At 39.0% G+C, this 72,089-nt stretch overlaps 1 protein-coding gene and 1 long non-coding RNA gene across 2 annotated transcripts; one reads left to right on the forward strand and one right to left on the reverse strand.

Annotated features, from left to right (window-relative positions):
- Positions 1 to 20,102: 20,102 nt before the first annotated feature.
- On the reverse strand, positions 20,103 to 24,783 carry LOC145000629 (aspartic proteinase 36-like). Its single transcript, XM_078959891.1, has 12 exons — positions 24,487 to 24,783; positions 24,310 to 24,398; positions 22,651 to 22,978; positions 22,424 to 22,553; positions 22,069 to 22,322; positions 21,739 to 21,957; positions 21,460 to 21,625; positions 21,234 to 21,307; positions 20,876 to 20,972; positions 20,622 to 20,688; positions 20,479 to 20,550; positions 20,103 to 20,386 (listed from the first exon to the last, which is right to left on the reverse strand). The coding sequence occupies exons 3-12, from the start codon at positions 22,905 to 22,907 to the stop codon at positions 20,196 to 20,198; spliced, it is 1,527 nt and encodes a 508-aa protein (XP_078816017.1). The 5' UTR covers positions 22,908 to 22,978; positions 24,310 to 24,398; positions 24,487 to 24,783; the 3' UTR covers positions 20,103 to 20,195.
- Positions 24,784 to 25,010: 227 nt separating this feature from the next.
- Positions 25,011 to 32,044, forward strand: LOC145000636 (uncharacterized). The gene is made up of 5 exons (XR_013661323.1): positions 25,011 to 25,191; positions 30,334 to 30,431; positions 30,739 to 30,811; positions 31,584 to 31,651; positions 31,945 to 32,044. It is a non-coding gene; the product is annotated as an uncharacterized LOC145000636 (long non-coding RNA).
- Positions 32,045 to 72,089: the final 40,045 nt, after the last annotated feature.

A 72,089-nucleotide genomic window follows, 5' to 3' on the forward strand; every position in this document is an offset into this window, starting at 1 on the left:
AAAGGTAAACCCTTTTTTGTACAAAGCATGAAAGGAAATAATATTTCTTGCCATTTCTGGCGAATAACAACATTTATTCAAATCTAAAGTAAACCCACTACTTAGCAATAAAGAATAAACACCAATCTTGGTGACAGGTGAAGCTTTCCTATTCCCCATGATCAAGTTTATATTTCCATGCTTCAGATTCTCACTTCTTCTTAGTCCCTGCAAATTAGAACATATATGAATACCAAAACCGGTATCAAGGACCCAAGAGTTAGAATAGGGTGACTTATTAGATAGAATAGTGTAAAAACCTGCATGGTTGGGTTTGACTTTCCCATCCTTCACATCTTGCTGGTACTTTAAACAGCTCCGCTTCCAATGTGACTTTACATAGCAATAGAAGCATTCGACCTCTTTCGGGTCATAAGAAAGAGTGACGAAACCTTTCTTAGTTCCACATGAAGAGGAGCCATTAAGGGTCTCACCCTCGGTACCCTTCGAAGGGATCTTCCTCTTTTTTCCTCTACCTTTCCTGATTGCCAGGACAGGGGTGGAGTTTGGAGTAGGAGTAGGAGTGGTAACAAATGACTTACCTTTAAGACCTGTTTCTGCGGTCTTTAGGAATCCTTGAAGTTTTCTGAGTGTGACTTCTTTCTTATTCATGTGGTATGTCATGCGGAATTGATCATAACACGATGGTAAGGAGTGCAAAATGATATCTATTGCTAGCTCCTCGGGGAAGTTCACATTAAGCTTCAGCAAACGATCCACATACCTTTGCATTTTTTGCATGTGGCTCGTGACGGATTCTCCATCCTTCATCCTAGTTGTTATCATGGAGGAGATTTTTTCATACCGCTCTTGACGAGCACTTTGATGGTATCTTTCCATCATATCTTGGTGCATCTTAAAAGGGTAGTAGTCCTGATAGGACTTCTGGAATTCAGCTGTTATGGTGTCCATCATGATACATGCCACTTTGGTGGCATCTCTTTCATGAGTCCGGAAGTCAGCGATCTCCTGGGGAGTAGCATTGGACTCATCGATCTCCTTTAGCTCCTTATCGAGGACATATTCCTTGTCCTCGTAGAAAGTCACCATCCTGATGTTCTAGATCCAATCCATAAAGTTAGAACCATCGAATATGACCCTCCCACATAGGTTCATGATGGAAAAGGAGCCACTAGGGTTTGAGCCAGAAGCAGTGTTGTTGGAAGACATTTGAAAAGAAGAGAACTAAGTTTAGTTTAAATATAAAGATAGTCCTTAATAAAACACCCAAATGTAATATTAAGGCTAGGATCCAATCACAATATATCATAACTTAGAAGAGGGATGCCATAATCTAAGCTATAACATATTTGAAAGGTAGGCGAATGACGATTCACCAATTTCCACCATGAAGAAATAAATATAAATATTAGGTTTTAATTGGTTTTTAGAAATTCTTAGATTCTTTTGAGATTCAATGAACTTTTCAAAGGCATGTTTCAATCTCGAGTGTGCCCTCGAAGTTTTGTGACTGGGATACCGAGGATCACAAAACGAGGTGTGAAGTAACCATGCAAATCACTTGGTACCCTTAGTGTTTATCACTCAATCAATGTGCCGGTTAACCACACACGCTCCACCGACCTATAATAAATCTTAAGTCACCCTTTACCTACCTTGTTAAGTCCAAGTTAGTGTGTTGGTTAACCACACACGCTCCACTAATGACTTAAACAAATTGTAAAGTGTAATTTCATGGATTAGCACCTTATTCACATTTTCCTAAAGTAACTAAGATTTGGAATTTAATAAAAACATTTAGTTACTTTATAATAATCATTATACTTGTATTGAGAATTTATTAGTCCTTGTCCTTCCCGTTCGGCTAACGACCCTCCACCGATCAAGGAAGCGGTGGGTGAGAGTGGACACCCATTAAGCTGTCATTTTATAGGCAGCAACCTTATACCCTCTTGTAGACCGGCTTCGTGAATGAGGCCTACTAATGGTAAGACGACTTGATATTATACATACATACATATATATATATATATATATATATATATATATATATATATATATATCTATATATATATATATATATATATATATATATATATATTATTAACTTATAATATTATAAAGTATAAGGGTTGATTTTTGACTTTTAAAATTCTAGGGTTTGGAACTAAAATTTATTAGATAACTTTACATGTTCTAAAACTTGAGGGAAAATTTTGTAACTTTAGAAAACTCTTTAATTCATAACTTATGAGTAATTAAAATGAAGACTCTTCATTTTTTTAACTTATGTATTCTTTTAATGGATTTAATACAAAGTGACCTTTGGTTATCCATAACTTGAGGACAAGTTATGGACTCCATTAAAACACATAAAGATCATGAATTTAGCATTAAACAAGTAGTTCCTATGATCAATCAAGAACTCAAAAGAACGTGAATATTCATATAAAAATTTCAAGAACATATGAACACATATAATCATGTAATTTTTATATTAGCTATTGTAAATGGATTAGAACAACCATTACACCATCTAAAAGAAGTTTTACAACACCAAAACAGTTTAGGGTAATCTTTCTAGTCCATTTCCAGCAGCAAAAATCGAAATTCTACACTCTGCCTGGTTAACTCGTCGAGCGCAAGAACTGACTTGCCGAGTTGGTTGATGTTTCACTTGGACTTGTCGAGTTCCCTATGCAGACAGCTTAAAAAATTCAATTTTTACAATATTTTGCATCAAGTATCAACAAACAAACCTATGCTCTGATACCACTGGTGGGTTTTGAGCATTCTAACACCCCTAAGTGTACATGCTACCCTAGAAAACCTTGGATCTATGTTTGTCTAAAATACATGCAAAATATGATTTCCAAGGTTCATAATCCTATCTAGCATACATGGGAACTTTAAACATAAAAGATGGCTAGAATTACATACCTTGTAGTTGATTTGATTCCTTGAAAAACCTTGAGATCCTAGCACCCCAAGTGTGATGCCTCAAATGTTTCATACACACGAAGTTCTTTGGAATAACTTTGAGAGAATGTAAAACACTTCAAAATTGGCCTAGCCCTCTACTTTTCTTCGATTATCCGATTTTAAATAATATCATGTTCTTTATATAGTGTGTTACACTTAGGGTTGCACCATGTAAACCCTAATGTAACATGGCTCTTCATTTCCATGACCCATGGGTTTAAACCTCCATGGAGCATCCTAAGGGTCTTAGCCCAACTTTATAATCCATGGAGCCTTTAGCCCATTATACAAGTTATGGATGATTTACATAATCAACCAGTATATTTAAGTAGTCATCTTTTGATCACTTATTTAATTCTAAATTAATTCTTGATTAATACTAATTAAATAATACTATTAATATATTAGAACTTATAATATATTAATAAACCATAAGTGTTATTTCTCTCATTTTAGTTTATCCAAATGCATGATGCCATGCAACCTAAATGGACGATGCCGAGTTGGGACAAGTACATACCAAATATAGTTATGGACTTAGACACCTTATCCAATAATTATCTGGCTTCAAGGCTTCTAGTTATGCCTCTTTGATCTGTGTAGCCACGTGCGAATGGATTGTCATGGTTATTGCATTCACCCTATGAGCTGTGTATTCCTTTCGGCTGAGAGAATCTGCGACTACGTTGACTTTAACTGGATGGTAACAAATTCCGCACTCGTAATCACTGAGTAGTTCTACCCAACATCACTGCCTCATGTTAAGATCTTTTCGATCGAAGATGTGTTGCAGGCTCTTGTGGTCGGTGATGATAGTGCACTTGGTACCGTACAAGTAATGTCTCCATATTTTCAGCGTAAAAACTACGGCTTCCAACTCAAGATCATGAGTGGTGTAGTTGACTTCATGCTCCTTAAGTTGTCTCGAGGCATAGGTGATAATCTTTCCTCGTTGCATAATCACACAACCAAGCCCTTGGTTGGATGCGTCACAGTACACCACAAAATCCGCTGTCCCTCACGCTTCTAGTCGTGAACATACTTCAGACCATGAACGTACCTCGGACCGTGAACTCACCACTATATATACGTGTTTGACTGAATTTATCCCCATTTCTACTCTTCAACCGCAAAATCAATCTTTCTCTCTCAAAGTCTCCTACCAAAAACCCCTAGTTTTCTCTCATCTATCCGCCGAAGATCATTTGACTCACCTTTGGATCTTGTTAAGAACATATAGTGTTCTTCTTTTCACAAGCAATCACCCTTCATTCTTTGGTTTGCGGTCGTGAACCCTTGAATCTCCTTGGTTTCACCAAGAACACACACTGAGTTCCAGCCGAAAACACTTGAATCTTCAAGGGCCGAAAACCCTTTTGCGGCCATGAACAACGAAGGTTGGCCTTAAACACCTTGCAGCCACTTGATTTCGGTTCTAAAACTTCTTTTGTAAGTAATTCTTACATCCTAGGTTGTTTCCTTAATACCTTAGTCACATAAGGTGAGTTCATACCCCTACAATTTACTTTTTTTTTTAATGTTTTAAATGCTTTTAGGGGGAATATAAGTTGAACACAATTTTATTGTGTAAATATTTAAATGTGAAAACAAACAAACAAAAGGATTTCTTATGCTTACATACGGTCATAAATCATTGAGAAAACTATCTTAAACTATTTTTAGAATTCTATTTATATCAAAATCATATTCATTTATATATTTATCTATAAGTATGCTTTAACGGACTTAGGACTATTACTAAATACCGTAACTCCTATTCCTTGTTTGGTTGTGGGCTTAGGGTAGGATCACTAGTCCGACTGTCAGCTAAATCGTAGTTATACTTTTATAAATATATACATGAATATTAAATCCCATTTTAAAAGAATATACTTAATTCTCAGGCATATGGTAGCGTATTGAGTCTTTCTCTAATTCAGTAACAGTTCAAACAAACATACTAGTAAACTATAATAGGTACAGTTTAAAGGATCAATACATACTATTTTCTAGAACAGAGAAACACACATGAGTCAATCCATATATACTATTACTATTCAATACAAAGTATGCTATAACAAGAACAAGACGGAACTTACATACTATAACAAGAACAAGATAACTAAAATGTGAGATACTATTTGATGGCATAGAAATATTCTTTCTATGTCACGTTTCGTAACGAGAGTCTCCTAGAGCGAGAGCGTGACTTTGTGTATAGATCAATACGGGATTGACCATCCCACACCTTGCTGCTAGCTACAGTGGGACCTGCAGGTCTACAGGTGACAAATGTTATATCATTTTCGACGTCTAAAGAACACCATGTTTTATACTAGTCAATCTAGTATGGTTACAACCTAATCACATTTTGTTTAAGGCTCAAGAAGCATGATAAAGGCTAGATCTAGGCTCAAGATTCTATCTTTGCATGTCCAAAAGCATCCAAGAAGACTATAAGGCTCAAAAAGCATGATAAAGGCTAGATCTAGGGTTCTTATGCAAAGCAACTTCAAAAAGGCAATAGATCCGGGCTCTACAACTCCTAAATGAACAGATCTAGGGATATCTCGACCTATTAAGGCATCCATACAACTATAAGGTTGGAAAATACATCAAACTAGCCCTAGAATTGATCTAATGGAGGTTTTAAGCATAAAACAGGAGGATTCCGAGAAATACCTCAATGAACTCTGATGTTGGCCTTGGATCTTAGCTCCACACCTCTTCTCCTTGTTCCTTTCTTCTTCTTCTTCTTCAAGCCTTCAAGAATCCACACAAAAACACTTCGATCAAACAAGGGGATGGATTAGGGTTTCTCACAGCTCTTTGAGGGTGAAGGAGGCGAGTTTGGGGCACATAACATTTCTTAAATAGTGAGCAACCCGGGGATTTAGGGTTTCTTCCATGCAGGCAGACTCGCCGAGTCGCCGACTAACACGTGCTCGAAAACTCGACTCTACTCGACGAGTCAGGCCATAGACTCGCCGAGTCCCTCTATGAAACTTCTAAATAAATGCCACGGGAACAACATACCCGAGATGGGGCGTTACACTCAACAGACAGAGTACTTCCTATACTGGTCCGCCAAGTTGCTCGAAATGATGAATAGAGAAGAGCTGCCTACAACCGAGTCATGGAGGTTGATGCTAATACAGGAGTCAATACAGTTCATATTTGCCGCTTACATGAAGACAATGGGAGAAACAGGAATCACACCGAGGCCTTACAGAAAGAACTGGCGGCAAGCCAAGCCGAGGTCAGAGATCTTCGGGAGCGCCAAGGAACATTTGAAAGGCGTATAGCTGAAATGAAATGCCAGTTCGCTGGATCGAAGGCTCACCAGATCGATAACCTTCGTATGTAGATGCTACTCTACTTACTATTTTGGATATAACTATAGTTATATGTATACACTTGCAGTACTCTTTTATGTAAATGGTCTAACCTAGCAAGTACAGTTTCACTAGGTCTTTATGCTATCAAGGTTTTCGTATATGTTAGTATGTCGTAGACCTACTTCAAGGTGATATTTTCCGAGATTTATGCTTCTAATAAACCAACAGAATTGACATGCATATTACTTTCATTGGGGAATCTCTATTCACATTCATACAATTACTCTTTACAAAATACATGTTGAACTAGAGAGAAGTAGTTCAAGGAACACTCATATCATACCCATAATAGGCATCTTACCATCATTTTCGTTTGTATTAAACTTTTAGCTAGAAGATGCCGCCGTGTAGATCAATGAGACATGTTAACAACAATCCACTGATAACTCCAACTCAACACCCACCACCGCCACCCAATTCGATCCTGTAGTCTTTCAAGCTACAGTGACCACGACTGTGACGACGGCCTTAACTTAGATCAACACTAGCGGTGCTAGTGGAGGTGGGACGGATGTTAACTCCACCCAAGGTGACAGTCATGGGTACCCCAGGGAGTGTTCATACAAGGACTTCACCAAATGCAAACCGAAATCCTTTAACGGTAGCGGTGGAATCTTTGCTCTATAGCAATGGTTCGAAAACACAAAGTTGATCTATACCGGGCCCTCACGTGGAGGAATTGCCATGTCAAGTCACTTACACTTGTTATGGCTAACTCAATGGGTTAGGAGACACTGAAGGATCTGATGAGAGAGGAATAATGCCCGGGGGGAGAAGTTCAGAAACTATAACAAGAATTATGGAGCCTTACCATGAAAGGATCTGACATAATAGCTTACACTAATAGATTTAGTGATCTGGTAGATCTATGTCCAGGAATGGTCCCCACAGAAAGAAAGAAAATTGATAGGTACATCTGGGGACTATCACCTCCATTTTAGGGGAATCTTTTGTCTTTGAACCCCCTCTACATTCGATAGTGCCAAATGCTTGGCATAGAGACTCATTGACCATGGAGTCCACGCCCCAGTAACAACCCCTGTCCCAGAAAAATCCAAAGCGATCGACAACAAGAGAAAGTTTTGGGACAGAAAGAAAAGCCAATCAACACAGAACCCCGCAAAGAAATAGCAGACCGTGGCTGTTCATGCTGCAACCAACCAAATTACCCCGGCACCGGTGAAGCAATATGCTGGGAACCTGCCTAAGTGCAGTAAGTGCAATTTCCACCACAACGGACCCTACCGGGAGATGCACTACGTAAACTACAGCGGGAAGGGGAATACTGCCCGTTTCTACAAAGCGCCAGCTAGACCAATCACTCAGCTCCCTGGCATAGGAGCAAGTCAGGCCTGTTATGGGTGTGGCGAACCGGGGCACTTTAAAAGGAACTGCCCAAAGACGAGGAATATCGGTGGAGTGCGGAGACTATTGGCTATTGGTCTTGAAGAAGCCGTGGCAGAAGAAGCCGTGGCAGACCCTATGGTGGTCACGGGTACGTTTCTTCTCAATAACTCATATGATTGCATACTATTTGCTAGTGGAGCGGAGAGGAGTTTCGTGAACCAAGAAGTTAAACACTTACTCAAACAACAACCACAAGCACTAAAAGAAACATTCGTCATAGAAATGGCTAACGGGAAGACTGAGAGCACTAACAATATATACATAGGATGAACCCTCACTCTAGATCGCTATTCTTTTCAAATTGACCTCATGTCTGTCTCCATAAAAAGTTTCGACTTTATCATTGGCATGGATTGGTTGATTCTCCATCTTGTTGACATCCTGTTTTTTGAAAAAGTCTGTCATCTTAATCTACCGTGTAGTGAAACCCTAGTCATCCACGGTGACAAACCAGGCACGGACCTTCAGATCATCTCATGCATTCAAGCTCAGAAGTATTTACAAAAGGAATACCATGCATTCTTAGCTCACATAGTAGGCATGAAACAGGAGGTGAAAGACATAAAGAACTTCCAGAAGCCCACTATTTTCCCGATGTCTTTCCCGAAGATCTTCCAGGAGTACCACAACAACGACAAGTCGAGTTTAGAATCGACTTAATTCCTGGAGCTACCCCTATAGCCAAATCACCCTATCGTTTAGCACCAGCTGAGATACAGGAATTATACAGTCAACTGAAAAAAAACAACTCATCTTCTCACCCTGGGGAGAACCAGTCTTATTCGTACAGAAGAAAAATGAATTGTTCCGTATGTGCATGGACAATTGCGAGCTGAACAAACTGAGCATTAATAATCGTTATCTGCTACCGCTTATCGACGATTTCTTCGACCAACTTCAGGGAGCAAGCTACTTCTCAAAGATTGAGTTAATATCCGGGTACCATCAGTTACATGTTCTAGAGGAAGATGTTCCCAAAACATCCTTCCGAAATCGTTACGGTCACTACGAGTTTATGGTGATGCTGTTCGGATTAACCAATGTGCCCGCAATGTTCATGGACTTAATGAATCGGGTGTTCCGCCCTTACTTAGATGAGTTTGTGATAGTATTCATCGATGCTATACTTATCTATTCACGCAGTGAGGAGGAACATAGTCAACACTTGCGACGGATCTTGGAAACACAATGCGCAGAGAAACTATATGCGAAGTTCTCTAAGTGAGAATTTTGGATTCGAAGAGTCGAATTCCTAGGTCATGTGGTCAGCAAAGAGGCTATTCATGTGGATCTTTCCAAAATGAAGGCAATTGAGAACTAGTCAGCACCAGGAACGCCTATAGAGATTCGTTAATTTCTAGGCCTTGTTGGCTACTATTGCAGGTTCATTCAGAACTTCTCAAAGATAGATAAACCACTTACTACCTATACTCATAAGGGTGTGCTTTTTAGCTGGGAAGGAAAACAGGAGAATGCATTCCAAATGCTAAAACAAGCCTTATGCAGTGCACCGATATTGTCCCTCCCAGAAGGGATACAAGATTTCATTATGTACTGTGATGCATCCAACCAAGGGCTTGGTTGTGTTCTTATGCAATGAGGAAAGGTCATTGCCTATGCCTCCAGACAGCTTAAGACACACAAAGTTAACTACACTACTCATGATCTTAAGTTAGGAGCTATAGTTTTTGCTCTAAAGATCTGGAGACACTACATGTATGGTACGAAAAGCACTATCTTTACATATCACAAAAGCCTTCAACATATATTCGACCAAAAGGAGCTTAACTTGAGACAACAACGATGGGTCGAGCTACTAAATGACTACGAATGCGAAATTCATTATCATCCCGGTAAAGCCAATGTAGTAGCTAACGTCATAAGTCAGTAGGAGTACTCAGGTCGTAAAGTGAAATCATTAACTATGACGATCCATTCACATTTGTCCACACGATTTAAGGAGGTTCAACAGGAAGCTTTGAAACCTGAAAATGTGGCAGGTGAAACCCTAAGAGGAATGGACAAGAATTTAGAAGTCAAGGCTGATGAAGTCTATTATCTCATGAACCAAATTTGGACAACGAAGTTCGTTGGGTTCAGAGACGTGGTCATGAATGAAGCGCACAAGACTCGATACTCCGTCCATCCAGGGTCAGATAAGATGTATATGGACCTTAAAAAACTATACTGGTGGCCTAACATGAAAGCTGAGATTGCTACCTATGTGGGCAAGTGTCTGACTTGCGCCAAAGTAAAGGTAGAGTACTAGAAGCCCTCAGGTTTACTACAACAACCGGAGATACCTGCATGGAAGTGGGAGCAGATTACCATGGATTTCATAACCAAGTTTCCCAAGACAACGGGTGGTCTCAATACCATTTGGGTGATCATTGAAAGTTAACCAAGTCCGCGCACTTCCTACCGATTAAAGAAACTGACAAAATGGAGGAGCTTACGAAAACATACATTAGAGAGATCGTGTGACTGCATGGTGTACCCATATATATGGTCTCCAATAGAGATAGTAGATTCACCTCAAGGTTCTGGAAGTCACTACAAAAATCTCTTGGAACCAGGTTGGACATGAGTACAGCCTACCACCCACAAACGGATGGGTCGAGTGAGAAAATGATTCAAACATTGGAAGACATGCTAAGGTCTTGTATGATTGAGTTTGGTAAAGCATGGGATACCCATTTACCATTAGTCGAGTTTTCATACAACAACAACTACCATACTAGTATCAACGTTGCCCCTTTCGAAGCTCTATATGGCTAAAAGTGCAAGTCACCTCTGTGATGGGCTGAAGTGGATGATACACAATTAGCTAAAGGACAAGTTCCTGATAACACTGGCACTGGTCCATAAATCATCAGAGAAACGACAGAAAAGATTGTACAAATCCGCGTGAGGTTGAAAGCCTCTAGAGATCGACAGAAAAGCTACGCTGACAAAAGTCAGAAACCCTTAGAATTCCAGGTTGGTGACTTTGTGTTATTAAAGTTCTCACCTTGGAAGGTGTTGATACACATAGGAAAGCGTGGTAAACTAAATCCAAGGTACATTGGGCCTTTCGAGATTCTCGTTAGGATCGGCCTGGTAGCTTACAGACTTCGACTACCTCCAGAACTTCACAATGTACACCCTACTTTTCACATATAGAACCTAAAGAAGTGTCTATCTAACAAGACACTTGTGATACCACTTAACGCGATCGAAATAAACGAAAACCTACACTTCTTGGAAGAACCTTTAGAAATTATGGATAGGGAGGTAAAATGAATGAAACAATGTCGTATTCCGATAGTGAAGGTTTGCTGGAATGCTAAGCGGGGACCCGAATTCCCTAGTCCATGTGTATCTCTATAGACTTGATTTCGTGACGAAATTCCCTCTAACGGGGGGATGATGTGACAACCCGAAATTTCTATTCTTGTAAAAGTCAAACTTGGTCAACTAAAGTCAAACTTATCCAATAAAAGTCAAACTTCTCATTTTGATCTATCTTATTTAAGTAGATTTAAAATCCAAATTTGGTTTAAAACCTTTAATTAGAAGGACTGCTTGAATGAGAAGTGAATTATAAGGAACCGAGAACATTGTCCGAGAACCACAAGCATTCGCATGGGCTGCAAAGAATCCTTCACAGCCGTAAACGTCCTTAATGCTTCGGGCCGTGAACATGCTTCGGACCGTGAACATGCTTCGGACCGTGAACTCCCCCTATATATATATATATATATATATATATATATATATATATATATATATATATATATGTATGTGTGTGTGTGTGTGTTTGACTGAATTTATCCCCATTTCTACTCATCTAACCACAAACTCAACCTTTCTCTCCCAAAGTCTCTAATCAAAAACCCCTAGTTTTCTCTCATCTATCAACTGAAGATCATTTGATTCACCTTCGGATCTTGTTAAGAACATCTAGTGTTCTGCTTTTCACAATCAATCACCCTTCATTCTTGGGTTTGCGGCCGTGAACCCTTGAATCTTCTTGGTTTCACCAAGAACACCAAGAATATACACTGAGTTCCAGCCGAAAACACTTGAATCTTCAAGGGCCGAAAACCCTTTTGCGGCCGTGAACACCGAAGGTTGGCCGTAAACACCTTGCAGCCACTTGATTTCGGTTCTACAACTTCTTTTGTATGTAATTCTTACATCCTAGGTTGTTTCCTTAATACCTTAGAGGTTATAATCACTAATTTCATTCCAATATATTGCTTAAATTGCTATTTAGGACTTGTTTTTGTCCTGAGAGATAACTAGTGGAAACAATCATCATATATCGAACTTTCAAACTAATTACTCACATAAGGTGAGTTCATACCCCTACAATATACTTTTTTTAATGTTTTAAATCCTTTTACGGGGGCGGGGGGAATACAAGTTCAACAAAATTTAATTGTGTAAATATTTACATGTGAAAACAAACAAACAAAAGGATTTCTTATGCTTAAATACTGTCAAAAATCATTTAGAAAACTCTTTTAAGCTATTTTTAGAATTCTATTTATATCAAAAGCATATTCATTTATATATTTATGTGTAAGTATGCTTTAACAGAGTTAGGACTATTGCTAAATACCGTAACTCCTGTTCCTTGTTTGGTTGTGGGCTTAGGGTAGGATCACTAGTTCGACTATCAAGTGAATCATAATTATACTTGCTAAATATATACATGAATATTAAATCTCGTTTTAAAAGAATATACTTAACTCTGAGGCGTATGGTAGCCTATTGATTCTTTCTCTAATTCAGTAACAGTTCAAACAAGCATACTAGTAAACTATCATAGGTATAGTTTATAGGATTAATACATACTATTTTCTAGGACAAAGAAACACACATGAGTCAATACATATATACTACTACTATTCAATACAAAGCATGCTGTAACAAGAACAAGAAGGAACTTACATACTATAACAAGAATAAGATAACTAAAATGTGAGATACTATTTCATGGCATAGTTAGGATACTGTACATGACGTCCTCCGCCCCCGAATGTTTCTGCCATCTCGGTTTAGGGGTGTGACAGGATTTTCTAGGGATTTCTCTCTCTATATACACTATTAACAAGAATACACATGCTATAATACAGGATTTGAGACATAACTTACATACTCTTTTTACAGAAACTATCGGATTTTCTAGTGTTTACAAACCACTACAAAGTTTTCATATAAACATGCTTATGAACTCACCAACATTTTATATGTTGACGCTTTTCAAAATAACTTGTATTCTCAAGCACTCGCTAAACAGGTCGACAACTATAGAAATTGGATTTTGTTGTGTTTTGATATCATCAAACATTTGATATTTTTGGGATAATTTAAAAAACAAATTCGATGATGCGAACTATGTATGTTGTTATATTTTATGATTGGTGATGATGATGTATATGTTTCAATTATATACACTTGTGATGATATTACAAAATAAAGTCACCCACCCCATACGTTTCCGCCGTTCTGGTTCGGGGGTGTGACATATGAGGTTGATGAGGTCCTACTGTGTGTTGTAGGCGAAGATACCAGGTGCGGGCTGCCAGTAACCCATAGATACAGAGGCTTTGGATGAGCGTTGGGTTGAGGCGGTAGGCAAACAAACCCGGGACACTCCAGCCGAGAGATTATGGGCTGAGGGTATTCCAATTTGATGACTGAGGACCCGATATGCACGCTTGTTTGTTCGTTACGTTGGCTATTTTTGGGAACACACTAAGCTTTGTGCTTACCCAGCTGTTATTGTTTTAAGGTATCATCAGTTCTCGTGGAAAAGCGAAGACATGAATGTACACATTCATTAGCAACAATTAAGATTTTGTGTTACTATATTACTTTGATTTTCAACAAATGTGATTTGGACCAAACAATTTTCCGTATACAAATTTTATAACGTGGGGTTTTACCTAAATAAAAACTAAAATATTTGATTGTCAAAATGGGATGTTACATTATCGCCGAATAATAATATGAAACAAGAAGGAAGATGAATGTTTGATATGGAGCTTTAAACAAATTAACAAACCCTATTGCTTAAAGGTTTAACCACATCAATAAAATATATCGTATTCATACCTAATATTATTGCTTCTAACACTTGGACATATTTCTTAAAATTAAAAAAACTAAAATAAAAATCTTATACAAGTTAATTTAGTTGGTTCATTTGAGCTGTAAAGTAACATGATTAATTCTGTTTTTTATAACAACTATCCACTTAATTTGGAAGGTAAATCAATAAAAAATAAATATTTGTTTACAATTTTGCCTAATATATAGTGTTTTCAAATTTCAAAAATTGAATAAATACTCACTGGAATCTAGAGATCTACTAGATACTTTCTTCCACTGTCAAACAATTTTCAGCGCTTTCTTTCAACTTATGTTGTTTTCGTTATCATCGTTAATCACATAACTCTGTTACTTAATATTTTTTGTTTTGAAAATAACTGATTAATAATTATGATTTTTGATTATCAAAATTCATTTTAGTTTGTAACTGTGGTTTGTATGGATTATAACATATAAAAATAATAAATTAGTTAGGTATTATAGCATTTTTGAGTTTGACATAAATCAAAACCACAACAAAAATTCTATTTTAGACCAAGTGAATGATTTGTTTACCGAATAAAAAAATAATCAAAAACAACATCGAGCATTTTTTATCTTTTCTCTTTTCTTAATACTAAAAAATAAACAACTACTAAATTAATTCAAGCACCGATTCATAAAAGTTATCTTTTTATTAATTGAATTTCGATTATAGGAAAAGAATTCAAGCACCAATTCATAAAAGTTATATTTTTATTAATTGGATTTTGATTATAGGAACAAAATAATATATAATATAATCTTAATAAAAGAATCCCTAAACCACCACATGTCACTATTTTAAGCCAGTTTCTTGCTACATGTCACTACCACAGCTCGATTTTGAGTCTTTTTCTCGCCTATTGCATTTTGATCCCAAAAACCGTTATGTTATGATTTGAATTTGAATTCAAAGATCATCAATCCCGTTAAATCAGGCACAATCTTTTCCCAAACTGAATCGGATACCCTATGCTTCTATCTACTTTATATATACCTCTAAAAGCATCGATTACGAATTTCATCTTCAACGAAGGTATTCAGCTAAGTATACCCGATTGTTTGCCCCTTGATTCCAAAATACCTTGACTCGCTCTGAATATTTCTATTTATAAAACTATATTCATAATTTTATTGTATTATACAAAATATAAAATCATAATTTTCTAACATATTTACAAATACAAATTCTCAATTGGATATTCAAACCATTATGATTTCATAGTTTCATCCTATCATTATATCATTATCAAATTACAGACAAAAATAGTATATTTATAAATTATTTACTTTTTTTTACCATTGGTCTATAGTTAACTTATAATTTAATTAAAATTAATTTTACATTTCTTACTCGTAGTGTCCATGAGTTATAACCCAGTACATTAATATAAGCACCATTAGGAGACATCATCAAATCCACAACCCGCTCAATTTTCGTGAAATATTTTGAAATACACGGCCCTTTCCTTGCTGCCTTTTTACACCTTAATTTCTCGATCTCCTACAGAAAAAACAACCAGTAAGCCATAGTCACCTTCTTCTCTCTTCCTTACGATCATCACCGGAGAAAAAGTGCAAAACCACTGCCGGTTGTCCTCTATAACACTCCTTCTAGCGTAAGTTTAACGCTTTTATTTATAATCTGCATGGTTAAACTTTAGTCTTCAATCTTCTGCTGCGGTGATCATCGCTGTGGTCCTTTTTTGCCATTTTTTTGTTAGCTGCTCTACGTTTGCGATTGTATTGGTTAATAGTTGCTTCAAAATTGCAAATTATTTTTAATGGGTATATGTAGCACCTGTTTCCTGGTATGTATTTTAATCTAAGTATTTTTGCATTTTTTAGCTGGAACTCGGCGAGTTGCAGGCCCGACTCGACGAGTCCATATCCTGGACTCGGCGAGTCCGCCATTCTGGATGAAACCCTAATTTCAAACATTTGCACCTTATTTAAACGTCGTTTTGTGCCTCATAACGGCCCCCATTGCATCCAGAACACCCCTCACAAAGCACTAACCCTTCTTTTAGTAATTTGAGTGCTTTTGGTGCAATTCCTTGAAGTCTTGGAGAAAAGAAGAAGGTAGATCAAGAGGAGAGGAAGAAGATCCAGAATCTTTGTGCCATTTCAGAGCTTCTAGAGGTATTAGACTCGAAACCCTCTATGTTCCTTCATTATTATATCATTAAGATCTCAAGATAGTCATTTTAAGGTCTCTTCTAGTCTTGATATTTGAGTAAATGACCTTATAGTGTTAAGGGATTTCAGATCAGACATGATTGAGCTATAGGAGCTCGGATCTATTGCCTTTATGAGCCTAACTTGTGTATAAGTCCTATATCTACTCTTCTAGTCCTTGTTAAGCCTCTTATTTCCCTTTTGATGCATGAATACACATAAAGTTGGAAACTTTACCTGTAAAACCTACCCTAAGAACCGAGATCTATGAATGGAATGCATTGGATTCAAGCAGAATCGAGTATATAGTAATTTCATGCATGCGACTCGGAGAGTCGTTCTTTAGACTCGACGAGTCGATTCGCGAGTTCCCGATTTTCCCCTTTTGAGTTACGCTGAGTAGGATCAGTGAGTTTTAAGTGGACTCAGTGAGTCGGAAGCAAGACTCAGTAATAGAGGGACTAGGAAAGTCAATGCCCTGACTCGGCGAGTCCAAGGCAATCTTCTTGCCTCAAGAACAGACTCGACGAGTTGATCATACAACTCGGCGAGTCGCGGACCAGAGTGTTCATCGGATGAAAATGAAATCGACGAGTTGTTCTTACAACTCGGCGAGTCGAATGAAGGAATATTAAATATATGTATAGAAGGAGAACTCGTCGAGTCAATGCCTAACTCGATGAGTAAGGACGGGAGTGAGGACAATCGACTCGATGGGGACTCAACGAGTTAGCGAGCCAACTCGGCGAGTCGGGTCAATTGGAAGTTGACTTTGACTTTGACTTTTGACTTGGTCAGGGGTAAAATGGTCATTTTACCCTAAGGACAGTAGCAGTGTTTGATTGAGTGTTTCGTGGGAATTACTGCCGGAGGATTTCCGGAGCAGCTGCAGCAGACAGATAGTTCCCGTGCAGATCAGTAGCTACTTCGAGGTGAGTTACTTTCCAGTAGCGGTGGGTCTACATCCACAATGTCGGACCACTAGTAGGAGTTGTATGTTAGATGATTGTGTTTGTGATATCATCTAGGTTTGCTACTACCTGATATGTTATATACTAGCTTGATGTGTTATAGTAGTAGAGTTCGGTTGTTAGGACCGAAGGGTAGTCAGACACCCCAGATACGTCTGACAGTATGTGATGTCATGATTATATGCTAGCATGATCTGAGATATGTGTTTGGGGTAGTAGGAGGGGATCAGTCCCCGAGTTTAGTTGTTAGGACCGAAGGGTAGTCAGACACCCCAGATATGTCTGATAGTATGTTATGTTATGATATGTGATAGTAGTAGTGGTAGGGGGTGAAACAGTCCCCGAGGTTCGGTTGTTAGGACCGAAGGGTGGTCGGCACCCCATAATGGCCGCACGGGTAGGTAGGTACCCCAGAATGGTCGTACCGGGTAGGTCTGGCACCCCAGAAATGCCTGACAAGTATGGTATGATATATGATTGTACTGTAGGTTATATGATTGTATGGTATGTGGTATGTTGGGGGAACTCACTAAGCTTCGTGCTTACAGTTTTCAGTTTTGGTTTCATGTACCTCTTCATCGAAAGGGAAGGAGCTGGCGCGGTAGCGATACATCATACACATACATTGTTTCCGCCTTACGAGATTATTCTGGGATTTGTACTCTGATATTTAGTTGATTTCGTATTTTGGTTTTCAAACACGATATATGATTGTGGAATGATTTGATCAGACGATGTTTTATTTACAAATGCTTTCCAAAGTATTGATTTAAAATGAAATTTTTGGACGTGAAAATTGGGTCGTTACAGTATAACCTTTGTCGACATTGTAGATAGTTTAGGGTTCCTGCTGCAATAAATTTCACGCTTACAACTGGGCTATAACTGGATTACAATGTATTTTAAAAGTACTCAAACGTTATTTATTCACAATTATGCTTCCAAAGGATTTAAACCAAAAAAAGGCTCGTACTTTATTTTTTATTGTGTATATGCAATTTTTATTGTGTTCTTAAAAAAAATTTTAAACCTCTTTTCTCAAGTGGTATTTTGTTTCACTATTTATTCTTACAATTGTGCAAATTGCTTTAATATACTTTATTTGGGTTTGATTTGTTTTCCTAATCAATGCAATGGTAAGGATTACCAAAAAAAAAAAATAGAAAATGCTATATGTTTACATGTTTACAGGTGCCTACACCCTGTGAACATTGATGACTGATATTATGTTGAATATGATAAATACTTTATTTGAGGTTGCTAATATTGATTATGACTGTCGAAAAATTGTAATAATCTGATTGTTCCTTTTTCTTTAGTGATTACTGATATTATGTTGAATATGATAAATAGTTGGGGAGTGATGTACATGTGCCCAAGATGATCATACTCAAAGACTAAGAGACTAAGGGTTGCAATATTGTATGTATTTTTGATATTTTTGGTTTGTGTAAAACCTCATTTTCATTCACAGTTTACTTAAATATGCTCTGTTTTCTTTTGGTAGGTGTTGATAAGCTAGATGGACATTTATCAACAAGAAGCATACAAGTCTTCAGGTGCGCATCTAGTTTGAGCGGCTTGTATATATTGGGGTGATTCAAGTGCGCAACATGAACAAATCCATGATTGTGGGAAGTGGGGTGTGGCAATGAGATTGGTGTCAAAATCCGTCAATATGTGAACATCTTGTTAAGGTTGGATCCTAGTGTTACTGGATGTAAATATGTAAAAATCCTTTGGAAATTAATTAAAGGATTTCGTTATTTGGATATATTAAGTGCAAAAATTGAAATGTAACAATTGTAAAGAGTAACTGACTTGGTATTGGGTTTGTAGATTTAACAGAAAAAAATATAAAACAATCGTTGAAAAGACCCGATTGCATAAATAAAAACTGGGCTATCTGATCAAACAAGATTTACCTCTTACTTGCATGATAAAACCCGGTTGTATGCATGCGAACCGGGTTATATGGCCATATAGAACATATTGTCTTTCTAGAAGAAAAAAAAAAAGAAAGAACCAGTTTTATGTAAAGGAACCGGGTTGTATTAGCTTAATAAGTCCCAGTTTTAAAAAGCGGGCTCTATTCGATTTTACTTATAAGATGCACCCCATAAAAGAAGAGCCGGGTCCTTTATAGTATTTAACCGGGTCCTTTTAGCATTTTTTTACTAGTGTAGGTATGTTAGGGAAGTTGCCTTCATAAACAAAATATATTCCTTCATAGATAATTCCCTCACTCATGTCTTCACGAATTCCTACCGAGGGTGTTGTTATCAAAATTTGTATAAGACTTTATAGACAAGGCTTGGTCGTAGTGTCATAATGGAATGTTTGATTAAGTAGATATGTGAATCCTATATAATATTTGATTTTGATGTAAATTTGGGTGGACATTATTGTGCTATCGAGATTCTAGCAGAGGTAATACACGAGTCCGGCTTAACAAAATTTATTCCGTAAAACCCATTAATTTGAATATAATAAATAATGGTATTCATGATGAAATCAAATTAACAACCATACAACGCATGTATGCTCAGCGCAGGACCATGGAGGTAAACAAACATATATACCTATATAATTGTTACCAAAAAAAAATAACTACTTTTTTTAGCGTTAAATGAAAACAATGAAAATATCATTATGCAAGAACCATATTGGTTGCACTAAACACTTATGAAAAAATGATGCTTCATAAGAGAATGAACAAATATTTAACATGGGAGGAAACACACATTTGCAACAATATTTTTGGCGTGCAAGATTCTACAAGGAGTATTGTTATAGATATCAATCACATTAGTTGTACATGTTGGAAATAGTGAAAAAGTGATACCTTGAGGGCATGCCATTGCAGCATCGTGATGTGTAATAGTTACATAAAGTGTCAAGTTTACGTATATTTTACAGTATATCAAGTTGCATGCGAAACATGAAAAGCGCATCCTCTACCACATCTAAATAAGTGATAATACCAACAAAGTGGATGATCATTTACACCCTACAATTTAGGAATCAAGTAATGGTTGGACTTTTCATTCACATGAACATGTATTTGCTTTTATGAATTCAAGTACAATGTTATTTCATATCCACTAGCTTCTAAAATAAAAACATACATATTAAATTAAAGGGACATTCTAGTAGCTTGAAAACCAATAAACATCATAGTCAGGTATATTATGGAGGAAATAACAATGACCGGAATTTGTTGTCGACTTCTAATCCCCAATGATCTGCCACCACTAATCTGACTGGGGGTTACAGCTTCACCGCTACTGCTACTTGAGTTGGAGGAGACTTGTACAATTGAAAAACCTAACAACATATTGAACAACAACATAATTTAATATTTTTTTTTTCATGTCTATTAAATAGAACTTATTCATTTCTTTAATATATAAACTCACAATCATAACGTGCCCATCCGATCCGTTGAGCATCCAAATCATAAACAATAAACTTGTCCTTAAGAACAAGGTCTGATCAATAACCAATAACAGAGTGAAAAAATGAAAATAAAAATAATGCAATGTCAATTTATAATTTATACCTCCTAAAATAGTGATTCCTTTCTGGTGACTCCTCTGAAAGCCCATGCACCACACCTCAGCCCCACTCTATTGTAATCAAGATTCAAGTAAATATAATTCAATTAGGCTGCATTTTTTACACAAGCTATCTAGGACTATTTTTGCCACAATGATATATTCCCAACCCCCATCACATCAAACACAATACAACTAGTTTTGCTTTATCTTGTCCAACTTATCAAATACGGGTTTAACATAATGTCATATAACATACCTTGGAGCTTTGGTGAGAAAGGTAGTCTTGAGGTCTTAAATGCATTGAAGCACCCCCGACAAAGTTCAAACTTACGATGGGAAATATATTAGATACACTGAAATAATGATAAAAGGTAATTAATAAAAAAAATAAAAGCATTTATCAAATCAAATGATACAACAAAGGATTAACACTCATTTAGTCTCAAAAACTAGATTAGAAATTTAAGGGTATACGTATGACATTTTGTAGCATTTGAAGTCTAAAACCGTTGTAGAGAACTAAACATGAACCAATGGACATTTAACTAGTAAGGACAAAAAAGGAAGGAATATAAGTCTCAATTTAACTACAAAATATTTTTTAGGTTGTAAACCTTGAAGTAATTGAATAGCAAGTATTTCCGTTTGATGTATGTGGTTGTACGGAGAGTGAAACCGACTTTGTGATCTGCATCAACAGAAGTAATACCGACATTTAGATTACAAAAAATATGTTTGACCATTAGTCAAGCATCTTAAATGCCTTCAATGATGTCACATTAACAAACAAAAATGTAATTTTATAAAGTTTTGTTGATAGAATTATAATATCGTACTTACTGCATCTACAAAAGTGGTGTAAGCCTCTTCCGTGAGGTATGCCAAAGTTGTTCCTGAATCAACAATTGTTCCTGCTTTATCATCATTTATTGCAAATACCGATGGATCAATTGACAACATTTTATCATTGACCGAAATACTTTGCAAACTTATACTATAATACCCCCTGCAAACGTACATAGAATGAAATTAGAGATAGTTTTTCTTTTGACTTAATGGACTCAATGGTAAAAGATATATAAAGGATTCCTTTTAACTTAATGCAGAAAGAAAACTTACTGTGATTTAACAAGTGGAGTAAATACTATATATGGCACCATTGGTTGACCAATAACCAAAAGCCCACCTCCATCAGCAAGACAATGTGCGAAGGAATTAGGAGTAATCCCTTGCGAAGAAAGTTGGGATATGATAGACCTACCTTGCTGACCTAATCCCAAAATCCCATCAAGTGCGCTATCAGGTGTGGTTAAGACCCCCGATTCAATTGTGCCACAACTGTTGCATAATTCAAAATATCAACGGTCTTATTTAAAGAGTGAAATGGTTCGGTCACTCTGGAAAAGCAGGAAACAAAAGCGAATTCTATAAAAAAAAATGATAGCTTACCCAAATACAATTGAAGCTGAAGTATTTGATAATTCTGTTTCGGTACCACTAACAATAATCTTAAAATGCATCAAGTCAGATACATAATGACCAGATGTTGCACTATCATCTCCATATTGAATTGTGTAAGTGCAATGATTATTCAAACATGAGCTAGAATCATAAGTTTGACTCGCTTGAGGACATCTTTGGTCTGAACATGAGATAGGAGAAGATGTTGATGAGCTTGAAGGGTCATAGAATGTAATAGGAATCTGTTCAAAGAAAGAAAAAATCATGTACGTTGTACAAATACTAGTTAATTCACAAAAGTCACACCTTATAAAAAAGGAATTATAAGAAACAATGAGCTTACGTTAAATCCACTTGATGTTGGGCAATCATTGCACGATCTGCAACTAACCCATGACACGTCACTTCCGGTGTCAATTTGTAAATAATAGTCCTTTGAAGGAGTTCCCAGTTTTACTTTTGTGTAATACAACCTACAAGAAGAAGTTCAAGTTCACCCAATGATGATCATAAGTCTATAATTCCAGAAATTTTAAAATGAAAAACCAAAGTTAAAGGAAGTTCGTGTACCCAGCAACACGAAGATCATAACTTCCTTCAGCAACAAACCCAATAACCCCTTTTGGAGAGGTATCCTTCAGTAACATCCTACCGTGTCTCAAATTGTCTCTATATATAAGTTCACTCAATTTAATTCTATGCTTCACCGAAAAAGCTCTTTCCAGAGTGAGAATCGCCGGAAACCCAGAAACCGCCTGCAGCAACACAACGACGCCTAGTAATGTTGAAATAACCGCATTTCTGGCAGTAATATAAATCGTCGACATTTCTTATCTCTCTTCTTTCTATTCTTCCTTTGTATCAAAGTATCTGACAAATAACTTCGTAGGGGTATTCCCTGTAATTTTTAAAATAAGTTACCGAAGTGATCCCTCATCAGTGGTTTAACTTACAGGTTTAGAACAACATGCATGCATGGCAATTTTGTTGGTGGTTATAAGGAAATAAACACATAGACTAAAGCAACTCACATAATAACAACTCAACTACTTTAAACAAAAACTATTGCTACATTATTTACTTCACTTTTTTCCATACATCACTCTTACATTTACTAAAAGCATAACACATATTTATATTAAGTATTTGAATTTACTAAAAATGTTACACGTATATATAAATTATAGAAATACTTAGGACCTAAGATAACTTAACGACCAAGCATGTAACGAATGCTAGTTATTTAGTCATGACATATTGCTCCAAAACTTGCCAATGTGACCTTTTAATCATCACTTTTAAAGCATTCTATGGTTTCTTTATGGTATCAGGGGTGGTCTAAACATGATTGGGACCGGGTGTACAAATAAAAGACCCCGTAAATTTGAGTTTAATTTAGAGCAAAACCATAAAACGCATTATAGTTTGCCCAAAATCCGTTTTAAGGATCGTATTTTATTTTGTTCTAAAAATAATGCTACTGTTTAAAAAAAAAAAAAAAAAAAAAAAAAAAAAAAACTATACTAATAACAAGATAATGTGACAAGCACTAAAGCCACATTTTGCAGGCATATTTTATCTTTTTTAAATGAAAATAAATTGTGACGATTGAATCGGATTTCGGTCAAATTATAATATGGTTATACGTGATTTGTTTCTTTAATTTAAAACAAAAGAAAAGTAAACATTGATGTATGAGGGCTAGTTACCAAGAGGATAAGAAATTAGTTTTTATTATTATAGAGAAAATGAATGGGTGATGATATTGCCACGGTACTTTTTGATGACTCCATTGAAAGTCTATTAAGATTGACAATTATGCCCCTGTTAACTTAAGACAGCGAAATATTAATCTTTTTTTTCAAAAAACCCAAACACTGAAAACTCCAAACCACACTCAACAAACATACAATTCTTTTTTATTTTGAGTTGTGATTGCAACTTGAACACCATCAAAAGAACGATGGGTGTTAAACTGTTAATATCATATAAAGTTACCTAAAAAAAACTAATTTTCTTTCTTTTCTGTTCGTGTGATACAAACCCAACAACTGGATCTGTTTTTTTATTCCATTCATGTACACAAACATAGCAGGGAGTGAGAAGGGTTACATAAATCGAGGTGATATGTAAAATAGACACAACCAAGAAACACAACAAGCATCAACAAGATTGGGTTTCCATGCAGATATAGTGTAGAAACACATGAGAAGGACATGAGGAAGTAACCTGATCATCTGAAACAAGGCGTTTTGATCTAACATCTCTCCAATTCAACAAAAATCTAGCCACCCCCACTTCATAGATGCAAAAAACAGCTTCAAATTCATGAAAAAACAAAAAAAAGGTTAAAACAACAAGTCACAATTACGGGAAAAGACGAGAAAATTGGTGAGAGATACTTACAGAATATCCGCGTGTTGAATATCAGCTTCCCATGAACACCAAATTCTCAACACTGGTTTTGATGGAACAGATCTTTCTGTGCGTTTCTTAAAAAAAAATCAATTTAGAGAACAATGCCGATATTTCTTATACACAGAAGAACAGTGTCGTCACCTTTTTCTTTAAAAAAATCAATTTAGAGATGTTAGATCAAATTCTTATTCACCTGTGTTTTCTGCTTCTGTGTTGGTGTGCCTTTTTTAAACAAAATAAAGTCGCTCTCTTTTAATTGAATAGGCGCATAATCGTAAATCTCTATTTATTTCAGTGGAAATATAAAAAAATACCTGGCAATATCAGCTTCCTTTTTCTATAAATATTTTTCTATAAATATCAAGACACGTGATAAAAAAGGAATCAAACCACTAAATGTTTTGGAGTAAAAGCAAGCGGGAAGTGATTCGTCCACGACTTTTTTTTATCCCCCCACAGATTTTTATAGTAAAAGGACAGTTATGCCTTTATTTAAATTTGAAGAAATTAAAGAGAGAGAAATATCCTATGTATTCCTTCTTCCTTCTTCCTTCTTTGTTGCTCCAAGCCTGCAGATCTCCAATTATTTTCCTGTGCAAATGTCTAATGTTCACAGTTGATAAATTCTTCAGAGCTAATGATTCCCTATGTATGTGTTTGATTAGAAACAAATTCCTCTCGCTCAACTTTAAGGTATCAAATTATAATCTTTCTTAAAATAGATGAGTTCCTATCATATTTGAAGTGTATAAAGACATTAGTTAATCCATGTGCTCTAAAAGTTTCCCGATGATTTATTTTAGTGTTTATAATTCTTATTACTTTTTCCAATAAGTCGTATCTTTATTTAACAATTGGTCTTAGGACGTGGCTAATAGTGTTATGTTTAAGCATTTGTTGTATAAGGTTATCGGGTGTCATAATTTTCTTTTTACGGATGGCCGCCACGTCAGTTGAAAGGAATATTTTTGCAATTTTTGCTATTTCTAAAAAGTGTGAGGGTGTGGTCGATTAAAGTGCCGCGGGTAAAACCTGATAGGTTTTAGCCATAAGAACTTTCCTATGTGCGCATGCAAAACTCTAATGCTTAGATCTAGGCTTTCTAATTAAACATGTTTTGAATCCAAGACTTCTAATGACTAATTATGTGTAATAACAATACTAAATCAGATCTAGAATCATACCTTTAAATCTCTTGTTTGATCTTGTTGTCTTGGAGCTCTAGGGTCACAATTGTCACTCCTCTAATGACTTACAAACACCAAATAGAAAGGAGGATGATTTGGGAGAAAGGAGAGGGGATTCGGCCAGGGGTTCTCTACTTTAGATGAAGTGCCGATTTCCCTTTGCCATAGGGTCTATTTATACTTGTAGACTCCTTAAGGGTTACAGCTTAACCCCCTAGTTGGATAATCTTCTCTTAAAGCAATCCAAATCCATTCCTTAGATAGCCTTGGACGATTTTAAGCTATCCCTAGCTTCTAGAATTCGTCCAACCCCTATCCAATATGGATTTACAGTCTAAAGTTTAACTATCAAACAATTGACAGTTTATACCCTCTTATTTAATTAATCTCTTTAAGTCACCAAATTAGTACTAATTAATTTATGACTTATATTAATCAAATAACAATATCATTATTCTTTATATTATTCTCATAATATATTAATAATATTTATTCTCTCTTAATAAATCATCATATGAAGTTGCTATGGTGAAGGCAACCCAAAAGGACCATGCACAACCGGGTCAAATACTTGTCTAATATAGTTGCAGCCTTAGACACTATTCCAATAGTCTCCCACTTGGATAAGTCTAGTAACTATATGCACAAGTACAATTCGATTTGCAATCGTAGCTCTCAAAGACGCTGTCAAACTCAGATCTAATCAATCTTGTCCTTTAGATAAGGGATCGTACAGTCCTTTGTTAGATATCATGCTGACAATTCTATGGAATGATTAGTCAAGCATTTTAGGTTTCTCGATCTCTGATTTATTCGACATAGAACTTAATCGAACACATCAATTCATGTCTGACCGGGCCCGGCACATAAGTCAAATCAAATCATCGAGCGGCCGAGATATCGCTTTTACCTTCTTAGGATAAAAGTTAAAGATAAACTTCGACTCATATGCATTTACTTATTCATTAACCAACTCTACACAACAATGTGTTTTATAACATCAAGTTACTGATGCGTTTTCACATTATCAATGTACAATCAATTAACAAATAACAAACCATATATCTAGGTTTTAAGACTATATGATATTATCGTCTTGCGATCACCCTTTTATATCATATTCCATAAGGTGATTCCAGCAAGCGCAGGTTTGTTCCAATGCTCAAAACTAGTTCCTAAGCACTCATGAACGTCGCAACAATCTTTTGCTATGTCTAACACCATTTAGACAATCTACACACCAATTCATGACAATCTTCATTCATATCTACTTCCAACATATGAATGATTGTGGACAATTTGAATAATTCGATTATTCTTAATAAATTCAATTATTCTGGAAGTCAAAACATGCAAAGTGAAACAATAGTTAAACAATTAACATAAGATAGTAACATTACTCATAAATAAAACTCCTTTATTTAATCATCAAATGTTAATTACATTTATCTATTACACGTTTCTAATACTATCTATCTAATCTATGCTAATATCATCCTTCAGCCCAATACTCCTAGCATGCTGCAAGTGCTTAACCCTACTCAGTCCCTTCGTAAGCGGATCTGCTGGGTTATCTTCAGATGATATCCTCTTCACTACGAGTTGTCCTTCTTCTACACGATGTCTAATAAAATGATATTATCTGTCGATATGTCGTGATCTACCATGATCCCTCGGTTCCTTGGTCAAGGTAACTGCTCCTTCATTATCACAGAAAATCTCCATGGGCTCCTTTTATGGCAGGTACAACTCCAAGATCACTGATGAAGTTCTTCAGCCATATTGCCTCCTTCGACGCTTCGCTCGCTGCAATGTACTCTAATTCGCACGTTGAATCAGCTACGGTTTCCTGCTTGGAACTCTTCCATGTCACTGCTCCTCCATTCAGGGTAAAAACCCAGCCCAACTGCGAACGGTAGTTGTCCCTGTCGGTATGAAAGCTGGCGTCACTATACCCTCTCACCTTCAAGTCATCACTCCCTCCGAGGACTAAGAACCATTCCTTCGTCCTCCGAAGGTACTTAAGGATATTCTTCACCGCAATCCAATGGGCTCTGCCAGGATTCCCTTGATATCTGCTAACCATGCTCAAAGCGAAGGCTACATCAGGGCGAGTACAAGTCATAGCGTACATGATTGAGCCAACTGCGGAAGCGTATGGTACTCGGCTCATTTCTGCTATTTCAGCTTCGGTACTCGGACTTTGAGTCTTACTCAACTTGGCATTACTTTGTATCGGTAATTCTCCCTTCTTTGAGTTTTCCATACTAAAATGTTTTAGTACCTTCTCTAAGTAAGTTTTCTGACTAAGTCCAATTAATCTCTTACTTCTTTCTCTTACTATCCTTATTCCCAAAATATAAGAAGCCTCTTTGAGGTCCTTCATAGCGAAGCACTTCCCGAGCCAGGACTTAACTTCCTGCAGAGTCAGAATGTCGTTTCCTATGAGTAATATGTCATCGACATATAGAACGAGGAAGCTAACTATACTCCCACTGGCTTTGACATATACACATGATTCATCTTCGCTTCGTACAAATCCAAACTCTTTGAATTTCTCATCGAAGCAAAGATTCCATCTGCGAGACGCTTACTTAAGTACATAAATGGACTTCTCAAGCTTACACACTCTATTCGGATGCTTCGAATCCACAAACCCCTCTGGCTGTGCCATGTAAACATCCTCAGCTAACTTTCCGTTAAGGAAAGCGGTCTTGACATCCATTTGCCAAATCTCATAATCATGAAATGCGGCAATCGCTAGCATCGCTCTAATAGATTTTATCTTCACAACTGGTGAGAAGGTCTCATCATAGTCAACTCCGGGAGTTTGAGTAAAGCCCTTCGCAACTAATTGCGCTTTATATGTGTGTATGTTTCCATCCACGTCGGTCTTCTTCTTGAAAATCCACTTGCACCCAACAATCTTACGTCCGGGCACATTATCAACCAAATTCCAAACTTGGTTATCATACATGGATTGGATCTCGCTATCCATTGCCTCTTTCCATTCCGCAGACTCCGGGCCTGCCATGGCTTCCTTATAGCTGTTAGGTTCATCAAGGTTTATTAGTGTACCGTCACTAATATACGTGTCCCCTTCGGTAGTAATATGAAAACCATAAAACTGGGGTTGAACTCTAACTCTATCGGAACGTCTAAGAGGTAAGGACTCGTCAATTCGTTCAACCGAAGTTTCCTCCTCGGGTTGAGCGCCAGCGGTAGAGGTTCCTTCATCTATCGACTCTTGAATCTCTTCAAGCTCGATTTTCCTCCCACTGTCTCCTTGGCCTATGAGTTCTCGCTCTCGGAAAACTCCTCTCCTCGCAACAAAGACAACATTGTCCTTCGGTCTATAGAAGAGATATCCAAAGGATTTCTGCGGGTAGCCGATGAAAATACATCGCTCACTTCGAGGTTCGAGCTTTTCGTGAGTATCTCGTCTTACGAAAGCCTCACAACCTCAAACCTTGATATGTGCCAATGAGGGAGCTTTCCATGTCCACATTTCGTGAGGTGTTTTGGCAACCTTCTTAGTAGGGACTCGGTTAAGGATATGGGCGGCAGTCTCTAAGGCATACCCCCAAAAAGAGATTGATAGTGAAGTACGACTCATCATAGAGTGAACCATATCCAATAAGGTTCGATTATGCCTTTCGGCCACACCATTCAATTGTAGTGTCCTAGGTGGCATCAATTGTGAAACTATTCCACACTCTTAGAGATAATCGTGGAATTCAAGACTTAGGTACTCTCCTCCTCGATCGGATCGAAGCATCTTGATTTTCCTGCACAATTGATTCTCCACTTCATTCTTGAACTCTTTGAACTTTTCAAAGGTTTCTGACTTTTGATTGATTAAATAGATATACCCATATCTACTATAATCATCGGTAAAAGTCACGTAGAAGCGGTTCCCATCCTTCGTGGTTGATCTAAACGGTCCACATACATCGGTATGTATTAGGTCCAATAGACCCTCATCCCTCTCGCACGTACTCGTGAAGGGTGATTTAGTCATCTTTCCAAGCAAACAAGACTCGCACGTGTCATCTTCCCTAAGGTCGAATGACTCCAACACTCCATCCTTTTGGAGTTGGGCTATGCGTTTCTTGTTGACATGTCCAAGACGACAATGCCACAAGGATGCTCTATCCATACTATTGGAAGAATCTATGTTCAAAACATCATTTCCTAAGTTATCAACAATCATAACAGTTTCATAAATTCCATTACGTGGTGTAGCTTCAAAATAAAACACACCATTTAGACAAGCCAAAATAGAACCATTCTCATTATTAAAAGAAAATCTAAAACCTTGTCTAAATAAACCATGAAATGAAATGATGTTTCTAGCCATTTCTGGTGAATAGCAACAATTGTTCAAATCTAAACATAAATTATTTCTAAGCACTAAAGAATACACTCCAATCTTGGTCACAGGCGACGATCTTCTGTTCCCCATGATTAGATTGATCCTTCCTTGCTCCACATCCCTACTTCTTCTTAGTCCCTGCACATTAGAACAAATGTGATAACCACAACCGGTGTCAAGAACCCAAGAAATAGCATGGTTAGAATCGTTAGTTTTAATTGTGTATATACCTGCAAAAGACGGCTTGATCTTTCCTTCCTTGATGGCTTGCAGGTACTCTGGGCAACTTCTCTTCCAATGTCCTATCTTATAGCAGTGGTGACACTCTGCCTCCTTAGGGTTAGGGCAGGTGTAACATCCCGGATTTCCAGGTATCTTCTATGCTTATATTTTTGGAGTTTTATGAGGGGACTCGGCGAGTTGGAGCTCAAACTCGCCGAGTAGGATCGCGATTCAGGACGCGGGTTCGCGCCTGGACTCGGCGAGTCCAAGGAATGGACTCGGCGAGTCCTCGCTGTTTAATGAAACCCTAATTTCCCGGTCCTAAGCCCTATTTAAAGGACCTTATTGCCCTTCATTGCGGTTACCTTGATCTTGAGAGCACCAAAGCAGCTGAGGGTTCTTGTGAGTGAGATAAGAGGCCATTGTTCACCAAATTTGTGTGTTTTTGCAAGAAAGGAAGAGGAAAGTCAAGCTAGAAGAGTTGGGGAGCTTGGATTTACTTTCATTTCATCAGAGGAGGCTTCTTGAGGTATCATTCAGAGCTTATTCTCGTGTTTTTGTTGATATGGTTAAATCTAGGGTTTCTTCATGCCTTAATTGCTTTGTATTTGAAGTGTGAGAGGTCCCATGGGGATATGGTGCTTAGATCTGGACCTTAGTAGGTCCAGAGAGTCCCTAATGTCATGCTTTATGTCCTTCATTTTGGGTTGGAGACTAGGGTTGCCATCTTAGAGGTCATTTCTCCAAAAAGAGCCTTATAGGTGTTGCATGGTAACCAAAACTTGGACTTTACGTGATGAATGAGCTTAGGAGGGCCAGATCTATGAGTGGATGGAGCGGATCTGACCTCAGAAGCTAGATTGAGTTGATGCATGGCATGGACTCGCCGAGTCTGAAGAACAGACTCGGCGAGTAGCATGAAGATTGTCCTTAACCACTCAGCGAGTGGTCCTGCCGAGTTATGGGTTGACTCAGTAAGTCAGGGAGAGTTAGAGAGGGTTGACAGGTGGACTGAGTCGAGCTGGAACTCGCCAAGTTGTTCTTGAGACTCGGCGAGTTGAGTCGTGGTGGCCCCACGATTCATGCCAGGTGGAACTCGTCGAGTCAGGGGAGTACTGGACATGTCAAAAGGGAATCCTAGAGAGTGGGTGAAAACGCTTAGACTTGCCGAGTCGCTTTAGTGCACTCGCTGAGTCCGGTCAAAGTTGACCGTTGACCGTTGGCCATTGACTAGTGTTGACTTGATAAGGGTAGTCAACCTTAGTGGTAAAAGTGTTAATTAGAGATATATGATGCTATAGGAGGATTATAGCTCTGAGGATCGGGCACGAGTGATTTCCAGGATTCGCGAGTTATTGAGATATACGAGGTGAGTCTTCTCACTATACTTTACCTTGAGTAGGTAATCAGAGTTATGTGATAGAGTATGTGTATGTTATATGTATGATATGTGTTGTACTGCATGATGTCTATGTGATTTATGTTGTGCATGTTTATAAAGTTGGAACCGGAAGGTTCCCAGAGTTAGAACCTGAGGGTTCACAGAGTTTGGGTGCACGGACCCACAGAGTTATAGCCTCGAGTGGCTAATATGTGTTATATGTGGTATTTTGGGGAACTCACTAAGCTTTGTGCTTACAGTGTTAGTCTTGTTTGTTTCAGGTACTAGTGATGACCGTGGGAAGGCGCCGGTTTGATCTGTAAACATGCATGGGATTTTTATGATATGTGATCTTGGGATTTTGTATAATGTGAATTGGAGATTTAAACTTGATGTTTTATGAAAATTAAATGAAAATGTTTTTATACTTTGCGAAAAATTATTTTGAAATTCACGTTGTTACAAGTTGGTATCAGAGCCTTGGTTTGAGGGATTCGAGTACACCTTTGGGCGTATTTGAACTCAAACTGAGGATTTGAGAAGTATTTTCAAAAAGAGTAAAAGATTTTTGAAAACAAAATGCAGAGCAGAGTTGTGTGTACAATCAGTCAGCGCCCGAACGGTGATTTCCCAAAATGCCCTTATATTATGTGATATTGATACTCATATGATGTATTCGCATGCTAGAGTAGGCTAGGTATTCCTATTAGGACTAGAGTGGCCTGATTTGTGATGCCTTAGCCTAGGAAGAGGTGAGCTGGTATGAGATGCTTGGGAGTGAGTAGGTAGTAGCGAGGGGCTTATGAGAGATCTATTAGAGAGTGGTCTATGCATGACAGAGTACTTGGAATTTGGGATCCGAAGAGGAGGACTTGCGGTGTATTCTGATACGGTGCGGATAGTAGTATTGGGCCCGTACTACTGAAAGCACCAGAGCGGTGTACAGCCTAAGTAAGAATCTTTGGAATACCAAGGATCAAGGAGGAATGAGTTGTCGAGTGTGAGTACGCTCGAATGGGTTCTGATTTTTCGTATGTTGTATTTCAGAGGTAGATCATGGTGAGGACACGTTTGATGCCTAAGAGCAGTGATACCAGTGATGAGGAGATCTGCTGGATCTTCCATGAGGAGGTGGTTGCGGCCATCAAGGCAGAGATACCAGAGATGTTCGGGTCTATTAAGACCACGTTGATTGAGACCTTTGATGAGAGTTATGCCGCTCTTTCTGAGGCTGCTGTTGCAGCGGCCACCGCGGCTATTGCTGCCGCGAGGCCGCAAGGTGGTGATGCGTTGCTGTTCCGGGAGTTCAGCAACACAAAACCACCAGAGTTTGATGGGACCTAGGATCCGGTGGCAGCTATGAGCTGGATTTATGATATAGAGGGGTGTTTCTTCACTTGCTCATCTCCTGAGCATTTGAAGGTTCGGTTCGCGCTGAACCAGCTTCGCTTGGGAGCGAAGGACTGGTGGAAGTTTGTGACGACGCATTTTACGCCTGCTAAGCTTGCGATAGTGACCTGGGAGAGGTTCACTGCCATGTTCCGAGATGAGTACATTCCCCAGGTGGAGAGGGAGAGTTTGGCCCAGGATTTTCTGACCCTCAAGCGGGGTACTGAGTCAGTTACAGCGATTACCAGGATGTTCCATGAGAGGGCGATGTTCTGCTCTGAGCACGTGTCCACTGAGCAGGCACGTATGAGTCGATATTTGAGCATTTTGAGGCAAGACATTCGGGAGTTCGCGGCGAACTCCTCGTACCGGACATTTGCTGAGCTTCAGGCAAATGCCTGGAAGAAGGAGATTGAGCTAGAGACTCAGGCCAGGGAGGAGGCGGAGTCTTAGGGGAGGGATCGGCGGCCGGCACAGTCTCAGCCGGCAGCAAAGCGGGCCAAGCCCGCTGATCCAAAACCAGGGAGCCAGAAGGGCCACACTTGTGGGAAGTGTGGCAAGGGTCATGATGGAGTCTACAGAGCGGGATCTTGCTACAAGTGTGGCAAGGTGGGGCATATGGCCAAGGACTGCCCCAAGGGGTTTGCGGTGTGTTTTCACTACAACCAGACCGGACACCGGAAGGCGGAGTGTCCGCATTTGCGTGGATCAGCTTAGGGAGCACCTCAGGGATCTGCCCCTGCCGCCATCAGAGCTACAGAGAGTCGGCCAGTGAAGGCCGAGGCGCCGAGGGCACGAGGGAGAGCCTTTCAGTTGACCGCGGAGGAGGTCCGCGCAGCGCCCGATGTCGTGGCTGGTATGTATTCTTTCATGTATTTATTTTGATGTTGAGATATTATGCTTATGTTATGTTACGCGTAGGTACTTTTCTTGTGAATTTTGTACCTGCCTTGGTGTTATTTGACTCGGGTGTGAGTCGGTCTTTTGTGTGTTTGGCTTTTAGTCAGCATATCAGTGTTAGTCGTGAGGCGTTGACTCGGCCTCTAAAAGTTTCCATAGCTGATGAGAGGGTGATATATGCCACAGAGGTTCTCCGAGGTTGCGTAGTCGAGATTTTCGGTGTTGAGTTCCCGATTAATCTGGTTCCTATTACGATGGGTGATGTCTGTGTCATTGTGGGCATGGACTGGTTGAGCAGATTTGATGCGGTTATCGACTGTGAGCGTCAGCTGGTGACCATACGAGACCCTAGTGGGGGAGTTCTTTCGGTGTACGGCGAGGGTACACGTTCCGGATCAGTGTTTTGTTCAGCCGCTAGGGTGAGGCAGTGTCTACAGCAGGGCTGTAAGGGTTTTGTGGCGTATGTGATGGATATGCGGGTAGATTTAGAGAGGCCGAGATCAGTTGATGAGGTTCTGGTGGTGCGTGAGTTCCCGGATGTATTTCCTGAGGAGTTGCCGGGTGTGCCTCCTGTGAGACAAGTGGAGTTCAGTATCGATTTGGTTTCGGGGGCCGCGCCTATCGCTAAGGTGCCTTATCGCCTTGCACCTCCAGAGATGCAAGAGTTATCCTCACAGTTTTAGGAGCTGCTGGGGAAGGGGTTTATTCGGCCGAGCAGCTCCCCGTGGGGAGCTCCTATCCTGTTCGTCAAAAAGAAGGATGGTTCACACCGGATGTGTATTGATTACCGGGAGTTGAACAAGCTGACGGTCAAGAACCGTTACCCGTTGCCGAGGATCGACGATTTGTTTGATCAGTTTCAGGGAGCATCTTGGTTCTCTAAGATCGATTTGAGGTCTGGATATCATCAGGTGAGGGTGAGGGATGAGGACATCCAGAAGACAGCGTTTAGGACGCGTTATGGGCATTACGAGTTTGTGGTGATGCCTTTCGGGCTCACCAATGCCCCGGTAGTGTTCATGGCTCTCATGAACCGAGTGTGTAGGCCGATGCTGGATCGGACGGTGATTGTATTTATCGATGACATTCTGGTATATTCGCGATCTAGAGAGCAGCATGAGGAGCATTTGAGAGAGGTTCTCGGAGTTCTGAGATTGGAGAGGCTTTATGCCAAATTCTCCAAGTGTGATTTCTGGTTGCGGGAGGTCCAGTTCTTAGGACGTCTCGTTAACCAGGAAGGGATATTGGTCGATCCGGCCAAGGTTGAGGCGGTGATGAGTTGGGAGGTGCCAAAGTCACCCTCCGAGATCAGGAGTTTCCTAGGGTTGGCAGGGTATTATCGGAGGTTTATCAGGGATTTCTCTAAGATCGCAGTGCTACTCACCAGATTGACCCGGAAGGGTGTTGCTTTTTCATGGGGCCCCGAGCAGCAGGCCTCCTTTGAGACACTTCGCCAAAGGTTATGCGAAGCCCCGGTGTTAGCTCTCCCAGATGGGATAGAGGACTTTATGGTATACTGTGTTGCATCGATTTGGGGTTGGGAGCGGTGCTGATGCAGAGAGGGCATGTGATAGCATATGCATTGAGGTAGTTGAAGCCTCATGAGACGAGATATCCCACCCATGATTTAGAGTTAGGGGCAGTGGTGTTCGCCCTCAAGATTTGGTGTCACTACTTGTATGGGGTTCGGTGTACGATATACACGGACCATAAGAGTTTGAAGTATTTGATGGATCAGCCTAACCTAAATATGCGTCAGAGAAGGTGGTTGGATGTGGTCAAGGATTATGATTGTGAAATCCTGTACCACCCAGGCAAGGCTAATGTCGTAGCCGATGCATTGAGCCGTAGGGCGGAGAGTACCCCGCTGCGGGATGTAGTTTTGAGATTGACCGTGATAGCTCCAGTGTTGAACGCCATTTGTGGGGCACAGGCCGAGGCTGTGCAACCTGAGATGCAGAAGAGGGAACGGGTCGTTGGTTTGGTTTCAGAGTTCGTCACCGATGGTCGGGGGCTTATGACATTTCAAGGATGTATGTGGGTGCCGTTTGTGGGAGGAACGCGTACCATTTTGATGGAGGAGGCTCATCGGTCGAAATTTTCGATCCATCCAGGGGCCACTAAGATGTATTTGGATCTGAGAAAAGAGTATTGGTGGCCCTGTATGAAGAGGGATGTTGCGTGGTTTGTTGAGAGGTGCTTGACCTGCCGTAGGGTTAAGGCCGAGCACCAGAGGCCGCATGGTAAGTTGCAGCCATTGGAGGTTCCCGAATGGAAGTGGGAACAGATCACTATGGACTTCATCACCAAATTGCCAAAGACTGCCAGGGGAGTTGATGCAATTTGGGTGATTGTGGACAGGTTGACGAAGAGCACTCACTTCCTTGCCATCAGTGAGAGTTCTTCAGCAGAGAAATAGGCAGAGGTGTATGTGAGGGAAGTGGTATCTCGGCATGGGATGCCGATCTCGATTGTTTCAGACCATGATGTGCCCTTCATTTCCAAATTCTGGAAGAAGTTTCATGTGGAGTTGGGTACTAGGCTGCATTTTAGTACTGCATATCATCCCCAGACAGACAATCAGAGTGAGCGGACGATTCAGACGCTCGAGGACATGCTCCGAGCATGTGTGTTGGATTTCGGGGGTAGCTGGGATGCATATTTTCCCTTAGCGGAGTTTTCCTACAACAACAGCCATCATTCGAGCATTGGTATGCCACCCTTTGAGCTGTTGTATGGGAGGAGGTGTCGGACCCCCATTTGTTGGGGAGAGGTTAGTCAGAGGGTGATGGGCAGTACAGAGATCGTACTTCGGACGACAGAGCAGATTCAGCAGGTCAGACAGAGGTTGTTGACCGCTCAAAGCCGACAGAAGAGTTATGTAGACAGACGCCGGTCCGAGCTTGAGTTTCAGGTTGGCGACCTTGTACTCTTGAAGGTCTCTCCTTGGAAAGGAGTAATTCGATTCAGGAAGAGGGGCAAGTTGGGGCCCCGATATATTGGTCCTTTCCGTGTGACTGCGAGGGTAGGCCGGGTAGCCTATCGTTTGGATTTGCTAGCAGAGTTGGGGCAGATTCACGACACTTTTCATGTGTCGCAGTTGAGGAAGTGTATAGCCGACGAGTCGGCAGTGGTTCCATTAGAGGATATTCAGGTCGATGTGAGCCTGAATTATGCCAAGAGACCAGTGGCCATCAGAGATCGGAAGATCAAGGTTTTGAGGAACAAGAAGGTACCCCTGGTGTTGGTTCAGTGGCAACATCGAAAGGGATCGGAGATGACCTGGTAGCCGGAGCGTGAGATGCGTGAGCAGCATCTAGAGCTATTTGCAGAGCGAGACTTCAAGGGTGATGTCTAGTTCTAGAGAGGGAGAATTGTAACAGCCCGGATTTCCAGTTATCTTCTATGCTTATATTTTTGGAGTTTTGTGAGGGGACTCGGCGAGTTGGAGCTCAAACTCGCCGAGTAGGATCGCGATTCAGGACGCGGGTTCGCGCCTGGACTCGGCGAGTCCTTGCTGTTTAATGAAACCCTAATTTCCCGGTCCTAAGCCCTATTTAAAGGACCTTATGGCCCTTCATTGCGGCTACCTTGATCTTGAGAGCACCAAAGCAGCTGAGGGTTCTTGTGAGTGAGATAAGAGGCCATTGTTCACCAAATTTGTGTGTTTTTGTAAGAAAGGAAGAGGAAAGTCAAGCTAGAAGAGTTGGGGAGCTTGGATCTACTTTCATTTCATCATAGGAGGCTTCTTGAGGTATCATTCAAAGCTTATTCTCGTGTTTTTGTTGATATGGTTAAATCTAGGGTTTCTTCATGCCTTAATTGCTTTGTATTTGAAGTCTAAGAGGTCCCATGGGGATATGGTGCTTAGATCTGGACCTTTGTAGGTCTAGAGAGTCCTTAATGTCATGCCTTATGTCCTTCCTTTTGGGTTGGAGACTAGGGTTGCCATCTTAGAGGTCATTTGTCCAAAAAGAGCCTTGTAGGTGTTGCATGGTAACGAAAACTTGGACTTTACGTGATGAATGAGCTTAGGAGGGCCAGATCTATGAGTGGATTGAGCGGATCTAACCCCAGAAGCTAGATTGAGTTGATGCATGGCATGGACTCGCCGAGTCTGAAGAACAGACTCGGCGAGTAGCATGAAGATTGTCCTTAACCACTCAGCGAGTGGTCCTGCCAAGTTATGGGTTGACTCAGTGAGTCAGGGAGAGTTAGAGAGGGTTGACAGGTGGACTGAGTCGAGCTGGAACTTGCCGAGTTGTTCTTGAGACTCGGCGAGTTAAGTCGTGATGGCCCCGCGATTCATGCCAGGTGGAACTCGTCGAGTCAGGGGAGTACTCGACGTGTCAAAAGGGAATCCTAGAAAGTGGGTGAAAACGCTTAGACTTGCCGAGTCGCTTTAGTGCACTCGCCGAGTCCGATCAAAGTTGACTGTTGACCGTTGACCAGGGTTGACCAGTATTGACTTAATAAGGGTAGTCAACCATAGTGGTAAGAGTGTTAATTAGAGGTATATGATGTTATAGGAGGATTATAGCTCGGAGGATCAGGCACGAGTGATTTCTAGGATTCGCGAGTTATTGAGATATACGAGGTGAGTCTTCTCACTATACTTTACCTTGAGTAGGTAATCAGAGTTATCTGATAGAGTATGTGTATGTTATAGGTATGATATGTGTTGTACTGCATGATGTCTATGTGATTTATGTTGTGCATGTTTATAGAGTTGGAACCGGAAGGTTCCCAGAGTTAGAACCTGAGGGTTCACAGAGTTTGGGTGCACGGACCCACAGAGTTATAGCCTCGAGTGGCTAATATGTGTTATATGTGGTATTTTGGGGAACTCACTAAGCTTTGTGCTTATAGTGTTAGTGTTGTTTGTTTCAGGTACTAGTGATGACCGTGGGAGGCTCTGGCTTGATCTGTACACACGCATGGGATTTTTATGATATGTGATCTTGGGATTTTGTATGATGTGAATTGGAGATTTAAACTTGATGCTATATGAAAATTAAATGAAATTGTTTTTATACTTTGCGAAAAATTATTTTAAAATTCACGGTGTTACAGCAGGGCTTAGCAGGATCAACTATGGTCCCACCAGAAGAGGCACCATCTTGGGATTTAACCTTGCGATAGTTCTTAGACGAAGCCTTCCTCTTCTTTCCCTTTCCTTGACCAATAGCCAAGACAGGAGCAGCGGGTGGATTGGGAGTTGGTGCAACAGACTTGTCTTTGAAGTTGCTCTCAGCGACCCTCAAGAGACCTTGGAGTTTGCTTAGGGTGACCTCCTCTTTGTTCATGTGGTAGGTCATCCTAAATTGATTGTACATCGGAGGCAAAGATTGAAGCACCATGTCGATCGCCAAGTCTTTCCCAAAGTCAACATTTACCTCATGAAGGCGGTCGACATACCTTTGCATCTTTTCCAGGTGCACGGTAAGAGATTCTCCATGACCCATCTTAGCGGAAATCATGTTAGTGAAAATCTCATAACGCTCTTGTCTCGCGTTTTGGTGGTATCTCTCCAATAAGTCTTGATGCATTTCATACGGGTACATGTCCTCATAGGACTTTTGGAATTCGGAGTTCATGGTGGCTATCATGATGCAATGCACCTTCGTTGCATCGCGCTCATGAGTTTCAAAAGCGGTTATCTCAGCCGGAGTAGCGATTTCAGGTTTGATTTTCTCGAGCTTCTCATCGAGGACATACTCCTTATCCTCATAGCGAGCAATGGTGCGAATGTATCTTATCCATTCGCTAAAGTTCGTTCCATCGAAGGTGACCTTTTGGCAAAGGCTCATCAATGTGAAGGAACTAGCAGCAGCGTTGTTTGCGTTCAACATCTACAATTAGAAAGGACAAAGATAGATTAGAACATGAATCCCTAATTATCACCCAATAAGAAAAATTAGGGCTAGGATCCAACAACAATACTTACATATTTAGAAAAGGGATGCCGTAATCTAACATGCAAATAAATTGAAGGTAAGTGAATGACGATTCACTACTTCTCCACCATAAAAAACTAACTATAAGTCCTAAATGTATTGAGAATTCCTAGGTTCGGATGAGATTCATTGAAACTATTCAATGGCATGTTTAAATCTCGATATGCCCCTCTTGTTTGTGACTGGGATACCGAGGATCACAAAGCGGGTGTGAATTACCATCCAAATTCACATGGTGCCTTCATTGTAACGATCACCTAATCGATGTGCCTGTAAACCACACACGCTCCATCAAACTATGATATACAATGAATCACCCTTTGCCACCTTTGCTTAGAACCAATTAGTGTGCCGGTAAACCAAACACGCTCCACTAACTTCTTAGCAAGGGTGCAAAGTGTAATTTCATGGGATTGCATCAATTCACTTTTCCTAAAGTAACTAAGATTGGGAAATTTTTAAAAAATGTGCAGTTACTTTGTATTACATATTATACTTTTAATGAGATTGCCCTATCCTACCCGTTCGGCTAACGACCCTCCACCGATCAAGCAAGCGGTGGGTGTGAGTGTACACCCATTAATCGCCATTTTATAGGCCGCAAACTTATACCCACCTTATATATCGGCTTCGTGAATGAGGCCTACTAACGGTAAGACTAGCATTTTTTTAGTCATACATATATATATATATATATATATATATATATATATATATATATATATATGTATGTATATATATATATATATATATATATATTATTCTTGTAACATTATATTAGTATAGGGTTGTATTTTAAACCTTTTAAAATCTAGGGTTTGAAATTTAAATTGTCTAAATTAAAACTTTTAATCACAAAATATAAATTTCAAAACTTGAGGAAAAGTTTTAAACATTTAAAAACATGGAGGATCAAATAACAAATAATTTTAATTAACAATTAATTCCCTAATTATCTATATTTGATTTATTCAAGATTTCAGGCAAGATAATTACAAAATTAATCAAAATAATTAATTAATTATCATATAAGGAAATTAAATATTTTATTTGTTGATAAATATCTTTAATTAGATCAAGATTATAGTCATATATATCTAAAAATCGGATTAGGGCTGATCTAATATGATTAAGGTAAGTTTCCATAAGATAATCATGAAGAAATCCCGAATCTGGCCATTCCTTACGCTTGGACTCGCCGGGTCAGGCCAACTCGCCGAGTCCATGACTCAGAAACACAAAAATTGAATTTTGCAGTTAAGTTTCAAACAAACAAGCAACAATTTAATAGAAACCAAGCTAGGCTCTAATACCACTGATGGGTTTTAGCCATTAGAACTTTCCTATGTGCGCATGCAAAACCCTAATGCTTGGATCTAGGCTTTCTAATTAAACATGCTTTGAATCCAAGACTTCTAATGACTAATTATGTGTAATAACAATACTAAATCAGATCTAGAATCATACCTTTGAATCTCTTGTTTGATCTTGTTGTCTTGGAGCTCTAGGGTCACAATTGTCACTCCTCTAATGGCTTACAAACACCAAATAACAAGGAGGATGATTTGGGAGAGAGGAGAGGGGATTCAGCCAGGGGTTCTCTACTTTAGATGAAGTGCCGATTTCCCTTTGCCATACGGTCTATTTATACTTGTAGACTCCTTAAGGGTTACAACTTAAACCCTAGTTGGATAATCTTCTCTTAAAGCAATCCAAATCCATTCCTTAGATAGCCTTGGACGATTTTAAGCTATCCCTAGCTTCTAGAATTCGTCCAACCCCTATCCAATATGGATTTACAGTCTAAAGTTTAACTATCAAACAATTGACAGTTTATACCCTCTTATTTAATTGATCTCTTTAAGTCACCAAATTAATATCAATTAATTTATGACTTATATTAATCAAATAACAATATCATTATTCTTTATATTATTCTCATAATATATTAATAATATTTATTCTCTCTTAATAAATCATCCTATCAAGTTGCTATGGTGAAGGCAACCCAAAAGGACCATGCACAACCGGGTCAAATAGTTGCCTAATATAGTTGCAGCCTTAGACACTATTCTAAGACACAAAGACCCCATAAAAAAATGATTTTTGCCATCGGTTAATATCCACCACCGACTAAACAAAAGGAAGGGGGCAGTGTCACATAGGCATACCGGCGGTAAAAAAAGACCGACACCCCACAACCTTAATTATTAAAAGGTTATGTGGTCGCTTGGCCATGTAAATACCATCCTTGTTGGCTTCGGTTATGGGAGATCAGACTTCTTGTTAAATGAGGTCGCATCAAATTTAAATTAGCACCATAATCGGATAATATGTTTGTCTTAGTAGAATTTCCAAACTCACAACGAACTGTAAGGATGCCCGAATCTCTCATCTTGGTCGGAATATTATGTATAACCTTTGTCAAACACTGCTTGTTAATAACAACTTTCGATACTTGCTCTAGCTCCATTTGATTTCTAAGAGATCTTTTAGAAATATTGCATATTTAGACATTTGAGGAAGTGCATCCATAAATGGCATATTGATCGAAATTGATTTGAATTTTTCATTAAAGTTCTTATGCTCTTGTTCTTGTTGAAATTGTTTATTTCCTCCGAGATATCAAGTGTTGGTGGATATGGTTTTACATTTAGAGGTTTGGAATTCTGAAGTGCTAACTGCGTCATAATACTATGTTCACCGCGGCGTATTATCTAGGTAGAGAAATTAATTGTTTCGACTTCTTCTAGCAACTTATTGTCAGACGGATCGTTAGTTTGTATGAGCACCAAAGCGTTAGATGTTTCATCTACTTGATTTGTAATGGCTAATACGTGAGCTCTTGGTTTAACTTTGGTTTGCTTGGAAGGGTGTAACGCCCCATTTCTGGTACGTATTTAATCTTCGTTTATACCATTTGTATTTTGACTCGACGAGTGGCAGCCCTAACTCGTCGAGTAGATGCGAGGTTGGGATGCGGGTTTAAGTAATCTACTCGCCGAGTCCACTCTTGGACTCGACAAGTAGGCCAGTGTGGATGAAACCCTAATTAAAGGGTATGCACCCTATTTAAACAACATTATGAGATTCAGGTCCAACCTCCATCAACTCCAGAGCATTACTTTCGAAATCCTAGTTCCCTTTTGGCAAACTTGAGCTTTCATAGTGACTTGGAGGGTTTTTGGTGCAATGTGTATCTATTAAAAGAGTTGGAAGGAAGAAGGATCAAGGGAGAAGCACTAGATCCAGAAGCAACATCAGTTTCTCTTCACTCTCAGGTAATCAAGCCCAAAACCTGACTTGTGGTTTTATAGATTTTCTCCTTTGCCCCTTTATGGAGTTTTGGGGTCAATTAGCTTGATCCTTAAGACTTGGACGTCCCAAGTCGATTCACCTTCAGATCTAGACTCTAGAACCGAGTTCATGGCATAAAGATGCAAGCCTTATGACCATATTAGCCAATGCACCTCTTTGGACCTCTTTTTGGGTCCTTAAAGCTTATACTTCCATGCATGCACGTAAAGTTCATAACTTTACGTGTTGGATCGACCTTAGAAGCCCAGATCTACCTTTTGGGTGAGAGTTGTACACCAGAAATCGAGTTATAGACTTGGACAATGGGCGACTCGACGAGTTGTTCTTGCAACTCGGCGAGTCCGGGGATTGAGTCCCCAATTTGTTGTGGTTTAAAGGAGCCCAGTTGAGCATTAGCAGAGGTTTAGAAAGGTCCCAAGGAGTGTTTCGATGTATTAATACATAGCCATAATCTGGAAATCATCGGACTCGACGAGTGAAAGAACACACTCGGCGAGTCCAAGGCAATCTTCTTACCCACAAGATCAGACTCGACGAGTTGTTCATATATCTCGGCGAGTCGTATACTGGACGTGTTCATGTGATGAAGGAGGACTCGACGAGCTGTTCATACAACTCGGCGAGTCAGATGAAGGTTGATTCGATGTTATCATGGAAGGAGAACTCGTCGAGTCTTTGCTAAACTCAACGAGTAGAGTCGGGTCGGGGAATAGAAGAAAGGATAGGGACTCAGCGAGTTGGCGGCCCAACTCGGTGAGTCAGGTCAACTGGCAGTTGATTTTGACCAGGATTAGGACTTTGGCCAGGGGTAAAATAGTCATTTTACCCTAAGATTAGTAATAGTATTTGACTAAGTGTCTTTATGGGAATTGTAGCCGGGGAGTTTCTGGAGCAGCACTCAGACATTTCCCGCTCAGCATTCTAGCAGTCAGCCTTACGAGGTGAGTTTCCTTCCAGTAGGAACGGGTCTAGGTCCACAATGCCGACCCATTTAGATAGCAGTAGTTCCGAATTGCGGTCCGATGTCGGGGTGGTCCCAAGAAGTAGTTCAATATGCTTGATGTCTTTGTGATTCAGCCATGTCTATGTGCTATGTGTTCCGGACTGTGGTCCGATGCAGTATGCAGTATATGTGTTATTGTTATATGTTATGATTATGTTATGCTATGTTCAGGCAGTTCCGGACTTTGGTCTGATGCAGTGGGCAAGGCCCTAGTTAGTTCCAGACTTCTGTCTGATACAGGGGGCAAGGCCCCAGTCAGTTCTGGACTTCAGTCTAATGCAGGGGGCAAGGCTCCAGTCAGTTTCGGACATCGGTCTGATGTAGAGGGCGAGGCCCTAGTTAGTTCCAGACTTCGGTCTGATGGAGTGGGCAAGGCCTTAGTCAGTCCCGGACTTTGGTCCGATGCAGTGGGCAAGGCCCAGTATGTGCTTTATATGTTATTGTATGGTATGTGGTAGTTTGGGGGAGCTCACTAAGCTTCATTCTTACAGTTTAAGTTTTGGTTTCAGGCACTTCAGCTAGCAAGGGGAAGGGCTCGGGATGATGGCATGGCACCCACCACAGTTTTAGCCTGGAAGTTAGACTCTGATATTTTTGACACGATTTGACATAGAGTATTGATATGAGAAATATTTTATGATATTTTGAGACACGACTTATGGTTTTATTATATGATATTTAGATATTATGGTTTTAGTAATGTTTTCAAACGAAATTTTTGGCTTGTATTTTTAGGATGTTTCAAGTTGGTATCAGAGCCTTGATTTGAGGGATTCGGGCGCACTTTCGAGTGTGTCTGAACTCAAACTAAGGAAGTGGTATACGTTTTCAAAAGAAAAGAGTTTCAGAAAAGTAAAAAGAAACTTAAGAAGAAAAGAGTTTTTGAAAAGGAGAAAAGGGTGTGGTGCATGCGATCAGCAGAGCTCAAGTAAGTACTCCCAAATTACCCATACAAGTTTATGCTATGTTATGATTATCAGCTTTATTAGAAGGGCATGCTAGATTAGAACTAAGGATCTAGGAAAGATGCCTTATGTGCCTGTTATATGTGTTCAGCTCTATGAGAACTGCATGCTAGTACAGATTAGTCAGGATGATAGTTTGAGTAGTATATGCTTGACTATGTGAACTCAATGCCCGAATGATGCTTGCTTTGTGCTTTTAGGAGTTCTAGTTGTCTTTAACTAACTAGTAAAGGAATATGTTAAGTTACATATTGCAAGGACTAAATAATTTCAGAAGGTTAAGTCTAGCTCTATTTCGCAAATCTCGTATGAGTCCAACCGTGGTAGGTCAGGATCTCTCATTCAAAAAATTATCGGGTCTGAGTTATATGTAATAGTATTCACGAGCTAGTTAGGGGAAGAAAGCAAGGACTTCTTATGTAGCTGATGGCAGAGAGTGGGATGGTGATTAACCTAGGGCAAGCCTAGGATGATAGTAGCAGAGGACAGTAGCAGTAGAAGGGACTTGGAGAAGTCAAGGCAGTTTTGAGGAAAGTACAGATAGACGTGGAAGGTAGTTGGGCCCGTACTACTGAAAGATGAGGATCCATACATGAATAAAGGAAAGCTTAGACAAGGCCACGGAACCTGTAGTAGATGTGATCCCTCTAGATATATCAGTATTTCTGACAATTGCCACCATCCCTCTAGATATATCAGTATTTCTGACAATTTCCACTATGTGCTTACGAGAATGATGGTGCTACGCCCTAGACCAACAGTTGGAAGTTCAGGTGAGGGATTAGGCTCGGGCTCGGGGGTCGAGCGGCTAGATGAGCAGACTAGGGAGTTTCTCTCCTTAGAGATCACACACACTATTCTCGAGCATACTCCTGTGATCTTTGGTTCGATCAAGGAGGGTATTCTGGAGCTCATGGATGAGAGATTGGGCATGTTTCGCGCTGAGGTGGCGGCCATGATGGGGTTGCACATGCTCACCTTCCGGGAGTTCAGAACCTGTGGAGCTCCCGATTACCAGGGGGCTCGGGACCCCATTGCGAGTACCAGATGGTTGGCTGATGTGGCCAACGCTTTCTGCACTACCAGATGTCCCGAGGGGGACAAGTTCCGACTTGCATCCTGTCTTTTGAAGGGCAGGGCACGTGATTGGTGGGAGGAGGTCGGACGTGTCATTGGGGATGACGCAGCTCTTGATGCTATGACTTGGACGAATTTCACGACCAGATTTAGAGCCGAGTTCACACCTGTTATTGAGGAGCAGCAGCTTGGTAGGGAGTTCCACGATCTTCAGTAGACGACAGAGACGGTGGCGGAGATTACCTCTAAGTTCAGGGAGAGGGCTCTCCTCGTTCCTCAGTATGCGGCAGACGAGGAGATGAAGAAGGCCCGTTACCATGAGATGTTGAGGAGTGATATCAGACAGTTTGTGAGCCGTTGCAGCTGTAAAACATTGGATGACATGATTGCGAGGGCTCGTGATAGGGAGATCGATTTAGAGATGGAGAGGAAGAGGAAGCCAGAGGTGGTATCTGGCACTGGCAGTTCGGGCAAAAAGCCCAAGGTATCTGATCACAGACCTAAGGGACAACAGAGCCACAGTCGGTGTGGTAAGTGTGGGAAGTTGCACGGTGGAATGTGTAAGGTCGAGAGTTCCGGCTGCTACAAGTGCGGTCGGACTGGGCACATGAGCAAGGATTCTACCGCTACTACCACTGTCACTCCCACCCCAGCATTTGATCAGATTTTCTTCCATTACAATTAGAAGGGAGACAAGAAGTCCAAGTGTCCGAGTTTAGCATCAGCAGGACCGGTGGTGGCACTCGCTCTTGCTACCCTGAGGATTATAGATGGCCGAAAGGGTCGGGCCGAGACACTAGTGGCGAAGAGTAGAGCATTCCACTTGACAGCCGAGGAGGCTCGGATGACTCTCGATGTAGTTACGGGTATGTGTTTTCTCCATCATCTCTTAATTATTGTTGTTTATTGCTTATGGTTATGTGTTTTTCTATAGGATCGTTCCTAGTGAACGACATCTCAGCTCTAATATTGTTGATTCGGGGGCTACCCGAACATTTGTGTCGCTCGTGCTTAGCAAGTGATTTAGCAGAGCTCCGGGGGAGTAGGATTGCCCACTTGATGTGGAAATAGCCGATGACAGGACCATCAGGGTCGCGAGAGTTCATAGAGGATGTACACTATAGTTATTTTATGAGCAGTTCTCAGTAGACTTGGTTCCTATTCCCCTACGAGTGAATAAAGTTATAGTAGGTATGGATTGGATGAGCCCCAGTGGGGCAGTGATTGATTGTGAGCTATAGTTAGTGAGGGTACACACTCCTAGTGGGGGAGAGTTAGTGATTCAAGACGAGAGGCCACAACGCAGACTGATTCTTTGCTCCAGAGCGAGAGCGAGGCGTTACTTTCAGCAGGGTTGTGTGGGGTATGTCGCCTATGTTATGGATGCCCGGGAGAAGGGTAAGGCGACGATTGATGATGTACTGGTGGTACGTGAGTACCTGGATGTATTCCCGAAGGATTTGCCTGGGATACCTCCTGAGAGATAGGTAGAGTTCCGGATTGACCTGGTCCCTGGTGCGGCTCCAATAGCCAAGGCACCGTACGGTTGGCTCCTCTAGAGATGTAGGAGTTGTCTATGTAGCTGCATGAGCTGCTAGACAAGGGTTTTATCAGGCCAAGTAGTTCGCCCTGGGGAGCCCCGATCCTATTTGTGAGAAAGAAGGACGATTCGCATCACATGTGTATAGATTACTAGGAGCTGAATAAGGTAAGGGTGAAGAACCGTTACCCACTCCCGAGGATAGATGATCTGTTCGACCAGCTTCAGGGGCGTCTTGATTTTCCAAGATTGATCTATGATTCAGATATCACCAGAAGCGAGTCAGGGATGAGGATGTTCAGAAGACCGCTTTTAGGACCCGCTATGATCATTATGAGTTCGTGGTGATGCTGTTTGGACTCACCAACGCTCCAACCATGGTCATGGATATCATGAACCGCGTGTGCAGACCGATGTTGGATCGGTATGTGATAGTATTCATCGACAACATCTTGGTTTATTCCAAGACTCAGGAGCAGCACGAGGAACACCTGGGAAAGGTGCTAGAGACACTGAGGAGGGAGAAACTTTTCGCGAAGTTCTCCAAGTGTGAGTTCTAGTTGCGCGAGGTGCAATTCCTTGGACACCTCGTCAACCACAAGGGTATACTAGTAGATACGGCCAAAATAGAGGCCGTGATGCAGCGGAGGTCTCGAGGTCTCCATCTGAGATTTGGAGCTTCCTAGGTCTGGCAGGGTATTACAGGAGATTCATTCAGGATTTTTCCAAGATAGCAGTATCGCTCACTTGACTGACTAAGAAGTCAGTGGCGTTTTGCTGGGGTCTTGAGCAGCAGTCAGCATTTGAGACGCTTAGGCAGCGACTGTGCGAGGCACCGATTCTTTCCCTGCCAGAGGGAGTGGATGACTTTGTAGTCTACTGCGACGCTTTGATCACAGGTACGGGTGTAGTGTTGATGCAGCGAGGGTGTGTGATAGCTTATGTGTCTAGACAGTTGAAGCCTCACGAGGCTAACTATCCGACACATGATTTAGAGTTGGGGGTAGTGGTGTTCACCCTCAAGATATGGCGACATTACCTCTATGATGTCCGTAGTACCATTTACACGGATCACAAGAGTCTGAGGTACCTTATTGATCAGCCGAATCTGAACATGAGGCAGCGTCGATGGTTAGTGTCACACCCCCAAACCGGAATGGCGGAAACGTTCGGGGGCGGAGGACGTCATGTTTAGTATCACAAGACTTGCATTATAGTAATCAAAGTAATAAACAACCATTTCATTGGAAAGAAAGTGTTTACAAAGTATGTGGTTCACACAACATAGACTACAAAGTAAATAACAAAAAGACATGAAGCTATACTGTTCCATCTTATGAATCCCAGTGCGCATACTTGTCTACTAGTTTGCTGAGAATACAAGTTATTTTGAAAGAGAGTATCAGCATAAAATGTTGGTGAGCTCTTAAGATTTTAGTGATGTAAGTAAGTTGTAAGAAAGTTGTAGTAAGTTGTAAGTTCTATTTTAAAAAAAATTCGCATGTTCCTCCAGAAAATCCTATATTTCATGCTTTGATGAAAGATAAATAAAAATGACTCTACAATCCTTTCAATGAGTAATAAGTGGATACAAGTTATGTAAAACCCAGAGCAAACAAACAATCGATTGTTTGTATCTATGCTAAGCCCACAACCAAACAAGAAATAGGAAATGAGGCGGAAAACACACATCTAACTACCTATCGGGTATTAATTATATAAAACCCTGATGTATAAAATACGGTAATATAGAACTAACCACTTAAGGTCCTTTAGGTTATATTGGTTTAATAAAATGAATAAAACCCTTTACTGATGAGTTTCTAGATTAATTTACTTAATGTTCTACTATTTGGACGACTACTAGAAGTAATGAAACTTTGTACTTTGACGCCTTAGTCGATACTGATGCGAGTTTTGTATAATTTTACGTTTTATTTATTACTGCCAGATACTTTACAAATTTACTCTGTATAAGTAATTTAGATTCAATATATTGCTATCACCTCGTTCCTGCTAACCCAGCTACGTGTAATCATACTAGTGTTAAGGCAGATCCGGAAAGATATATTATTATGCTTTATCACCTCGTGCCTGCTAACCCAGGTACGTGTAACCGTACTGGTGTTAACGCAAACCCAGAAAGATATATTATTATGTTTTGTCATCTCGAGCCTGCTAACCCAGGTACGTATAATCGTATTGGTGTTAACACAGATCCGGAAAGATATATTATTATGTTTTATCACCTCGTGCGTGCTAACCCATGTACGTGTTATCGTACTGGTGTTAACGCAAACCCGAAAAGTTATATTATTACCTTAATTTGTTACTAACAACGAGTTAAGGGTACAATGTCTTCCTAGTGTACTAGGAAAATTGTATAAGTGTGTAATTCTTGAATTGTTCGTCTATTATTGTTATAGTATATTCCTACTTGTACTTGTTATAGTATGTTCCTCCCTGTACTTGTTATAGTATGAACTGAATCGTTAAACTATACCTATTATAGTTTACTAGTATGTTCACTTGAACTGATACTGACTTGAAGGGAAGACTCATTTTATCTACCATGTTATGATTATACTTTAAAAACGGAGTTTTGTAAACTATGAAGTAACATAACTTTAAAAGATTTTTTGAAACGTTCTGGTCACTTAATAGTATATAAGCAATCCTTTAAAAGATGTTTATAACAAAACATTTACACAATTAACATTGTGTTCAACTTGTATTCCCCCCTTAAAAGCATTTAAAAACTATTTAAAAGATTGATTATAGGGGTATGAACTCACCTTATGTGGGTGATTCAAACGAATATGCGCATAAGGATGAGAAGTTCCACGAATGAAATCCCGAGACACAAATGAGTATTAATTGACATATAGTGGCATGTATTGGCATGAACATAGTGTGTTAGAAGCAACCACATGCAAGGAAACACCTTTAGGGACTAAGAAACACTTGGACTAAGGGTTAGAATCACATGTGATTCATCTAATGGGAGTGTACGGCCACAATGATGAGTGTGCGGCCATGGGTGTACGGCCAGGGAGTGCACGGCCGTACACTCATGGTAAAAAGTGAACAAACGTGTGTTTGAATGGTGGGGAAGCTTGTGGGACTATTGCTCATCAAGTCTTGAAGTTAGATTTGCATTTTAGAGGGCCTTTAGGGTGTTTTGAGGGGTGTACGGCCACACTTGGGTGTACGGCCGTACACTCCTTATGTTCTTGTGTTCTGGGCATTTTTAAGGTGTTAATCAAGTGATCCTAGCATTAACTAAGCATAGGGAAGGAGTACTTACGATCTGGAGGCTCAAAGGGTTCACAATCACCAAGAACAAGTGTGTGTTCTTGGTGAAATGGATGACGATTTGAAGATCTATCATAAAAGAGATGTTTTCATGGATGAATCATGAGATGATTACAAGACTAGGAAGGATATCAAGAAAGATGGAAGAATCACTTACCACTTTTGAAGATCAAGATGAGAAATGTGATGATAGTTGAGAGAAAACTCGAGTTCTTGACTTGGAAACCGAAGAAATGACTTAGAAATGGAAGGATATCATACTTAGGGAGGGGTGTACTGCCCAACATGGGTGTACATCCGCACACACATGTGTACTGTCGTATACTCAAGTGTACGACTGTACACTCCCTCATATGGAGTGTATGGCTTGATTTCTAGGTGAAGAACTTACACAACTTAATCATATACCCAATGCTTGAACGTACTAAGCTTTGAACCCTTAGACAGACTCTATACAAGACTAAAAGATAGTAGAAACGAGTCTGACACACTGTTGGATTGAATGGTTGAACTTACAAGGCCAATATTTTCGGGTTGTCATAGTGTAAAGGATTACGACGGTGAGATCCTTTACCATCCGGGCAAGGCCAACGTATTGGCTGATGCTCTGAGCCGCAAGGCGGTGGCGGCCCCAATCAGAGATACATTTCTGAGGATGACAGTGATTACTCCATTGTTGGAGCAGATCAAAGAGGCACAGGTTGAGGGCCTAAAGGAGGAGAGGCAGAAGTGTGAGAGGATTATGGGCCGAGTAGCTTCTTTTGATTATGACAGTCGAGGATTGTTGACCCTGCATGGGAGGGTCTGGGGTACCATAATGGGGCGAGGTACGGCAGGTGTTGATGGACGAGGACCACAAGTCTCGATTCTCAATCCACCCGGGAGAGACGAAGATGTATAGAGATCTTCGACCCGATTACTGTGGCCCTGTATGAAGCGAGATGTAGCATGGTATGTAGAGAGATGCCTGACTTGCAGGAAGGTCAAGGTAGAGCGCCAGAGGCCCCACAGCAAGATGCAGCCGTTGGATATTCCAATGTGGAAATGGGAGGATATCAGCATGGATTTCATTACTAAGCTTCCCAGGACCGCACGTCGAGTTGATTCGATTGGGGTCATAATGGATCAATTGATCAAGAGTGCACATTTTATACCTATCCAGGGGAGTATCTTGGATGAGAAGTTAACCGATATTTATGTGTGAGAGGTAGTGGCACATCATGGAGTGCCCGTTTCGGTGGTGTCAAACCGAGAAGTCCGGTTCACTTCCAGGTTTTGGAAGCGGTTTCATGACGATATGGGTACTCATCTTCATTTTAGCACCGCTTTCCACCCTCAGACGGACAGGCATAGCGAAAGGACGATTCAGACTCTTGAGGACATGCTCTGAGCATGTGTCCTAGATTTCGAAGGGCAGTTGGGATACGTATCTTCCATTAGCGGAATTTTCGTATAACAACAGTTACCACGCCAATATTAACCATCATCCCTTTGAGATGCTTTATGGGAGGCAGTTTAGGACCCCAGTCTGTTGGGGTGAGGTCGGTCAGAGAGTCGTGGGGAGTACGGAGGTAGTACTCAAGACTACATAGTTGATTCAGCAGGTCCGTAACAGGCTTCAGAATGCTCGGACTTGGTGTCCCAGGTGGGCGATATGGTCCTCCTGAAGGTGTCACCCTGGAAGGGTGTCATCCGATTTCTGAAGCAGGGCAAGCTGGGCCCTAGATTCATTGGTCCCTTTAGGTTTGTGGCGCGGGTGGGTCGGGTTGCGTATCGGTTAGATCTTCTGGCAGAGCTCAGCCAGATCCACATCACTTTCCACGTTTCTCATCGGTGGAAGTGCTTAGTGGATGAGTCAGCAGTTGTACCATTGGAGGATATTCAGGTTGATGGTAGCCTGAATTACATCGAGAGACCCGTTGCGATCTTGGATCGGAAGACAAGGACCTTGAGGAACAAGGGGGTTCAGCTAGTAAAGGTGTAGTGGCAGCCCCGCAAGGGCTTGGAGTGAACGTGGGAGCCTGAGGAGGAGATGAGAGAACACTACCCAAAGTCATTTGCAGAGACAGCAGACTTCGAGGACGAAGTCTAACATAAGTTGGGGAGATTTGTAATGCCCCGTTTCTGGTACGTATTTGATCTTCGTTTATACCATTTGTATTTTGACTCGACCAATGCAGGCTCTAACTTGTCGAGTAGATGCGAGGTTGGGACATGATTTTTAGTAATCTACTAGTCGAATCCGCTCTTGGACTCGACTAGTAGGCCAGTCTGGATGAAACCCTAATTAAAGAGTTTGCACCTTATTTAAACAACATTATGAGCTTCAGGTCCAGCCTCCATCACCTCCAGAGCCTTACTTTCCAAACCCTAACTCCCTTTTGGCAAACTTGAGCTTTCGTAATGACTTGGAGGGTTTTTAGTGCATTGTGTTTCTACTAAAAGAGTTGGAAGGAAGAAGGATCAAGGGAGAAGGACTAGATCCATAAGCAACATCAGTTTCTCTTCACTTTCAGGTAATCAAGCCCAAAACCTAACTTGTGGTTTTATAGATTTTCTCCTTTGCCCCTTTATGGTGTTTTGGGGTCAATAAGCTTGATCCATAAGACTTGGACGTCCCAAGTCGACTCACCTTCACATACAGACTCTAGAACCGAGTTCATGGCATAAAGATGCAAGCCTTATGACCATATTAGCCCATGCACCTCTTTGGACCTATTTTGGGTCCTTAAAGCTTATACTTCCATTCATGCACGTAAAGTTCATAACTTTACGTGTTAGATCAACCTTAGAAGCCTATTTCTACCTTTTGGATGAGAGTTGTACATCAAAATTCGAGTTATAGACTTAGACAATGGACAACTCGCCGACTTGTTCTTGCAACCAGGCGAGTCCGAGGCTTGAGTCCCCAATCTGTTGTGGTTCAAAGGAGCCCAGCTGAGTGTTAGCAGAGGTTTAGAAAGGTCCCAAGGAGTGTTTCAATGTATTAATACATAGCTATAATCTGGAAATCATGGGACTCGACAAGTGAAAGAACACACTCGGCGAGTCCAAGGCAATCTTCTTACCCACAAGATCAGACTCGACGAGCTGTTCATATAACTCGGCGAGTCGTAGACTGGAAGTGTTCATGTGATGAAGGAGGACTCTGCGAGTTGTTCGTACAAATCGGCAAGTCAGATGAAGGTTGACTCGATGTTATTATCGACGGAGAACTCGTCGAGTCTTTGCTAAACTCGACAAATAGAGTCAGGTTGGAGAATAGAACAAAGGATGGGGACTGGGCGAGTTGGCGGCCTAATTCGGCGAGTCAGGTCAACCGGCAGTTGATTTTGACCAGGATGAGGACTTTGGCCAGGGGTAAAATAGTCATTTTACCCTAATATTTGTATCGTTGTTTGACTAACTGTCTTTATGGGAATTGTAGCCAGGGAGTTACCGGAGCAGCAGTCAGACATTTCCCGCTTAGGATTCCAGCAGTCAGCCTTATGAGGTGAGTTTCCTTCCTGTAGGAACGGGTCTACGGCCACAATACCTGCCCGTTTAGATAGCAGTAGTTTCGGACTGCGGTCCGATGCCGGGGTGGTCCCGAAAAGTAGTTCAGTATGCTTGATGTCTTTGTGATTCAGCCCGTTTAGATAGCAGTACGCTCAAACTAAGGAAGTGGTATAAGTTTTCAAAAGAAAACATATTTAGAAAAGTAAAAAAACTTAAAAAGAAAAGAGTTTTTGAAAAGAGAAAAGGGTGTGGTGCATGCGATCAGCCGAGCTCAAGTAAGTACTCCCAAATCACCCATACAAGTTTATGCTATATTATGATTATCGGCTTTCTTAGAACAACATGCTAGATTAGGACTAAGGATCTAGGAATGATGCCTTATGTGCCTGTTATATGTGTTCAGCTCTATGAGAACTGCATGCTAGTACGGATTAGTCAGGATGATAGTCTGAGTAGTATATGATTGATTGTGTGAACTCAATGCCCAAATGCTGCTAGCTTTTTGATTTTTGGAGTTCTAGTTGTCTTTGACTGACTAGTAAATGAATATGTTAAGTTATATATTGCAAGGACTAAATAATTTCAGAAGGTTAGGTCTAGCTCTATTTCGCAACTCTCCTCTGAGTCCAATCGTAGTAGGGCAGGATCTTTCATTCGAAGAATTATCTAGTCTGAGTAATATGTAATAGTACTCACGAGCTAGTTAGGGGAAGAAAGCAAGGACTTTTTATGCAGCTGATCGCAGAGAGTGGGATGGTGATTACCCTAGGGCAAGCCTAGGATGAGAGTGGCAGAGGACAGTAGCAGTAGTAGGGACTTGGAGGAGTCAAGGCAGTTCTTGAGGAAAGTACAGATAGATGTGGACGGTAGTATGGGCCCGTACTACTGAAAGCAGAGGACCCGTACTTGAATCAAGGAAGGCTGAGACATGGCCAGGGAACTTGTAGTAGATGTGATCCCTTTCGATATATCAGTATTTCTGACAATTGTCACTATGTTTTTACGAGAATGGTGGTGCTACGCCCTAGACCAGCAGTTGCCAGTTTAGGTGAGGGATCAAGCTCGGGCTCGGGCTCGGGGGCCGTGTGGCTAGATGAGTAAACTACGGAGTTTCTCTCCTCAGAGATCACGCGCACTATTCTCGAGCAGACTCATGTGATCTTTTTTCCGATCAAGGAGGGTATTCTAGAGCTTATGGATGAGAGATTGGGCATATTTTGCACTGAGGTGGCGGCCATGATAGGGTCGCGCATGCCCACCTTCTGGTAGTTCAGAGCCTGTGGAGCTCCCGATTACCAGGGGGCACGAGACCCCATTGTGAGTACCAGATGGTTGGTTGATGTGGCCAACGCTTTCCGCACTAGCAAATGTTTCGATGGGGACAAGGTTCGACTTACATCCTGTCTTTTGAAGGGTAGGGCACGTGATTGGTGGGAGGAGGTCGGATGTGTCATCAGGGATGACGTAGTTGTTGATGCTATGAATTGGACGGATTTCACGACCAGGTTCAAAGTCGAGTTTGCACCTGTTATTGAGGTGCGACAGCTTGCTAGGGAGTTCCAGGATCTCCAGCAGACGATAGAGACGGTGACGGAGATTACCGCCAAGTTCGGGGAGAGGGCACTCCTCGTTCCTGAGTATGCGGCAGACGAGGAGATGAAGAAGGCCCGTTCTAGTTGTAAAACACTGGATGAAATGATTGCGAGGGCTCGTGAGAGGGAGATCAATTTAGAGATGGAGAGGAAGAGGAAGCCAAAGATGGTATCTGGCACTGGGAGTTCGGGCAAAAAGTCCAAGGTATCCAATCACAGACCTAGGGGACAGCGCGAGCGAGGCATTACTTTTTCGAAAATCAAGCAAAATTTTATTTTTTTGACAATTTAAGTGAATAACAAGAAGATCATCGTAAAAGCAAATCAATTAGACGTTTTTTTTTTGGGATATTCTTTTCTGTATTGTGTTATTTTCTACTCATCTAAGGACTTATATCTTTTTTACTTGAAAAAAATGACTTATTAGGGTAATCATCTTTATGGTTTTGTTCACATTTAGTCACCTTCTTTATTTTTGTACACATTTACCATTTAACTTGTTATATGTTTTCACATATTACCATTATCACCGCTGTAGAAGGTGAAAATAGTAATATGTGAACACATTAACAAGTTAAATGGTTAAATCTTTACAAAAAAAGAGAGTTGCCTAAATGTGAACAAATCGAAAAATTAATTACTTTGATAAATCATTTTCCCTCTTTTAATAGCGATTTTATTTTATATATTTCTTTGTATTATTTTTTTCAAACATTATTTTTAAAATATCTATAATTTCCTAAATATTAATTAAATATTGATCAATTTAAACTTCACTTTTTAATTAACAAATATGTTTTTTGTTTTGTGAAATATTTTATATCACAACTTATATAGCATCTTATACAGTATTTTTAATGTAAATAGTATCTAACAATGAAATTAGATAAATTAAATATGTAACAATAAGTAAGGAGAGTTTTTTTTAAAAAAAATATTACTTAGTAAAAAAATCTTTATAGTGTAAATGTTTTAGAATTATTAAAACTTCTTAATGGTTTTTATTTGAAGTTTATAAACTTTAAAAGCTTAATATAACGTTTTAAATAAGTATTTAACGAAAGTATTTTTAAAAGGTTATAAAAAGGATATTAAATTGTCATACAAAATCTATAAAACACTTTAAAAATGTTGTAAAACAAAGTTTAAAATTAATTATATGAAAGTTATAAAAAACGTATGAAAATGTAAAAAAAAAATTAAAAAAAATAAAAAAATAAAAAAGAATTTAAACTATTTATAAAATATTTGGTTTAAAAACACTTGTTAAAATTATATGAAAGTATAAAAAAGTTTATAAAAATAAAAATATAAGCAAAGTTTAAAACATTGTATTAGAAAAACCTATAGAAAAAAATATATCATACAAATGTTGTAAGAAATTATAAAAAGTCTTAAGAAAATTATACAAAAATGTTCACATTTAGGTGTTGTTTTTTTTTTTTTTTTAAAAACATATTCAAATCACTTTCTGCTGCTCGGCGCAACACCCACACAATACTTTCCCCCTCGCAGCAGGTTGTTTTTTGAAATACTTTAGACTGTAAAATCTCTGCGCATGTGCTGCGTGACTCGACACTTGGTTTGCTTCTTCAAACATCTTCGCCTTTCATTTTTTTGAAATGTTTTTTTTACACTTTTGGTATAACTTGTTTTTTTTTAAAAAATTAGATTTTTTTAAACTTTTATTTACGGATTTGATACAATTTTTTATTTTAGTTTCTACAAAAAAGAAATTAACTTGCTTTTTTTAAAAAAAATAACTTTATTGTTTTTTAATTTTTTTTACCGTTTTTGTTAATAATATTTTCAGTTTCAATTTCATGTTCTTTAACGTGTGTAATTTATTACGAACTCTGTAGACATTGTTTGCAATTTTTTCTTAATTTTTTTATTATTTTCTTTTTTATGTTTTCTAAAATTAGTTTTTTTTCTAGAATAAAGTTGTTACCTTCTTTTTTATGTTTTCTTCATTTATTACGAACTTTGTAGACATTGTTTGCAAAAATCGTTCGACGTTAGCTAGTCAGTAGACTAGGGTCAATGGATTAATCGGTTAGGCGGAAATTAATCGGGGGATTAATCGGGTATCATTAATTGCTAATTTGTTGAATTTTAGAAAAAAAAAATATGACTAATATCATATCAAAGTTCATAAATACCACTAATATGATAACAAAAGAAGTTAATATGATTAATACAACACTTATCATGCTTCAAATAGTTTTCATTGAGATAAAATTTCTTCAAAATGTTAAAATTTTATCATTTTATAATGTTTCACTCATTATGTATGCAGGGATTAATCGCTAGGCGCCCTCTAATCGATCGAGCAGCGCTTAGAGATTAATCGGGACCTAGTCGAGATTTTTACAATAGTGACATATATATATATATATATATATATATATATATATATATATATATATATATATATATATATATATATATATATATATATATATATATATATATATATATATATTGAAATGAGAGAATAATTCTCAGTCAATCATTTGTTTTTGCCGTAAAACGCCCGTGCGTATAGGCATGACGGGCAATAACTAATATTCATATATGAATTTAAATATAACTGTATTCATATATGAATCCACCGTCTCCCTCCGCCACCAACAACTAGTACCATCTCTGCCACCACCACCACCTTCGCGACTAACGACTACCAACCAACGTCACTTTTGCCACTAACCACCGTCGCCATATTAATATATGAATAAACACTTCTTCTACACTTATTCATATTTAAATATACATATTCATATATGAATATGTATTTATGTATGAAAATGATCTATTCCGTCGGTCCGGTACGCTGGAGCGTTACACGACATAATCAATATGACCGGCCCAGATTTATTCTATCGTTCTTATCTTTTTTTTTACTCATTTGAAACCGCATCTCTCTCTCTCTCTCTCTCACACACACACACTCTCTCTCTCTCTCTCTCTATACATATATATATATATATATATATATATATATATATATATATATATATATATGGGAAAGGTTATTTGGAAAACAAAAAAACCCTAAAAATACATAAAAAAAAAACTTTGAGATTACAAAAGTTTTTTTTTAATTTTTTTATAAAAAAATCGCAGGTTTTTTAATAAATTCGTTGGAAAAAATTAATTTAAAAAAAAAAAAAAAAAATTTTCAAAAAAAGTTAGCAAATTTATTTAAAAACCTGCGATTTTTTCATAAAAAAATAAAACAAAAAAAGTTTTGTGATCTGTATGTATTTTTTTTATGCATTTTTAGGGTTTTTTTGTTTTTCATAGAACCTAAACCTATATATATATATATATATATATATATATATATATAGGTTTAGGTTTTATTGAAAATAAAAAACTTAAAAATCATAAAAATGCATAAAAAAATAGTTGGAGATGACAAAACATTTTTTGAAATTATATATGAAAAAATCGCAGCTTTTATGAAAAAAATTCGCTGAATTATTTTTTGAAAACACACAAATTTTTTTATATACATTTTTATGATTTCTAGGGTTTTCCATATACCTATTCCCTATATATATATATATATATATATATATATATATATATATATATATATATATATATATATATATATATATATATATATATATATATATATACATAATGGTTATTTAGTAATTTGGTAAATGAATTCCATAAATACTCATAATCTTGCTAGCTTTGACTTTTAACCTAATTAAATAAATCAGTAATTGTGTCTTCCTCCTCAATAGATTCTATCTCCCACCTGATAAGGCCCTATCCCACCCTTCCGCCATCATCGCCCTCCTCTGGCTATCCTGGTGGCGAAGAACTTCAGAAAGAGCCGACCACCCTCAACGCCGCCCCTCTCTCATCACCAGAAAGTGTTCGGAAATCCCTTACTGATTGTCCATGAGTTCTCCCTCTGTTTCTCTAAAATCGCATGTTGATCATCCCTCTCACGCATCTGCCCCACATCGGCTTTGCGTAAATAGAAGGCAATCATTCAGTTCTCCCAAAATTGGAGGATGAAAATATATTATGTCCACAACTACAACCCATCGTGGAATTCTATGGATCAACAAATTGACCCCTTTTAGGATTGCGATCTTCTTCTGGTACGGAGACGCCTGAGATGGTGAACACGCCGACATAAAAGTCATCCTATGTCTCTTTATCTTCAAACGAGGATGTGAATAATATTGATCAGGAGAATAATAGAATATCAGCTTAAGAGAATGATGAAGAACAACATGATGATGTAGAAGATGATGGTCAAGAAAAGAATACCACGAAAAAACGTAAGACCCCTGTTTCCAATTGCAAAAATACACATGTATATGCTTTACGATAACTACTCTTTTCAGATTCTGAAAAATTATACAAAACCCTTCTTCTAATTCTTACAGATGAGCTCCTAATTATGTTTTCACCCACCCGTGAGGTTTTATGTATTCATCAATAATATACTCTTTTCAGTTTATGCTATATTCTGTGAGTTATGTTATTGTTTTGGGTGAATTGGAGGTATCAAGTATAGCCTTGGGGAAGGTACATGTAAGTGTGGAAGGTAGTATTGGGACCATACTATTGAAAGCATAAGACATGTACCCAAACCAATGTAGACCTAACAACTTTAAGGAGACTTGTGGGTTATTCCCCTTCAAATTTCGTTATCATTTTTTTCATGTGGTATTTTTAGTTGAGGATGGTGATGATCACTCGAGGTTCAGGATTAGGATCAGGATCAGGTTCGGGTTCTAGTGCAGAGTCCATTGATGAGCGGTTGCACGATCCTATCGTAGTTGATGTAACACATGGCATCCTTGACGCTACACCGGTGATCTTTGGTACCGTTAAGGAGGGAATCATGGAGATCATGAAAGAGCGACTCGAGTGTTTCTAAGCCGAGGTTGCTGCATGCCAGGTTGGGGCCCGAACCCCCTCGTTACGGGAGTTCAAGGCATGTGGTGCACCCGAGTTCTTTGGGGTCAGGGATGCTATCACTAGTCGACGCTGGGTGTTAGACATACATAATTCCCAGCACATGAGCGTTTTCCCCGAGGCGGCAAAGGTGGGGTTCACATCTTGTATGTTGAGAGACCGAGCATGCAACAAGTAGGAGGAGGTGACTCGCGAGGTTGGATCAACAGGTGTGGATGAGATGTATTGGGAGAAGTTTGTGAGGAGGTTTAATAAGAAGTTTGCACCATCCATCGATGTGCAATGTTTAGTGTGGGAGTTTCAGGATTTACAGCAGACTACCGAGACAGTGGAAGAGATCACCACCAAGTTTCGGCAGAGGGAACTATTGTTTCCGCAGTACACTGCAGATGAAGAGATGAAGAAGATGACATATCATTCCATGCTGAAAGATGAAATTCATGATTTTGTGAGCTTTTCGGGGTGCAAGACCCTAAATGACATGGTGAAGAAGGACCGGGAACGGGAAATTGAGTTGGAGCTCCAAACCAAGCAGAAGCCGGAGCAAGTTCAGGCAGTAGTTGATGGGTTTTAAGCACAATAACATCCCTATGGTGAACATACAACCCTAATGCTTTTGATCTAAGTTTTCTCAAGTTATACATGCAAACATCATTTTATCCAAAGCACATACCTTAGCTAGCATGCTATTGGAGATATATAACATAAAAACTAGTTAGATGGATACCTTTTTATTGTAGCTTGTATTCCTTGGCCTTTTAAGAGCTTAGTACCTCAAGTATGATACCTTTAATGGAGTCATAAACACCAAAAGGAAAAGGAGGTTATGAAGCACTAAAATCAGCTAGGGTTTCATCTTGGCATAGAGTGGCCGATTTTAGGTAGCCAGGGGTTACATTTATAATGTAGAATTTCAAGGGTCGCTTGTAAACCCTAATTCATACACTTAGGCTTCTGATCCAATAACTCTTGATAACCTTTCGGACTAACTCTTCATGGACTCTCACATAAACTTAATCCATTAACAATCAACATGGATCATTAGTCCAAACTAAATGTATTACTAATTTACCTAATAAGTCGCTGTGAATTTAATCAGTTTCTTTTGACCACTAAATTAATTCTTGATTCATATCAATTAAATCATATGATTTCTCAATTAATATATCATTCTTATAATATATTAATAAATCACAAATAACCTCATTCTCAAATATCCATCCTATCAAATTGTTATGGTGAAGACAACCGAAAAGGACCAAGTTACTATCGGGTCAAGTAAATACTAATTATAGTTATGGGCTTAGACACCTAATCCAAGAGTCTCCCACTTGGATAAGTCTAATAACTATAATTATAGGTACGACTTTAAAATCTAATTAGCAATCGTAGCTCTTAAAAGTTGTTGTCTAACTCTAATATTATCAGTAACGCGTCCTTTAGATAAGGGATCATATATTCCTCCATTCTACAAGATATCGTATGGTCGTGAGACATTGATTATAATCATTCTCTCTATCCATGTGTTGTTTCCCGATTTTCGGTTTATGATGAATGACTAACTGAACAAATCAAATTAGTCCAGGCTTGGCCAAGCGCTTTGGGTATCGTCACTAAATCATCGAGGGGCCCACATATATCGATTTTATCCCTATTATGGTAAAAGGAACGGATAAACTTCGACTCATATGCTTGCTCAATTTACTCATCCAATCAGACACAATAATATGTTTTATAACACCAAGCTACTGGTGTGTTTGTAGTGGTGTTGATTATGATGGCATGTGCAGAATTAGAAAGATCTAGTGAATCATCATGTAAAATAAAGAACATAAGGAGTAAATAAATATGTGTAAGCTCATATTAGATCTAGAAGGATATACAAATGGGTTTGTACACAATTTCTCTCTCTAGTCTAACACTCCAAATGGTTCCTTTTTATAATGGGAGTCAGTCACTTCCTATTTATAGGAAAGACTCAACCCATTTACACATACAAGAGGGTAAGCCTAAAACACTACATCCAAGAGTAACTTTGCACCCTAACATTCTCTCCCTCAAAGTTAGGATTGGATGTCCGACTTCAATCTCCAACGAGCTAGCGTGATCAAGACCAAACTCTCCCTCGAAGTAACACCGGTCTTCAAATCCGCAAATGAATATTCGACAAACCCAAGAAGCTTCGAATACCCATCATTTTCCCCCTTTTTATAATCAAAAAATGATTATAAAACCCACTAAGGGTGAGAAGCGCCCGAGGAATACTCTTCACGATACTCCCCCTTGATGTGTACCAAAAATGAATCACCAAAAATCTTGTACGGAAAAACAATCACGAAAAAGCCATAAAAAATTTCCAATTTACGAAATTTTTTGACTTTTTGGGTGAAAGTTGCAAGATTTTTCAAAAACCGGGTAGAAATTGTCACTTTCTGAAACTTGCAGGGAACCATTGCGCCCAAAACAGCCAAATGTGCAAAACTCTCCCCCTTTTTCAAAGCTGGGTAGAAAGTGTCAATTTGCACAAACTGCAGGGGCCTGAAATGCATTTTCTTTAATTTTCAGCAAAAACAGTCCTTTTTCGAAAAGGAGTATGAACCGCCTAACATTCGAAGCCTTAGGGACTATTTTCAAAAATTCTGCCATTTGTGTTCCAAACGTACGAACAGTTGGCCCAAACATTCGAAATTTCAGAATATTTTCGAATTTGGGTGAAAAGTGTCAAACATTCGAAACTTCAATTAATTGTGGAGGTTGCCAAATATTCGAAAGTTGAGGGGCTGAATTCGAAAATTCTGCTTTTTGAGCAAAACATATGAAATTTGGATTATTCATACGAAGCCTTTTTCCATTTGTCGACCATTTGAAACTTGAGGGACTAGATTCGAAAATTTTGCTTTTCCTTCCAAACATACGAAATTTTGCAACCAAAGGTACGAAAATTTTCCTTCTCGCTCCCTTTCATACGGAGATCATCTTCCCAAAAAAATTTCTCTCCTCTTCATAAGAAAAATTTCCCAAACACACGAATTTGAAGCATTCGAAGCCTCTTAATGAACAGTAACCTCTGAATACCTCTAAATCGATATTTCGTTCTTACAGTTCTTCTCCAATTCATCAACAGCAAAGTTTCTTTCAATTTTCTCTACCCAATCAAACAAAATCACAGCACCATATTAACGAAAATTTTCACTTCTTTCGTTCCCAATAACCCCATCTGTTGCCCTTCGAATCTTATTCACCCAATTCCAACACAGTCGATCATTTGTTCACAAACATAATTTCGTTTGTTCAACATCAACTCAAAAGCAACATCAAATCCCAAATCTTCGAAGAAATCGACCCATCTAGTCTTCAAAAGCCTTCGTTCTTAAAGTCACAGATTCGTTATCAAGCATCGATCAATCATTCGACATTCTCAAAATCAACGATTTTTGTTTTAAACCCAATCAATAAAATCATCGACTCCAACATACCCTTCATTTTTCATCAACATCAAACTTCATTAGCCAACATCAATTCCCAAATCTTCGAATCTTAACCCAAATCGATCGTTAAACCTTCGTTCAAATCTCATACATCAACCCATCTGTTCGATTTTTCATTATCTGTTCCTCTTTATTTCGTACATTCAATCTTCCCTTCCCAAATCAAAATTATCTACTCTTCGAATGAATCCAATCAACTTCCCTTCGTTCAAACTCCAACAGTTCCAAATCACAGGTCTTTGCTTTTTGTTCAAGAACTCAAAATCACTTAATAATCGGCCTTCGCTTTTATCATTCAAACTAAAACATAATTTCGACTGCCTTCATCTTCAATCACTTCATCCCTTGAACAATGAAATCAAATCCCAACACATCTCATTCAGGAAGTAAACATGAACGAACACAGTGTTCGTTCATGATGAACATACACCCATTTACTTCCAAATTCAAACATAAACCCAAATTAAGCTAGATTTCGACTCTTACAACCTCAAAACAACTTGTAACTATCAATTTCATCATACGATTTCACTGATTCATCTCTTGAATTCCAACTTTTTCATAGTTAGACCTTTTAAAGTCAAAGATCATACACACGAAATCGATGATTCTGAGGTCCGATTTCAGATCAAAAAGTGTTATTCAACTGTTCTTCACCATCTTTAACTGTTCTTGACCATATTTATCCAAATCAAAATCAATTGATTGACAATGTCTCAGCTTCAATTTGATCAAAATCAAATGACAATCTAACACATCATACGCAATCGATTCACAAAACAAAACTGAGAATCAAGATCATATTGATTGATGAACTAGAACATATGAGACAACTAAGAACGAGTAGTTTATTGACGATCTTCAAACATTGAAGACAAATGAGAAATTGGAATGATAAAAACTCTTAATCGAATGATGATCTTAACCAAAAACAAATGATGAACAATAATGAGCCATAAGAATGGGTTGGATCAATTTTTGCAATGAACAGTATATAATTCAATTTACGGACTCAGTGCATTCACGAATATTAACAATATGTGAAATTGGATCTTAGACGAAATGAATATTGGGCTTAAATCAATCATGAACAGTGATGGATCTAAAATGATTTTTGGAATGTTGATAAAAAAATAATTGGATCAAACAACGGGGTTGAAACAAATTTGATCCAATGAGGCAAATCAATCAAAAATGAAAAACACAACATACGAATCGAAATCATGGATGTTTTGGAATCCATTTGAGAATTTGAGATACCTTTTTGACGAATCGAGATCCATTTTCAACAAATGAATCGAATTTAGAAGATCTTGGTTCTTTTGTTGGAATGAGAAAATCTCCAAATCGAACATTATACCACCCACCATGCGAGATGTACAACTCGTTCTTCGTGTTCTTCAACGATCCAAGAACATCTTCAAAAGAACCACCAGCACATTTGGGTTTTGACTTCAAATTCAATGCAACACTTGGAGATTGTTGCTTTGGAACCCAAATTTGGTTAACGAATTCGGCTTCACAACATTTAACGATTTTTGTGAGTAAACCCGCTTGTTTTTGTGATTGATCTTCTTCTTCTTTTTCTTTCTCATCTTTTTGCATCTTGAAGACTTGATTTCATGAACAAACCGACTTTCCACAACATCAACTTTGTGAGTTTGAATCAAATCTTTTGGAGTTTGATACTTGTGATTTTCTTGGATCACCGGCTTCCGATAAGGAATCATTCCTTCAAACGAATCATAAGAACAAAAAATATCATCGGTTTGAACTCTAATCGAGCAAAAAACTTTTTCATCATGAGAATCAATTTGAATTCCTTTTTCTTGCACATCAAGAACATCACATTGAACTCCATTGTTAACTACTTCAACAACCTTTAGAGCAAGAAGATCATTTGGGTCTTCAACAAGAGAAATGTATTTCTTATTAAACAAATCTCTTTCTTCTCCTTCCTTTTGATTTATACTACGAACTAATATGGACAAGGCAACTTTATTCAACCATGCAATCTTACAAATTGGTTGAAATACTAAGCTTCCATGATCATCCTTCAAACCTCCATAAGAAACCATATTACCCCATGAAATCAATTTGCTTAACACCAACCCATAAAATTCATCTTCATTGACTTTGTATTTGATATATTCAACAATCACAACCCAAGAATCATATGGAAAATCCACCATGATCACAAACCTTGAAGATTTCTAGAGAGAGAAAGTGATTTTGAATGGGTTTTTTAGAAAGAGAAAGCAAAAATCACTTGAGTTCTAGTGAAGAAAATCGAATTATGAATAGAATCAAAGATGAATTCGATTTTTAGAATCCAAAAACTCTCTAAATCATGAAGATCCAAGATCATAAAATGATTCACCATATCAAGAAAGCCATCAAGGATCAATTCTTGATCAAATCAAGAACACCCGCTCTGATACCAATTGTAGTGGTGTTGATTATGATGGCGTGTGTGGAATTAGAAAGATCTAATGAATCATCATGTAAAATCAAGAACACAAGGAGTAAATAAATTTGTGTAAGCTCATATTAGATCTAGAAAGGATATACAAATGGGTTTGTACACAATTTCTCTATCTAGTCTAACACTCCAAATGGTTCCTTTTTATAATGGGAGTCACTCACTTCCTATTTATAGGAAAGACTCAACCCATTTACACATACAAGAGGGTAAGCCAAAAACACTACATCCAAGAGTGACTTTCCACCCTAACAGTGTTTACATATCATCAATGTGCAACCGACTTGTAAACTGCAACTCATATGTCTCCGTTTCAAGAATATAAGTTGTTATCATCTCATAATCACTCATGATGAGATCCATGAAGTGATTCACGTGAGCGTGGATTTAATCCAATACTCAAATCTTATTATAGAAGTACTCATGAACACTGCAGTAGACTTTTGCTATGTCTAAACACTTAGACAATCTACAGATGGATTCATGATAGTATTACCTCATTACTTACTTCCAAAGTATGATCGACTATGGATGTTTGGATAACCTAGTTATTCGGGAAGTAAAACATGCGAAGTGAAACATAAGAATAAGCTAATTCAATATGGTCTTCAAACTTTTCAATATAAATAAAACATTTATTATTTATTCACCATATTAACTAGACCTTATTCATTGTATAATGTTTCGAGAAATCAACTTTATACTTGAATTAAAACAATAGTCATCCCATGCTCCAAGCATGCACACTATGTATATCTATGGTCTTTCCTTTGTGAAATAGATCATTCAACGCATTTCAATGATGCTCATTTCACATTTCCTAATCCTTATCTATAAGTGTAAGAATACCAAATTCTTGTCACTTATTAGAATGTGTTAGATTCCAAACTTAAATGCATTGATTCTCTTGCAAAGTCAATGCACCGAAGTCACATAGACTTGGACAATGATACTACAAAATATGCCACTGGAGATTTGTTACTAAGAAATTCCCTGGAAATGAAGTCTCATATTCAAAGTACATTCCTTTAAACATTCTTCTCTCATAAAGGTTTCTAACCTACACATAGATTCTTAATCTCTAACTCCTATTTATGGAAACATTTCTGTATTTTCCATGTGACAACTCATTATTAATAGAATCATATATATTCATAATAATATCAATATGGTCCATCCATTACTATACTTCCAACTGCCCATAAGCAACCAATCCTCAACAAACCTTAGATAGTCCTTGACAGTTGTTTAACCACTTTAGTTGTATCTTGTATTTGTCCATTTTGTTGGGGTTTGAGCATTCTACCACTCATAAGTGTACATGCAACCCTAAATATCTTAGATCTATGTTTTCTCTATTATACAAGAAAATATGAATATACCAAGGTATTATCCTAACTAGCATACAAAACATTTATTCATATGGAATAATATAAGTTAGAAGACATACCTTTTTATCTAGCTTGATTCGATGGAGCTTAAGAGCCTAGTGCCTCAAGTGTGACACCTCAAATGGTTCACACAACATCAAACACACTTGGAATAACTTGAGAGAAAAGAGACACTTCATGAAATTGGCTAGCCCTCACCATTCCGTCATAGTCGCCGATTTTGGGAAGAATAAGATACTTATATAGTGTGTCACAATCAGGGTTACACCATGTAAACCCTAATTGTCATGGCCTTTCATTTCCATGATCCATGGGTACAAAAATACCATGGATCATCCTATGGGTTTTAGGCCAACTTGATAATCCATGGAGCATTAGCCCACTATATGTCGCACCCCAAAACCGAGAACGGCGGAAATGTTCTGGGGCGGAGGACGTCATGTATGCATCACAACAAATGTAAAGTAGTAAACAAGCAACAACATCATCCATTTCATTAAGAGTATAATTTTAGTTACAAGTGTTTTCTTTCATAGTACAAGACAACATGATAACTGATCAAAATAAAAGACGAGTCTTGACTGCTCCATCTTCTCTAAACCTTGCATCGGCACCTGTCTATTTGTAACCTGAGAATACAAGTTATTTTGAAAGTGTAGGTCAGCATTTAAGCTGGTGAGTTCATAAGTATTTAATGTAATTGCTTTGATTAGTTGTTATGAAAGACTGGTGAATGATTGATGAAACATTTAGTATAAGTATGAAAACTCTAGAAAATCCCATATTTCCTACTAGTATAAAAGTAGTCTTCTACCAAGACCCGAATGTTTTGAAAGTAGTCTTTTACTAAGACCTAACTGTTTTGAAAGTACGCATCACTTGAAAATGTGACGGTTTTTCCCTGTTTAATTATTATTATAAAACTCTAAAAGTAATAATAACTTATGTTGTATCCTTTGGTACTAAGATACACACTGAATGGAAACTCGCCGTAAACTGATCAACCGTAGACATTCGTAGATGTGCATTTACCTCTGTTGCTAACAGCTGGGTTTAGGAATAGCTAGTCCCTTAAGTAAAGATACACACGGCATGGAAACTCGCCGTAAACAGATCAACCGTAGACATCCGTAGATATGTCATCATCCTCTGTAGCTAACAGTGGCTATAGGAATGGTTAGTCCCTCAAAGTATCCTTTGGTACTAGGATATAAAGTCCAATTCATCTCGTCGATTATGTGATTGTATCACAAGGTAAAGATAAGAAGGTGATCTATATAATAGTATCTACACATATCATATGTAGTAGTAACTCGTCATATATGATCTATGTAAATGTACACATCTAAGCGTATCTATGTAAACGTATTCATGTAAGTGGAATCTATGTAAGAGTATCCTTTCATATAACATGTAGTCTAGACTCATGAATGAACTGACTCTGGTGTAATTTCTTGTAATAGGGATAATATTTTGTATACCCTAAACTATTCCTATAATAGTTTACTAGAATGTAATTGATGAGTGTCCAAGTAGGTTGATACACCCTTGTTACCCAAGAGTATCGGAACTAAATTAACTGATGGAACATTTATGACTATATATGTACACATGATATATAACTAATATTTAAATGACCTTCAGAAGAGTACCCGATATCCCACCAGACCACATCCAAATCGAGGAAAAGAAACAGGTTGGATAGCCTTCCTAAGTATTTTAAACATTTCTTATATAACTATACATATAGTGGCATGCATTTTATAATATAAAAGCATAAAAGAAGTTTTGTATTACTTTTGAAAACTTTAATAAATAAGAATTTATGACTTGATGTCAGTTTATAAATTGATTCGAAAACCATTTGACAAGACAGTTTAAGTGTGAGAAAACCTTTGTTTGAAGCACAATTATAACAGATTCAGAAAGGAAACATACAGTTTGTAAGACAGTTTATAAAAGTGTTTTAACATGTAAAAATGTTTGAGAAAGCTATTTGCAGTACTCTGTTTGGTTAAACGGCTAAAAGTGTAGTAAGTCCAATTGTATGTTACTTATAAATCACATGTGCTTGATTACATAACCAAAAAGTATAAGAAAGATTTATGTCTTTCACACGGGGATAACCGTGTGTTTACTTGCATTCCCCCCCCCCCCCCCCTTAAAAGTGTATAAAAATCATTTATAAATCATTTGAAAGTGTAGATTATAGGGGTATGAACTCACTTGATTGAAGTGGTTGATTTGAAGTAGTCGAGAGAAGAATCGAGCAGAACTTCGATAGGAAGAGTTGAAAACGCGGGAAATCTCGGGATTCTCGGGAATCTCGGGAATCTCGGGAACACAAAACCTTCCTTCGGGACTTGAAGGTGAAAACCGGGGCTTTGGGAGTGTCTCGGGAGCTTAACCGCAGAGTTTCAGCACTAGAGATGGAAGAATGGAGCACCTAAACCCGGCACCCCAAGAGTTCTATTTATAGGGGCATTTCTGGTGTGCCACGTCATGGATAAGGTTGGCCACGTCATGGGGAGCAAGCCTTATCCTCTTCCATTGATTGGACGCCCTCAGTCACTTGCCGGGTCGCGGCCAAGCTGTGCCACGTCATGGGGGCCTGACAGCCTCGGATTTTGGACCCCGAACTTGTAAAATCCGTAACTTTCGCATACGAGCTCCGTTTTTGACGTTCTTTATATGCACGCGTATCTAAAAGTATGATCTACAACTCTCGTTTAGACTTCATCGGCAAATTTTGAATTTATTTTTAATTATTTATTTTTAACGGGCTGGGACACGAAAAGTCCGTTAAAATTCCATAACTTCTTCATCCGATGTCCGTTTTCGTCAGACTTTTAACCGTTGTGCTACTATTTTTGAGACATTCGATTCTCATTTAGGTGGTTTTGGTCAAAAGTCTCTCGAGCTCTATTTCAAGCTTTTAGCTGTCTACTGCTATATCCGGATCTTGGAAAAATCATAACTTCCTCATACCAAGTCAGATTTGGATGTTCTTTTTATGTACGCTCATGGTTTAATGTTATCTACAACTTTCATTTAGATACTTAAGGCTAAAAACTATTGTATGGAAACTTCGTGTTTTTCATTTAATCGGTGTTGCCGGTTTTGTCGGAAATCTTAGAATGGTCATAACTTCCTCGTTATAACTCGGATTTTTGTGTTCTTTATATGTATGAAAACCTTGATACGATTCCTACCACTTTATTTAACCCAAATAAGATTTTAGGAAAGTTATATTTTGACCTAAATTTGACTGTTGTTACATTACATTGTCTCGAAATATCGGGTTGTCACATCATCCCCCCGTTAGAGTGAATTTCGTCCCGAAATTAGAGTTTAAGCAAGACTTAATAATTATGTTACGGATAGAAGTTTTATTTGCTTCTCGTGTTCTTAAGTGAACTCAGGTTCTCGCTTGGCATTTCAGCGAACCTTTCACTATCGGGATACGACTTTGCTTCTTTCGTTTGAATTCACTTGTATGATAACTCTTCTTTATCGAATGTGTGTTGAGTGTTTTTGTGGTCTGTGAGACTATTACAC

The sequence above is a fragment of the Lactuca saligna genome, chromosome 1 (genome assembly GCF_052625555.1).
Source record: "Lactuca saligna cultivar CGN05327 chromosome 1, ASM5262555v1, whole genome shotgun sequence".
In the NCBI taxonomy this organism is placed as follows: Eukaryota; Viridiplantae; Streptophyta; class Magnoliopsida; order Asterales; family Asteraceae; genus Lactuca; species Lactuca saligna.

What these genes read in the sequence shown, in the direction of transcription:
- LOC145000629 (XM_078959891.1), bottom strand. Translation starts at nt 22,907, where the DNA reads ATGTCGACGATTTATATTACTGCCAGAAATGCGGTTATTTCAACATTA. An exon ending in AGGAATCACTATTTTAGGAG is followed by an intron (nt 20,551 to 20,621) that starts GTATAAATTATA and finishes GTTATTGATCAG; the next exon opens with ACCTTGTTCTTAAGGACAAG. An exon ending in CGGATGGGCACGTTATGATT is followed by an intron (nt 20,387 to 20,478) that starts GTGAGTTTATAT and finishes ATATGTTGTTAG; the next exon opens with GTTTTTCAATTGTACAAGTC.